The sequence below is a fragment of the Hemiscyllium ocellatum genome, chromosome 19 (assembly GCF_020745735.1).
Source record: "Hemiscyllium ocellatum isolate sHemOce1 chromosome 19, sHemOce1.pat.X.cur, whole genome shotgun sequence".
NCBI classification, from domain to species: Eukaryota; Metazoa; Chordata; class Chondrichthyes; order Orectolobiformes; family Hemiscylliidae; genus Hemiscyllium; species Hemiscyllium ocellatum.
This window is the reverse complement of record NC_083419.1, coordinates 21195620-21261777: the sequence shown is the minus strand read 5'-3', so window position 1 is coordinate 21261777 and position 66158 is coordinate 21195620. Positions and strand designations below refer to the sequence as shown.

General features: G+C 38.3%; 1 protein-coding gene across 1 annotated transcript; it reads right to left on the bottom strand.

Annotated features, from left to right (window-relative positions):
* Positions 1 to 13016: 13016 nt before the first annotated feature.
* tbc1d15 (TBC1 domain family, member 15) lies at positions 13017 to 58208 on the bottom strand. The gene is made up of 17 exons (XM_060839750.1): positions 58189 to 58208; positions 50014 to 50109; positions 45971 to 46045; positions 43366 to 43507; positions 40572 to 40785; positions 31407 to 31509; positions 29384 to 29575; positions 29098 to 29226; positions 26382 to 26485; positions 25890 to 25984; positions 22910 to 23026; positions 22516 to 22616; positions 21169 to 21268; positions 20095 to 20192; positions 17173 to 17289; positions 15770 to 15856; positions 13017 to 14730 (listed from the first exon to the last, which is right to left on the bottom strand). Exons 1-17 carry the CDS (start codon positions 58204 to 58206, stop codon positions 14515 to 14517), a joined length of 2004 nt encoding a protein of 667 aa, XP_060695733.1. The 5' UTR covers positions 58207 to 58208; the 3' UTR covers positions 13017 to 14514.
* Positions 58209 to 66158: the final 7950 nt, after the last annotated feature.

The following is a 66158-nucleotide window of genomic DNA, read 5'->3' as shown; positions in this document are numbered from 1 at the left end:
ATCTACCTCCTTCCACTCTCCTGCCTTTTCTCCAAATACTTGCAAGTTTTTATTCTTCAGATACTGATAAAATTCCCTTTTGAATGCTTCAGTTGATCCAGGTTTCATCATACTCTCAGACAATGCATTCCCAATCCTAACCACTCACTATACAATAAGGGTTGCCTTCACTTTTGCCAATCACCTTAAATTGCTGCCTTCTGGTCTTGACCATTCTATCGATGGGAGCAGTTTCTCCTGATTTACTCTATCCAGACTCATCATGATTTCAAATAGTTCCAGCAAATAACTTCTCAACTTTCTCTTCCAAGAAAACATTCCAAACTCTCCAGTCATAGAGAAACAGACCCTTCGGTCCAACTCGTCCACCGGTCTATAGTTCCCTGGCTTTTCCTTACCCTCACCCATGGAACCATTCTTAAGAATAATTTCTGTGCCATTTTTAATGTTTTCACATACTACATAAAATGTGATGACTAGAAGTACTGCAAATGCTGCAGTTGAGATCAAATCAGTCTTTTGTGTCAGGATAGCAAACTTCCTTGCTTTGTAGCCTATGCTGCTACTGATGAAGATCAGGTGCCATTTGCTTTGTTGACCACTCTGTCAAAGGGAATGAATCATTACATCATAGACAATCAGATCCTACCTCAAGACACCATTCCCTAGGTAGCAGAAATGTGATGCACAAAATGTCATTTCAACTCTCAAGATCTAGCAATTGTGATAGCACAATTCTACTCAACAAAACAAAGTAAGAAAACTTAGGGTATCATCATTGTCCTAGGCTCCACATCTTCAGTTGTTTCATCAGAAGCATATTCTGCTTTAAAGCAATCCATTTGATGTGCAGCAAGATCTGGACAACATCCTGTGGTGGGCTAAGTTAAATAACATTCACACCATAAAAAGTTCCAAGCAATGACCAACAAGAGAGAATCTAATCGTCTCACCTTGTAATTCAATGGCATTACTAACACTGAATCTTCCATTAACAATATCTTATGGATATTCCTTGATGAGAAATGGAACCGGATAGCCATTTAATAATATAGCTGCAAGAGCAGGTCTGAATCTAGAAAGTCCATGGTAAATAACAGATCTCCTGACTTCCCATATCCTGCCCATAATCTACAAGACAGGAATGTGGTGGAATACTTTTCACTCGGTCGGATGAGTGCAGATCTAACAACAGCACAACAATTGAGAAGCTCAGCGCCATCCTGAGAGAAGCTACCCATTTGACACATCACTATCAGCTTAGAAAAATCACTGCCGAGAGTGTAGTGCTGGAAATGCACAGCAGGTCAGCCAGCATCCGAGGAGCAGGAGAATCGACATTTTGGGCGTAAGCCCATCATCAGAAATCCTGATTCTCCTGCTCCTCAGATGCTGTCTGACCTCCTGTGCTTTTCTACCAACACACTCTCCACTCTGATCTCAGGCATCTGCAGTCGTCACTTTTTCCCTTAGAATAAATCGCTTCTGTCTCTGACAGCACAGTGTACAGTGGACTATACTTTAGCTATGTAATGGTCCAAGCACATATTCCTCCTGCCCCAGATTAAAATGTTGGGGTGTGAGTCAACCAATCCAAGATCTTGACAGTTGCCCTGCAACAATTTGAAGCTGAGAGAAGCTTCAATGCTTTAAGGTGGGACTTTTGGTCTACTTTCAGTAGGATATCTCATCTTGGACAACTCCTGGTCAATTGGATCAGTGGCAGTTGTGTCTTCCCTGTTGAGTAATCAGGAGTGTTGATCATTACTGGAGCTGCAGACAGTTCCACTAAACCAAGAATACAGACTGAAAAATGTGTTGCTGGAAAAACACAGCAGGTCAAGCAGCATCCAAGGAGCAGGGGAATCAACATTTTGGGCATAAGCCCTTCAAGGGCTTAGGTCCGAAACGTCGATTCTCCTGCTCCTTGAATCTTGCCTGACCTGCTGTGTTTTTCCAGCAACACATTTTTCAGCTCTGATCTCCAGCATCTGCAGTCCTCACGTTTTCCTCATCCGTATGTAAGGATAATAGTGAGAGGGTGAGGAAGGACACCACCTTGACTGGGACAGTCTGCATTCTTGGAAGGACACCACTTTGACTGGGACAACACATCCATCCTAGGACAAGCCAAACAAAGACACGCACAAGAATTCCTAGAAGCATGGCATTCCAACTGAAACTCTATCAACAAACACATCGAGTTAGACTCCATCTACCACCCCCGAGAAAAGGAACAGAAAGTGACTTCACCACAGGAAATGACATCACTAACCCAAAGAAACCCAAACATATAAATAGAAAGCAAGTATTGTCAGCATTGCTTCTCCAGAGGCCCACTGAAGATGTTACCTAGTAGAGTAACGAAACATTGGAAATGAATCTTCCAGCTCAGCGAGCAAACCTCCAACCAAAACCTCAGCCTGAGCTACAAATCTTCTCAAAACTCACTAAAACCTAGAGCTCCCTTGATAACAGCAATGTGTACTTAATCAGATGGAACACAGTTCAAGATGCTAACTCATCACCAAAAGCAATGGCTAGCCTTGCCAAGGTTGCTTATATCCCGCAGGGTGGCACAGTGGCACAGTGGATAGCACTACTGCCTCGCAGCGCCAGAGACTTGGGTTCAATTCCCACCTCAGGCGACTCTCTGTGTGGAATTTGCACACTCTCCCCGGTGCTCCGGTTTCCTCCCACAATCCAAAAATGTGCAGGTTAGGTGAATTGGCCATGCTAAATTGCCTGTAATGTTAGGTGAAGGGGTAAATTTAGGAGAATGGGTCTGTGTCGGTTACGCTTCGGCAGGTCTGTGTGGACTTGTTGGGCCGAAGGGCCTGTTTCCACACTGTAAGTAAGCTAATCTAATAACTCCCAGGAACTTGGGTTCGATTCCAGCCTCGGGCAACAGTCTATGTGGAGTTTGCACATTCTCCCTGTGTCTATCCTCCTGATGTTCCGGTTCCTCCCACAGTCCAAAGATGTGCAGGTTAGGTGAACTGGCTATGCTAAATTGCCCATAGTGTTCAGGGATGTGCAGGTTAGATGCATTAGTCAGGGGTAAATATGGGATAGGAGAATGGGTCTGGGCGGGTTGCTCTTCAGAGCGTTGCTATGGACTTATTGGGCCAAAGGACCTGTTTCCACGCTGTAGGGATTCTATGGTGGCATGAAAGAATGAAGAGGGAAAACATAGCATCATCAAGCAAATTTTCACAAGACAGACAACAAAATGATGTCCAAAACAGGTGAGAACCTCATCAAGGTATTAGTACTGGACTGCTTATGAAAAGGTCAGTTTTGGTTATGACTGGATCACATTCTAGGAAAGGGCTCCCATGACCATAGCAGTGACAAGCCTACCAGTCTCTGTGGTTGCCTCAATGTTGTTGGTCAGAGTGAGAGGCAGGATGTGCACAGCAAGAAAGAGAGTTATCTTTTTAGGCCAATAATCTTCGGCTGGAATTGGTGATTGAACTAGGTAGCTTGAGGTACATTGGGATCACATTGAAAAGTAAGTGACTATACAGCAGGGAAGTGGTGAATAATTATGTGGTTTGTAGAAACAAGAAGGGGTTTTTTTTTAGATTAGACTTACAGTGTGGAAACAGGCCCTTCGGCCCAACAAGTCCACACCGACCCGCCGAAGCGCAACCCACCCATACCCCTACATTTACCCCTTACCTAACACTATGGGCAATTTAGCATGGCCAATTCACCTGACCCGCACATCTTTGTGACTGTGGGAGGAAACCGGAGCACCCGGAGGAAACCCACGCAGACACGGGGTGTCTTGGAATTGAGGAGCATGTGATGTTCTGGGGCTTGGCAGATCTGAAGTTATAATCCCTTGAATTGCCTCATTCTGATAAAAGAATGATTGACTTCTGGTCACCAATGCCAACTATATAGATTATTTTAGACCGTAGGATATTCACATGCAAACTTATATTCTGGACACTTCAGCAAGACTCATATTCCAATGTGGCAGATAAATATTTTTGTTAGACATGTGAACGGATTTGATACCATGTAACAACTGATAACATTTTAATATAAGGGTTTATTTTAATACTTTGCAGACGTAATTACAAGATGCAGATCATCAATATCAACCCCGTTGATTGTGTAGTAAATGAGAAAGCATGACTCACTCCTGCAATACCTGAGACCAAAATACTATCTGCTTTGTACCAAGAAAAAAAGAATAAGTGCTGCAAAAATGAACAAGGAAAAATTATAACCTTCTCAATCCAATTCTGGATGAGCAAATGTTTAATTACATACTTTCCATACTAACCCCCTTATCAGAAGATATGTATCAAAGTGATACTGTAAGTGATTCTGAATAAAATTAGATTACTAACTTCGAAAAAAGTTGCATTGAATACCTGGTACTTCTTTTGCAACACATGTGAAATGCAATAGCATATTAAAAAGACTGTTTTAGGGAGTGAACGATTAAGATTTTGAACATGTTGTCTGATATTGGGAGAGGGGCAGGCTGAATCAAGGCCCTCAAAAGATATTTGGATAATTATCTGAGGAGAAATAAGTTGCAAGGCTGTGGAAAAAGGGCACAGGCTGAGTTGCGCTTATAGACAACTGGCATGGACAAGATAAGCTGAATGATCTCCTTACATGCTGTAACTTCCTATGATTCTTCTCTGGCAATTCGACAGAAAGTAAAAGTTCAACATCAAAACCATCATTTATCTTTGAAAGCATACTAGCTTTCGGAGTGTCACTCCTTCATCAGGTGGTAGTGGCGCGACGCTCCGAAAGCTAGTGTGCTTCCAATTAAACCTGTTGGACTATAAGCTGGTGTTGTGTGATTTTTAACTTTGTACACCCCAGTCCAACACCAGCATCTCCAAATCATTTATCTTAACTTCAAGTGATTGTTTTGTTCATTATTTCTTTTTTATCATTCTTCATTCTCATCCAAGTTACGACCTCAGATTTTTCTATTTCAGATCCAAGAGAGGATGGATAATAGTTTTACTGTACATGAAACATTTTGTTCTTTGCTACAAATTCCAAAGAAAACTTTGGAATAATGCAATGTCTTCCACAGGATCCAACACTGTGCCCTTCTAACTATGCCATGGGTGGCTTGGTGGCTCATGATTAGTATTGTTGCCTCAAGGTGCAAGGGACCCAGGTTCGATTCCAGGCCCAGGCAACTGTTTGCATGGAGTTTGCACATTTTCCCCAGGTCTGCGCAGGTTTCTTGTGGGTCTCTGGTTTCCTACTACAGTGCAAAGATGCACAGGTTATGTGGACTAGCCATGCTAAATTGCCCAGAATGTAGAGGTTAGGTGGATTAGCCATGGTAAAGGCAAGATTACAAGGATAGTGTATGGGAGTGGGTCTGGGTGGGATGTTCTTCAGAAGATTAGTGTGGATTTAATGGGCCAAATATAAACCTTAGGGTTTCTATCATATATGTTTTCATAAAAGCTATGTCTGAGGCAATGCATTTTTTTGGGCAGCCCTGGTATTAACATTGGCCCCATGGGAGCAGCAGCAGCAGCAGGGATCAGCAACAATTACAATAAGGCAAATGAAACCAGCATCAGATCCAGTTTCACAAAATACAAGGTCTTGTAAGAGCTCCTGACTTTCTCTTGTAAATTTCCCTTCAAAGCCAGCAACTTCTTTCAACAAAGGGCCTTTTTAGATGAAGTTTTTGGGTTTTAGCTTGGCAATTTTGCAGAAGTCTTGACTGACACTGAAGGTGTATAACAGTTGCTCCTGATCACAACTGGGATCATAACAATTCAGAGCTCTCGGCAGCAGTTGAAATCACTGGAATTAAAAGGGGTCCATGTCTTTCTATCTTTTTAAAACAACAGTTGTGTGGTGGTTCTGGACATAAAGCAGATGTGCTGTAGTGAATTTTTTTGGAAGATGGCTTTGAATTTTGCTTTTTTTTTTGGATGGTGTAAGTTATAATAGTGGAGTATTTGAAATCTTTGACTAAAGCTAAACTGAGAGTTAGTGGCTTAATTGAACATTGAAGTAAAAGCTTGAGTTGTAAGGATGTTATGCTTCAAGTGATTAACCATCATTTAGAATTGGAAGGAAGGAACCAGAAAATATGATATCATGAATGGAATTAGCTGGAATACAACTAGAAATGGAAAAACTGAACATAAAGTGAGATAAAAAGACTTGAACTGGAGACAGAAATACAGATATAGAGTTAAAACAATTTAAAGTGTAAAGGGAAGAAAAAGACAAATAAAGGAATTTAGAAATAAAATGTGAACACCAAAGAGAGAACATGAGCTGGCCAAAGGAAAACTTAAAGACACAGGAGGAAATAATACTTTGGAGGATACTTCTGATTTTAAAGTGGGATATAACTGTACTAAATCTACATTTAGTGCCTAAACTTACTGAAAATGGAATCATTTGGTATTTTACCTCATTTGAGAAGAAATCTGGACAAATAAAGAGACCAATTATTATTTTACTGTTACAGAGCATTTTGACAAGTGCAGCTATGGCTGAGTACACTGGTTTGGCAGAAGAATCATCTGCAGTGTGCAAAACTATCAGGCAATACTGAATGCTTGAAGCTTAACAATTAATATTTAGGACAACAAGAAAGAAACCTCATCAGACATTGGTAGGATTTGCAAGGAAAAAGAAATGCAAGAGGATGAGTAGTTTAGATCACTAAAGCTACAGGGAAAAAAAATTGAGAATATGAGGAAAAATTTGATCATGGAAGAATTCAAAAATAGCATTCCTGTAAATTTAAAGCCTTACTTAAATGAGCATCAAGTATTAAGGATAAGAGAATCAGCAGTCTGACAGATGACAATAATACATCACACATAATTACAGTTGGGAGATCATCAAATGGAGTTGAAACCTGTCGCTCTTTGGTTAAGTCTGAGTCATGATGCACGTTAAGCTTTCTGCCATGAATCCTCGTGCATTTTTTTCACCTTATCTAAACAAATTCGCCCATAGATCACACCTTAAAATGTTGGTGTCCAATTTCCAACATGGACATTATTTGGAGCAAGCAGAATTCAAGTACTCACACTGGCTTTTCTTGTTGTTCTTCCAAAGTCTAGCTTTTTTTCTCAAGTTTGGTAAGCTGGGAGACTAAATATTGATGAGGTGAGTTGCCAAACAAGAAACTTGCATGCCGCTCACAAAAATAAAGATAGGTGGTGTGAATTGATCCCAATTTCAAGATGGGGCTTGCTGTATGTATGCCACCTGATTCCACTATATAGTAACTTCATTGCTCTTGAAGAATCGAGAATGTGGTGCTGGAAAAGCACAGCAGGTCAGGCAGCATCCGTGGAGGAGAATAGACGTTTCAGGCAAGAGTCCTTCATAAGGAATTCACCAGTTTCCTTATTTCCCCTCCCCCCACCTTAGGTTAGATTCCATACAGTGTAGAAACAGGCCTTTCAGCCCAACAAGTCCACACCGACCCTCCGAAGAGTAACCCACCCATTTCCCTCTGACTAATGCACCTAACACTATGGACGATTTAGCATGGCCAATTCACCTGGCCTGCACATCTTTGGACTGTGGGAGGAAACCAGAGCACCCGGAGGATACCCACGCAGACATGGAGAGAATGTGCAAACTCCACACAGTCGGCCAAGGCTGGAATCGAACCTGGGTCCCTGGCGCTTGTGAGGCAGCAGTGCTAACCACTGAGCCACCGTCCCACCATCTTTTCCCAGTTCCAACTTTCCAGCTCAGCACTGCCTTCATGACCTGTCCATCTTCCTTCCCACCTATCCGTTCCACCCTCCTCTCTGACCTATCACCAGTACCCCCACCTCTATCTACCTATCACACTCTCAGCTACTTTGCCCCCAGACCCACCCCTTCCCATTTATCTCTCCACCCCTTCAGTTCACAAGCCTCATTCCTGATAAAGGGCTCTTGCCCGAAACGTCAATTCTCATGCTTCTCAGATGGTGCCTGACTTGCTGTGTTTTTCCAGCACCACAATCTCGACTCTGATCTCCAGCATCTGCAGTCCTCACTTTCTTATAGCCCTATAAGATTCTGCCCTTGCAAATTCACAAGTGCATTGAAGGAATACCAGATGGACATTATCAATGCAAAGCCATACCACATGGAATGAAAAAGGCATTGGCAACATTCTACAGATTAACCTACAAAGTCATTGAAGGACCATGTACCTGTTGTTTACATTAATTATATTGTTTTTTAGACAAAACTGGATATAATATCTATACCTCTTGACTAAATTTTTTGATTGGTTACAAAAAAAACAATTTGCTTATAAATTTGGCTGAGTGCATTTGGCAAGGCAAAGGTGATTTATTTCAACCACACTGAAATAAGGCTCAAGTATCGTCTTGCCTCATGTGTGGGGGGGGCCATTTCACTGCAACATGAATTGATGGGATTGTAAAGTCTGTCAATTATTTTCCAAAGAAACATATCAGCAATATTTAATCACTGAAAGTGAAACAGTTGTGTGTTGGTGCTACATCATGAACAATGTAGAAGGTATTGTCATTTATGCAGATCGTAATCTATTGATTTTCTTTGAAGAAGCTTGGTACAAAAACTTAAATATTTCATTGGAGCTTAATTCTTCAACCATGAGGGTGGCACAGTGGCTAGCACTGCTGCCTCACAGCACCAGGGTCCAAGGCTCAACTCCAGCCACAGGCGACGGTTTGTGTGGCGTTTGCATGTTCTCCCCATGTCTGCGTGGGATTCCTCTGGGTGCTCCAGTTTCCTCCCACAGATGTGCAGGTTAGGTGAATTGGCCATGCTAAATTGCCCATAGTGCTAGGTGCATTAGTCAGAAGGAAATGGGTCTGGGTGGGTTACTCTTCGGAGGGTCGACGTGGACTGGTTGGGCCATAGATATTTAATCTAAATATAGTTTGAAAATCATTCATCTACCTGGAAAAGAAAATGTTATAGCAGATGCTTTATCAAGAGCATGTATGAAGACACAATGTGGGACATTGGTCGGGCCATTTTTAGAATACGGTGTTCAGTTCTGGTCTCCCTGCAATAGGAAGAATGTTGTTAAACTCAAAGTGGTTCAGAAAAGATTTAGAAGGATGATTTTAGGATTGGAAGGTTTGAGCTATAGTGAGAGGCTGAATAAGCTGGGGCCTTTTTCACTGAAGCATTGGAGGTTGACGGATGGCCTTTAAAGAGGTTTATAAAATTACAAATGACATGTATACGGTAAATAGTTATGGTCTTTTCCCCAGAAACAGGAGTCCAGAACTAGAGGGCATAAATTTAAAGTGAGAGGGGCAAAATAATAAGAGGGACCTAAAGGGGCAACTTTTTCAGAGTGTAGTGCTTATATGGAACGAGCTGCCAAAGGTGGTGTGGTGGTGGCATATACAATTACCAAATTTAAAAGGCATCTGGATGGGTACATGAATAGGAAGGGGTTAGAGGGATAAGGGCCAATTCAACTAGATCGGCTTATATCTCATTGGCACGGACGAGCTAGACCAAATGGTCCGTTTCAATATTGTACAATGCTATGACTAATGCAAAATATGGCAACTGCGTAACCAATTATTTAATTTCAATGTCATTCCTGTTAATGTGAACATTGCAGTAATGTTAAGCTAATTTTAGATTTGTAATGAAAATGCTATCTGAAGATTCATTTTCATTCTTTCTAGGGAGTACATGCAACATAAGGCATGTGATTTATCTATATTTTAATATCACTTATTGAGTTAATATTTGAGCTATTGCAATATGGTTTTGGCTTGTGTGATTGAAGAGATTCAATGATTAACTTGCAGGTATTTCTCTTACCATTTCATTTAAACCTGTCTGACAGAGATAGTCTTTGGAGATTCTAGGTGTGAACGAAGTAAAAGTGCATCAGGATTTTAGTTTAGAAGGTCAAAGATTATGATATTCTTTTAATTAGGGGAAACCCTCATAGCTCAGGAATAAGCTTTTGGATTTCAGTTTGGCTGTTTTGCAGAAGTCTGGGTTGAAGCTGAATTTGCAATTCAGTTGCTTCTGATTAATGGAAGTTTTAACTTCTTAATAAATATGTTACCTCAGTCTAAGCAGTTCCATTTGAAAGTTCCAGACCAGAAGTATTTCATTACAACCTGAAGGAATAGTTTGAATCTGAGAAATTCTAAGCTCAGTTATGTTATTGGTTCTCAAGGTGAGGAGTTGAAGCCATGGTTAAATTAAGCTCTGTGGTACAAAAGGGAAGAGGATTCCCTCTGCTGAGTATTACAAAGATACAATTTTGGGATCAAAATGTCTTATGATCAGTTTATAAACCTTTAAACACACGTTATATGCAAAGAGCTTGGTTTATTCTATTTTATTCTTAATTTTGTTGGCCTAATAAACTTGTTTTATTGTTAATCCAAATCTGCAGCAAAGCATATTTGTGTTGCAGCAAGAGACCACCTCAACAAAACCAAAGAAAACTGGTTCAAGCAAGGCAAATTTCAGTCGGGAATCTGACTTGAGAATTAGCATCAGCTGGAATCATAATATTTGCGACAATGAAAAAATAATTAGAGATGTTTTGAACTTTTTCCACCTCACTTAACATTTGACAGTGGCAACATTCACAGTCAGCTTCCAGTATTAATAACCAAAATAAAATTAAGTGGTACAGGTATGTTGCCCAGAATTATCCATAATTGATAATGGATGAGAATCTAAAGATGGAGTCAAGCTCAAATTGTCCTTATCCCACAAATTAATAGATGTACTCTCTTGAAGGCATCTATTTCTCTCCCTTACAAAAGAAAACAAGGTACATACAATGGAAACCTTTGCTGAAAATTGTATGTAATTTTTACTGTGTCATAAAATGAAGAAACACCTCCCAGATGGGAGTTCCCATGTGTATTCATAAATCAGGAACTAAAACCAGTCCACAAATACAGTATCTTCATTAGTTCCAAAGTAAAAGTTTCAGATTTCAACTGAACAGCATGAGGTTATTGTGAAACTCTGATGTTTTGTGCAGTGGCAGATATAAATGCAACTAGGCATTTATTTTAGCCTACAATATTATCAATCCATGTTTTACAATGTATGAAACAATAGTGTGATGAGATAAATGTAATTTTATGCACATAACTAAAAAGACAGCATCCTGCAGAAACAAAATATTCCACGTCAAGATCTTATGGCACTTTTTTAATAAAACTAGTTTCCTTATAAATGGCAGAGAATGTATGTCATAGCTACTGAAACACTGCGCAATAAATCTTTTTAAACCAATAAGAAATTTGGAGAAAACAAATATTGCCAACAGGAGAACAAATGTGAGGCATAAACTGAATGAAAGATTAAGATGATCTGTGCTAATTTCCTGGACAACAGGAAATTAAAGCCTGAGTGGATGCTAGCACTCTTTCTGGACTCCCTGTAATTGTGTAACCTAAATAAAAGTTCCTAGAAGTTTGTAAATACTTCCCTTTAGCTCAAGAAAAATTTTCATCACAAAAATAAGCTTTAAACAATGTACCTATAAACAGAAATGGATCCAGTTTTCAATGTAATAACTTTGTTTATTGCAATTTTAAGAATAATGTTGAGGAATCCATCTTGAAAAAGTTTAGTTTCACAAACTAACAATTTATAAATCAATAACGGACACTATTTTTTTCCATGTATAAGGAAGCTATTTGGTCTTTAGTGCTTGTACCTCTGACAGTCATCCATTTAGTTCCTTTAACCTCTTCTATATCTACTTTATTTCTTTTTTAAAATATATATTTTGTTTCATATTTCCATGTCATTCCAATTAAATTCATATTAGTTAAGTGAGGCAGTACAAACCTTAGCCAGATTTAATATTTTAGCTAAAGAGAGAATTAATAGCATTTTATAACATTTGATCAAGCGAACAGATTATAGCAATTAGGTCATCACTCATTCCACAGAACATGCAATTTTCCATACAAGTAAAGTACAGGGAAAATATTGCTTAAAGGCTGGAAAGGGATAAGATATACTTTAAGAAGTAACTATTGAGAAGTAACTGAAAATAATGTATCCAGTATATACCAGGTAATGCCTACTGTACGGGTTCTCCAATAGGCTGGCAGGCTGCGTCTTTCTGGCATTGTAGTCACCACGTGCTGGAGGGGTGGTCTCGGCTAGGCAGTCTTGGTTTGGCGGTCTTGTCCCAGCATGGAGATCTTCTTCAGCAACAGCATATATGTATTCCAACGTTCACCATTTTAATTGGCTTTCCCCGAACTGAAAGTGATCCGAGATGAACTCGGCCTTAATTTTTACTTTCTTCTTATCTGTGACTTATCTCATTGATACAGACACCATGTTATGGCAACTTATAAAACTTTTCACTATTTTTTGTAAAAATACACAGGGCAATAAATTGCTATTCTATTCTGTTCAACTCTATGGATGGCCTTCACCTGGAAAATATTATACTGTGTCTGATCACTTTGGATGATGTACAATATCTCGTCTTTCACAATACCAAGATATCCCTCTTCAGTGGAAGCAGTAGGCAATAAAAAAAACCACACCTATGCTCCTCAAATGCAGGTAAAGATCGTAACTGATAAATACCCTAAGAAAAGGTGGTACAGGCTTCTCCAGCTTGCCTTCTTATATTGTCCCATTCCATGGTAATTTACTTTATATGACTATACAAGGCATTTTGCACACTAAAAATATATATCATTGGTGATATTCTAAGTAAAGAAAAGATTTTAAATACTTTAAACATTAAGTTTTTTTTCATATGTAGGCCTTAAATGGTTACCAATGCTTTAAGTTTAAATCAAAATAAGTAGAGCTATAAGAGCTGAAGCACAAAGTATTGTCTGATCAGTCAATGGCATTGTTATTGACTGTATGCTAAGTCAGAGTTTTAGTTTTTGAGATATCATATTAACATCCTCCAGAAACTCAGTTCGAATTAAACTGAAAACTGAAGTTTTCTTTGCACTAAAGACATTAGTGAAAGCTCTTCAAGGATGTTTATTTCAATTTAAAAGTTTCTTTGTTACATTTATATTAATGGGTAGCATACAAACTTATGTAATTTTACACCTTTCTTCCATGTACTTGACTTTAATGCCTTTGTAAAGTAAAATGATCTTCAGTTTTCCATAATAAAAAGCAGTGCAAACAGGGATTTCCTTTTCAACAAAACATATTTGTACTAAAAATAGTCCCTTGTGAACACAGTACATATGTTAGAAAGGAGAGTTATATATTACATTTACTTTTGTACACAATCAGAATACAAAATTTCAGGCTTTATACAACCGTTAGAAATTATGCCACTGTACATTTCTTATTATAGTAAAAATCAAAGTAAATCAAGTTATACATTTATTGAACATGCTTTAACTGTTAACCATACATTAGAGTATGGATGGGAAATGCAGTAGCTTAAAAATATGCTTTTCAACATATATTCTCAGTTGATTAGAAGATTTATAAAATTTTGTTTTGCATTTTAATAAGGAATATTAGGCTAAGCATTCCATTAATTGCAATTTAAAATAACTCTCTTGGCAGTTCTGACAATCTCTAGCAGTGCTATACCTTACAGGATCCCTGAAGAGAACTCTCCTGCTATCAACTAACTTCAGGTCTTCTAGTCTCAGATTTAATGTTACAATGTGGTGAATATTCTTTAATTAATACTGCGTATAATGTATCACAGCAGAGAAACTTGTAAGCAATTTCTTCCTCCACAACACTGTAGAATACAGTATTAAGCTGAAGTCTCATTTGAATGTTCACAGGTTATTTTACAAATACTTGCAATCAATTTTGTTAGAGCTATCAGGATAGCTAATTCAAAATCTGTAGAGTAGTTCTAAAGTACTAGATTTCTTTTAAGAACAAATATGTCCGGTGGAACTTTTTAACGACTTAACCAACAGCTGACAAAATCCTCCATCCACTATATTTGCTTTCCTAAATCTTCAACTCACACAAAACTTGATCAAGAATGAAATATCACACCCAAGTGCTCATTTTATACAGTCATTAAGCACCAATGTGGATCAGACAAGCTAGTTATAAAGCTTATTTAAGAACTACAAAAAAAATTATGTCTTTGATTTCAGGAGGAATTTTTGAGAGAAAACCCTCTTTCAATTAAATCATAGGTACTAATTAGATAAGCATTCATGAATTAACAAAATAATTATTTTTTTCTTAATATGAAACAAAACCTCATTCCCATTCAACATTCATGTTTGACACGAGGAAGTCTGAAAAATCATTTCTATATGAAGGCCCTTATGGTTTTAAGTAATTAGAAAAATTAAATTTTCTTTGCATTCATTTTTTAAAAAACATTTGGAACTGCAGCAGGGCATTTCTCATACCAATCCTGTACTTTCTTTCCTTAAACATATCTAAAACCACAGATCATTCCAAATACTGATATGTTATCTATGAAGACTTTTGCAAAAAAAAAGTAAACAAATTGTGGCATCTCACTTGGCTAGAGTCACAAAATTTCAGATTTCAACTTCATTCTACAGTTGTTGCCTTGCGCCCATTCTGAGCAGTGCTCGTATGTTCAGCTAAGTCTTCATTTGTCTGTGTTAAGGACACCGCCGAAACAGAATGGCTTGCCCTCCAGGAATTTTTGGTAACTCCTGACTCAGATGCATTGATTTCCAAATCAGGGGTTATAGTTGTGCTGTCCTTTAGGCCGAGAATTTCACCAACAGCTTGTGGCAAATCCTAAACAATACACACAATAGTTAAAATTTTAAAGAAACAAAACACTTTAATTTAAAGATTTTTTTTCTTTTTTACTTAAAATACACCATAGTATTGTAATTTTAAACTGTAACCTTGGCAACGACAAGATACAGGAAATTGAAATATGGTTGTCAAAGGTTGCCATGGAAAACCTTTTGTTACTTTGCAATTTCTCCATATTAACTGATAAGTCTATGCAACGGCAGAGATGATCAAGGGAGTTTTAAAGTGTGCATTCAGAACTGATTTGAGCATTTGAAACCGGAACAATAGGCATCTGTACATACAATTTCAAATAGACTGTGTAGACACAACATAACGGGCGGCACGGTGGCACAGTGGTTAGCACTGCTGCCTCACAGCGCCAGGGACCTGGGTTCAATTCCCGCCTCAGGCGACTGACTGTGTGGAGTTTGCACGTTCTCCCCGTGTCTGCGTGGGTTTCCTCCGGGTGCTCCGGTTTCCTCCCACAGTCACAAAGATGTGCGGGTCAGGTGAATTGGCCATGCTAAATTGCCCGTAGTGTTAGGTAAGGGGTATATGTAGGGGTATGGGTGGGTTGCGCTTCGGCGGGTCGGTGTGGACTTGTTGGGCCGAAGGGCCTGTTTCCACACTGTAAGTAATCTAATAACACTAGTAATATTAAACAAACGTTTTTAAATAACTTTTGTTTCAACAAAATGTACCACACAGTCTATAATCAAAGCTATTCATGTACATTTTCACTCAAATTAAACTGTATTGATAGTTTGAATCATTTATTACAACATATTACAGCTACTTTGAAATTAACAATCCTCATTGGACAAAATTGTGAACATGAATGAATAACTGAAGATTATCAAATTTATTTTAATATTTAATTACCTGCATTAACAGTATTGCTCTATGCAATAAAAGCATTTACATTTTAATTAATAGCTGGTATAAAATGCACTTGTGTGATCCAAAAGGCTTGTCACATTGTCATACATAATTCATTACTGTGAGGTTAAACACTTCATGGCATATCACTCACCTTACATTTCATCATTTGACAGTAAATTGCCTCTGCTTTACAAAGTACTTCTTCTACATCCAATTTCAAAGAAAGTTCATTGATGTGCTAAGAATACAAAAGTAACAAGTCCTCAATATGGATTTCAAGGAAGAAAAAAGCCAAATCCTGCATTATTTAAAGTTTAAGGAAGATTAAGCCTGCTGGTGTGCATAAAAGATTCAAGAGAATGACATTTCTCATCACTAGGTATGAAGAAAGAATTATGTTTTCCTTGAAGGAGGTTGGGAAGAGATCTGATAGAGATATTACAATCATAGAGTCTGGACATACTAGATAAGGAAAACAAATGTGACATTGATGGAAGGAATTAGAGCCTGGGTTTTCCATTGACCAGACATTCATTATTCCAGTGTGGATGGGAATTGCTTATGGGGACCCTGAGGAATCCCCATCATAGCAGATTCTAAATTAACTGCCAGGAAATTGTAGACTTCACTGGGAAATTTCTGGCTCAGTCTAAATCCAATACTTCAGGAGGTTTCAATGAAATTAAATAAGGAGCCACTGCAGAAAAGTTAGACTGTTTAACTGCCCCTATAATAACCTCAGACCCATCCCCAACTCCTCCTCTCCCACCCACTCCACTGCCCAAGCCAACACCCACCCTTCTTTACCTATTCTAAACACAGTTTTATTTACCTGATTTCCTTGCCAATTTGCTCCTACCCACTGAGCACCCTGTCCCCTCCCACTTGGCAGCTAACTCTGCTGGGAGCCTACTTTCTGATCATCTTACCTTCCGAACAGCCTAAAATCACACTTACCCTACGAACTTAGCTGTTAATGTGCTCTCTAGACCTTTAAATTTCAGTACACAGCAGCTGACTGCTGTGAAATAAGGGTACCGTTTGCCTTCTGCTGACCGGTCTACATTATTAAAGAATTGTCAGAATAGAAGTGTGTGTGCACTTCTGAAGAAGCCTTGATTAGAATTTCCATTTGAAACTGAGGAGCCCTCTTCATTTGTAAAATGTGGAGCAATAATCAATGGAAGATTGCCACTTCCCAAAAAATCTAGCCCCAGATGGCACAGATTTAAGGTAACTGGCAAAAGAAGCAACAACAACATCAGTAAAAATATTTTCAGTGACTGCAAGGTTAGGATCTGAAATGCAGAGCCTGACAGCTTTTATCAAGGCATTCAAGTGGAAATTCAATCATTACATGAAAATGAAGAAGGTGGAGTATGGGGTTAACACAGGAAATAGCAACAATGTGATTGCTCCTTTGGAGACCCAGCACTGACGTAATGGGCTGAATGGCCCCTCCTGTGCTGTAACTAACTGCTTGATTCTGATCTGAAATATTGGTAGAGCATGCAACTCTGCATCTGATCTTTTAATGTATAAATAATTAAGTACCTTTAGAATTTCATTAAAGCCATAATGGTTTTCCATTATCTTCTGTTTTTCAGAGTCTAGTATAGCACAGCATATCAACAGATGAAAATTCTGGCAAGGCAATCCAGTCCACATAACCTAGAAAACAAAGAGATTTTTTTTCCCCCAATGCTCGTCAAAATTTAATTTCCTCCATTCTTACGATTTGATTATTACTACTGTGATCCCTTCCAGAAACAGGAGGAAGATATGAATATTGTTGATAACAGTTCGGGTGTCAGCACTTTCGAAACAATAATCTTCAAATATCTTCACAATTTAATTTTTTGCGGTTTTCTTCCCAACTGGTTGATGTAATAATTGTTCCATTTTTTTCTGTTAGCAGTATGTTCAGCTGAACATCTAGCTGAAGGCACATTTAAAAAAAAAATATTCTCTCAATATTGTCAGGGAAACTAGAACTACATTACTATCTCTAAATTACTCAGCTAAACAAAGTCAAAAAATACTAAATGAGAGAGAACCAAATGATGCATACCTACGCGAAAATTTCTACCCTTTTAGGATCTACAAATCAAGTTTAGATACTGGTATGTTCCCGAAGACTTTGTTTTGAGTACATTAATGCAAGCATGCTTTTTCACCCCCAAATCCTTCACCCCCGCCCCCCCCAACACACACACACACACACACACACACACACAATGGCAGACAAATATAACAAATATATATAGAACTAATTGATTATTCATCATTTTTTTGCTTGCATTTATAAGTTTGGATCTTGGAATGAGAAGTAAACTTTCAAAATTAACTGACAATACCAAACTTACAGGAGTGCCACACAAATCATTACAAATTGCCTGCACAGGACACCTGTACCCAAGTAGAATAGGCAGGCATGTAGCAGAAGGCACTTAATACAGATTGTGAAACGTGAGGCAATGCATTTTGTCACAAGGGATAGAGAGAGTCAGTTTAGACTGACAGCCCAATTCTAAAATGTGTGCAGGAACAGAGGGTCCTGGGGACACATGCATATTAATCTTTAATGGTGCCAGTGTATACGGAATGATTAGCAAATCGTGTGGCGTCTTGGACTGCATAAGTAGAGGTATTGAATACAAGTGCAGGCGAGTTGCTCAGAACTTGTTTGGGGTTCTAGTTAGACCTCAACCTGAATAGTGAGTCTACTGCAAATCACCACACTTGAGGAAAAATGTAAAGGTCTTTGAAAGAGTGCTGAAAATAAAGGAAAGTGAAAATAATTCTAAGGAAAGGAGATGGAAGAGAAATTTGATAGAGGTATAAACAAGTCTGACAGGCTTAGATAAGGTAGTCAAGGAACACAGACACAAGATTTTGGGCATGACATGCAGGGGCAAGTGAAGAACACTTTTAGCCAGCCAATGTACCTTTCCCATGAAGATGGTGAATGCAGAAACAAAGAATAATTTTAAAGGAAATTTCTACTTTCCAAGTACTGTGATTAAGATTTAGATCTGATAGTATAGACAACCCCTTCCATAGGAAAGTGGTATATTTGTTCCATATTGTTCTAATGGAAGAGACTTCTGCCCTTTTTTATAACAGGTTATGCATTCCACATTCCTTATTTACAGCTTCAGATTCAGTATTTTTATCCCTTGTTAATTAACATATTCTGCCAGCTGTTTGGAGAAGGCAGAGTACAAATCAAATTCAAAACGAAAATGCGAAACTAACAAAAAGTCCATGGGTAAATGTGATTCTGCAATTGAGTAGAACTTGCTGAACAGTCCTGAGTACACTAATGGCAATAATAACAACCAATTTAAGATAATCAGTTGAGCTCATAACATTTCGTCACTGTAGCAATTGGAACCATGACCAGACAGATTCCAGCGAATACTCCATAGAATCCCTCGTGTGTAAACAGGCCATTCGGCCCAACCAGTCCACACCAACCCTCCGCAGAGCACATCAACCAGCCCCAGCCCCATCCTCTTACCCTATCTTGTAACCCAGCATTTCCCAGGCTAACACACTTAAATTACACATTCCTAAACACAATGGGTAATTTAGTATGGCCCAATCCACCAAACTTGCACATTGTTGAACTGTGGGAGGAAACCAGAGCACCCGGCAGAAAGGGGGAAAACATACAAACTCCACACTAGCAGTTGGTCAAGAACAAAATTGAATCCAGATCCCTGATGCTGTGAGGCAACAATGCTAACCACTGAACTTTTGTGCTGCCCAGACATTAAATGTGATTCTTGATTTGGGTAGTTAAACTGGGCCAATCAAGGAGCCCTGGCTGACAGATATAAACAGGAGATTCAGAAGGCCTCCTCAGACTAGGACTAGCTTTGAACTAGGCAAAAGTGAGGACTACAAATGCTAGAGATCAGAGTCTAGATTAGAGTAGTGCTGGAAAAGCACAGCCGGTCAAGCAGCATCCAAGGAGCAGGAAAATCGATGTTTCGGGCAAAAGCCCTTCATCTTGAGCTGGCTGGTTACAGCCACAGTGCACATGTTTAAAAAAAAAGGGTGACTTGGTGACAGGATACCAGTCTTTGTGCAGTTATGTCAGATACCTCTCTGCAAACAAAAGTAACATGATCAAGGCTTGTGTCATTTTCAGATATCCCAGAAACATGGGGAACCTATGAAAATACCTTTGCGGTATTCTCCTTGGCATTCCCTCAACAACAGTCAGCTTGCCAGTGAATTAGCACCATTTTTCTTCTATAGGATAAATCATTAATGGTTAAAATTTGGCATTCTTGCATCTGCCCCGATGAGGACAAGATGAAAAGTTTCAGCAACATGTCTTCATATTCAGCAATATTTTGTTCCTTTATAAATAGAGTTATTGCAAAGTAATTCTGACATTTTTTAAAGATGAACTGAAAATCAAAATCACATTCATTTGTACAGTATGCATGAAATGATTCTGACCTCCCAGAGTCTAAGAGTATCTTGAAAGTTGAACTCTCTTTTGAACCGTATCAGAAGCCACCTGAAGCAGAAGTAGAGATATCCAGATTCTTGAGATTCTAGGAAAACAACTTATCTTGTTAAAAATTCTCTTTTCCAGTTGAGCAGGGATATCTAAAGTGCTCTGCAGCATAGTTATTTTGTTCATGTTTATATTCAATTATCAAAGCTTAGATTTCTGAACTGACTTGAAGGAAAAATGTTGTTTTTACTTAACAGTAATAACATTCAGAGGTGGTACAAGGCATTTTGCAGTTTTTAAAGTACTTTAAAAATGTAGGCAGTATGGTTATGTAAAGAAATGTGAAGAAACAACTAACACTTGCCCAACAACACCTATCAACAGAAAAAGATAAATGATTAGTTTGTTTGTTTTGGATGGTTGAGTGACATTAATGAAGGCATCGGAAGAACTCCTCTGCTCTTCTTTAAAACAGTGCTGTAGACTTTTGCATTCACTTCAGGTAGTTGGGGCTTCAAATTAACATTGTTTTCACAAAGCAGATGAGAAAATAAAGCATATTGTGAACAATTAGAAACTGAACATCTTGAACTCATTTCTAAATGGGACTCAACCAGAATAGTACCATCCACGCTTCTTACAGCTATTGAAATTAATAACAAATAAAAATATTGGTACATAAAATTTATTAATTGCAAAACCTGACTGAATTTCTGTTTTAAGATCCTACAATTACTACTTCTGTATTTTATTTAAATTTAGTTCTCTAGTCAGAATGTTATTTTTATTATGCAAAACAAAAAAAAATCAGCTTCTTAGAAGATTGCTTCCCATTGCAATTGTCCTTTGCTGAACAGAATGGAGATAGTTGTGGAATTGGTGTTTAGCAGTATGGAAATACAACACCCAATTATTTGCACATTGGTTTATAGGAGTCTCAATGTTACTGCATTCAATCGGTAGGCAATAATTATTAATAGTGGTCACAATCATAAAAATAATCAACCGACAGGAAAATGAATATAGAGCAAAATCTAGCTTTTCAGATGGACACTTAAAAAAAATAAACTTACCAAGATAATTCCAGAACGCCAAATCTAGCAATTTTAATAATGTACTCAGCTGGGATAATTCTGTTTTCATGCCTTGCATTTGCTCCTCAAAGTTGCAATGCTACAATAAAAATAAAGATATTAAACATACATATTATATTAGAATTTTACAAACAGTAAAAATACTAATAATTTTGACACCTTTCGTTTATGAAAAAAAAGTTGCACCAAACTTGCAAACTAGCTAATCCATGTCAAAAATCCACCAATTAATATCGTTGACCTATTTTCCTTCTACTGATCAGCATTAGACAATTGAAGGTTCTGAATTCCCATATTCACTTCCAAACTCTTCTGAGTTGTGGGAAATAAATACAGCAAAATAAAAACATTAAATGCAAGATGAGAAATAGACCAGGAAAGGGAAGGTAGAAGGAAATATACCAAAAAATGGCAACAGATGAAAAAAAAACCAGGAAAGGAAGGTAGATATAGAAGAATTATGGCAAATAAAAGAATATGATAAATAAATGGGGAAAAAAATAAGATATCAGCTGCAAATAAGCCAAGGAAGGTACGTAGGCAATGGATGGATTTGAAAGATCAAAATCCAAATTGAACTGCTTCATAAAAAGATAATATTTCAAGCACTGGAAAAATATTTTTGGTTATATCAGGCATAAATTCACATTTTTATTCTGACGTTAAATTTATACGTTCATGAAACATGCAACTAATGACCATTTTAAAATTAGATGTTTGATTATTCAACAGCATGCAGTTATATCTGCAGTTGCATGAAGAGAGTTACCATTAACACTTGAATGTGGCTAGACAACCCAAGTATTAAGACAGTGCTATCCATTGATAATCTCTCAGCTGCTATAAATTATGAATAATGGAATGAGGGCACATTTGTTTTCAAAGTTGGCTAGTTTACATTCCTAGCTTTATGATTAGTTGAAGAAAGAAAACAGTAACTTCTACATTACTGTTAACAATAAACCATCCTAAATTCAAATTACCGTTGGAATTTTGGGTGCCCTCACACCAATAACTTGTCTTAGGGTTACATCTGTACTTAAAAATGACCATTACATTACTTAAAATTATGAAACTACGAGATCATATTGGCAATAAGAGACAGCATCAGGCAATTAGATGGTATAAGTGCAGTGTCTACTTAAATCTAAAAGGAACGTACCCATTGTAAGTAAGTGTGCTATAGAGAAGCTCAGTTCCTTTGCCTTGTGATCTAAATTCTGAACTCAGTACTCTGTGGATGCGTAACTTTTTAAAAAGATTGGGTGATCCATTTAAGGTGGTTGCAAAACTTAGAATTCAATTCTAGCTAATTTTAATTCTTACCATTTGTTCTATGAAAGCAACAAAGCACCAAAAGGCATCCACTTCATTTTCCATAACATACAATATGGGAGAAAGCAAATCACTCATTCCTTGAACATACCCTAAAAATTAAACATTTTATAGTTAATCAGTAATAAAGCCACGTAATTTCAATTCATATTAAACTCAAATGAAATGAGTAACTTAATAGCAAATGTTTATTTGCATGCTGTCCCTATCTATATAGGCATATGTTTGCAATCTTTTTATTAAAGCTTAAATTAATGCTACAAAAATACATTTGATAGAAAATATTGTCATAACTTATCAGTAAAGTTAAAACTAGAGATTTACAAAATAATAAATGTTTGCATAAATAAAACTGAACATAGTTTTCACAAATCATAATACTTACCAAGATCAAAATCATACATGCAGTAGGTCATTAATATATCATGCAATAAAATCAATCCAGGATTTTCATGCCCTTCATAAAAGGGATTTGTTCTATCTGTTCTGTTGACGTCTTTCTCTAAAAGAAATATTTGTTTCCAAACAAATTAAAATGTTCAAACAACTTTCTGAAATCAAAGAGGAATTAAAGCATTTGTTCTTTTCAAAGATGACATTTATGTATTTGAACTAAGTTTTAACCAGTATCTTCATGCATGGTTTTCTTTTACTGCTCTTGATTTTTAATGGATTAATTCTTCCCCCTCTCAAGATGAAACACATTAATTCCACAATGAAATACCATGGTCTTTAAACTATCAAGGCATTGCACCAAAAGCCCTTATCAGAATGAAGAATTTATATACTGACATTTCAGTGACGATCAAATAAAGCAACATCAAAGAACAAAAATAGTAAGCAAAACAATTTCAAAATGTCTGCAGTTTAATAAAGAAACAATTGTCTTAACAGTTAAAAGACTGACTCATTTAAAGAAAGACTGATTTAAGAACACAAGAACAAAGAGCAGGAGTAGGTAATTAGCCCTTTGAGACTTCTCTGGCATTCAATATGATCATAGCTGATCTCATCTCTGCCTCAATTCCACTTTCCTGCTCATCCTTACAATCCTTTAACTCATTACTCATTGAAAATCTGCCTATCTCCTCCTTACATTTATTCAGTGTTCCACTGAACCCTGAAGTATTGAATTCCACAGATTCATGACACTTTGAGAGAAGTAGTTCCTCTTCAACTCCCTTTTAAGTCTGCCACCCCTTAGCCTAAAAACATGACATCTTGTTATAAATTGCCCCAGAAGGTGAAACGTCCATTCTACACCAACTTTTTCAATCCCTTTTAGCATCTTGTATATCTCAGTTGGATCTCCTCACATTCTTCTAAGTTTTAGCAAGTATAGGCCTAAACTTCTGAATCACTCCTCATAAGAAAAAAATCTTTCTTTGCTGGAATTAATCCAGAAAACCTTCTTTGAACTGCCTCCAATTTAATTACATCCTTCCTCAAGTGAGGCTACCAAAATTGTATGCAGTACTCCAGATGTAATCTCACTAAAACCCTGTAATTTGTGAGCAATTTAGCTGCTTGACACTGTAACTCAGGTATTAACATGCAAACTTTGAGGTGCACATGATGATAAAAGTAGCAGTGTAATTTGAGATTCAAGCTAACAGTCCAGCTTCTAAGTATACCACAAGATTTGGGACAGCATATCTTTCACTAATGAGGAGCATTACCTCCGTATATTGCAAAACTACACCTTATAAATTGCCAAGTTATCCTAAGATTTTGAAAAATTCCTTTGAGATTGTTTAATATTATGACAGAACAACTATCCACTCTCTCAAGAAGTTAGATATGAATGTAACTAAGATTACATGAGAGCACTCTTTTGTTCATGTAGTCAGTGCAATGTTAGATTGGTAATGTGACACAAGGTGAGCCTGTTGCATACATGTTATGGCTACTGGTGTGAGATTAGAACCCATTATAATAATTGCAGTCCTTGAAAAATCCATAATTTACATTTAAAAAGGAGTCAACAATTGCCATCAAAAAGTTAAAGCAAATTTTGCCTTTTCTGCTCTTCATGAAAAACCAAAATGGTTAAATGAAAATCTAGGACTACAAAATGAATAAGAACATGATTAATCCTGGACCTAACAGTTAATCACTTTACTGCTTTCTACCACTAACCCACACCTTAAAACATGTCTCACTCTGACAAACCCACAAATAATAGCTTGAAAGGCTTCACAAAAAAAATGCCTTAAGTAGAAAAAATGTCAAGAATGGCCAAAAGCGTAAAACAATTCTTTAAAAATGAAATGTTTTCCAGATGGTTACAATTACAATATTTTTCTGCATAATAATTTCTCCATGGGCAACTAAGAAAATAAGAACATGTCTCTTGAATTTAGTATTGCTGGGAGCAGCAGGATTTGGAAAAATTGCACAAACAACAGCCAAGTCAAAGACATTATACAGCCTAGACCAAACAATAGTTCTGAATATCCTTAATTGTTTGAGCCCATGTAAATCATAAGCAATTACCAAGCTTTACAACTGATTTTTTTTTTAACTAAAATTTGAAAGATGTAGTTAGATAGCACAATAATCACCGAACAAATTAAACACTTTAAGAATAAACAACCAGCAAAAAAGAACGTTTCTGTGACGACACTGACCGACTATAGAATTCAGTGAGAAAACATGCATTCAATTCTTATGATAAAAGACTACAAGATCAATTCAACAATGATTAAAGATACAGTGTGAAGGGAGCCAAATCCTTAGGTATAGCAGACTCGATGTGATGTTTTTACAAGTCAGCTCAGAAAAAAGGGGTAAAGATTGGAGAGTGCTACACAATTGATATGCACATATTCAATAAGGTAATGATAAATACTATAAATAAGCAACGAGAGATTGGTAATGTCATACAAGCTTTACATAATTTGTTAATCAACTGGTAATGGCCTGGGTTAGAATCCAATCTCAGATGATGAGAAGGTTGAGAGCCAATGAATATTTTCCCTCTTTCATGGTTGGTGAGTTCTGAACTGAAACAGTTTTGGACGTCTTAGTTCAGTCCCTTCTGGACAAAGTTGAACAGAACAAAACTACTCAGAGTTCAGCATCTAGATTTAGCAATCTTACTCAGAGGCCAATTCGATGGCAGGAAATGAATATATAGTGTCTTTGAGTGACAGAGACAGAATATCTTTCCAGGGCTGAGATGAAAATGCAGTGTTGGAGAAAAGCACAGACGTATACAGGCAAAGAGTACCAAAAGTAATTAAAAAATTCAATTATTCTTATTTTAGACAGAATGAAATTTTGTATTCACAAACCAAGTAGCATTTCAGTTTCAATATATGCTTTTACTTCCCTCAAAAATTAAGAAAGTTAAGCTTGTTTACCTATAAGACTCTTGTAATCTTTCAATCTTGTATTTCTTTTTTCTTGTTCTTCACTGACTGACTTCCACTGAAGCTTCATCCTGAAGTATTCATCTCTATACAAGTGAAATATGCGCAAAGTCTAAAACTGATTGATTACTGCCTTAGCTACTTCAACCAGATGTAGTGTTTATTTAACATCACAAAAATATCAATAATAAACTCATTGAGCTGGTAAATGCTTTATTAAAAACATAATTTTAAACATTGCATAAAATCAACTACAACAGGGATAACATACAAATTTTCACTAATTCCTACAGATATGCCAAACTCTGGGTATTAGGATTGAATTCATTCCCTTGCTCATCACATCAAAACAAAGAAGTATACTGCATATAAACAGAAATCTTTTTGTACAGTTCTCGGAAGAGACCAGTAGATGTCTAGAAAATATACACTTAGCAACTGGTTTCTCAAATCTATGATATTTGTAGAACAAAAAGAACTCACGTTTTTCTTTTGATTAACAATCTTCTATCTTCTTTTGAACTATCCCACGGGAAGTAATTTAAAAGAAATTTCCAAGTCAATTTTCTTACTGCATGACAAAGACCCTGAGAAAGAAAAATATTCAATACTTGAATAAAATTCTGCAGTTGTAAAAAAAAAAATCAATCTTTGGTACAACCTAATTTTAGTATTCCTTTCTATTAGATTTATAGTTCAGCACAAAATAATCAAGGCTAAATTTTACACATATACATATCCCTTTTCCTATTCACCATGTGTCTTTTAGGTTTTCTAAAACTGGTTTGCAGTGAAGATTTCTATTTAGAACCTTCCCCAAAAGTCAAACTCTTCACCATTTGATTATTTGTTTTCTAAACATATACTTCTATGCATTAGCATCTGCTAGCATCCTTCCATTTACATGTGACAATAGACACACGGCAAATCCACAGGCAATTAACTAATTCTACCAGATGCATTTTGCGATGGTTGCTGAAGTGACTAAACTGAGAGATACAGGTTCTATCACAAGTGCTGCACAAAAGGTTATAAGATGTCATTGAGAGACATGGTTGTTGGCACAGGAGCGTGCTGTCAGATTGTTATAGAAGTGAATTGCCATGGTGGCACACAATAGCCCATAGATAATGTTGCCTTTTCGTTCTGTTGTTGACTAATGTTTCCCGTGTGTGGAAAATAATGTTTAGGGTTTTATTTCAAAACTTCAAGAGTTGTTACAGAGCTTTTTGCATCCTGTTGAGTTTTCAGTTCTGCCTTTCTCCCCATATCCTTAAGAATCCATCAATCTTCATCCTGTAAACATGCTCATGCTAGCGAAGTTGCCTCTGCTAAGGAGTGCTAGCATACTTGGAAGATTTGACTCTGACAGGACTGGTACATTTGCGATTTTCTTTTTCCTGGAAAAGCTGCAAATCACTGCAGACATGAATAACAATTGTCCCTTCCTTTCCTAAAAGCTGTGAGTTGTCCATGCTGAGCAAGCATACAAGGTGATAAGAACATGGGTCTCCATCAAGCAACCAGAGAGTCTCGAGTCCTGTTGTTGTTTTGAGGCAGCCATGTTTAGTAGCTGCTTTTTGTGTGTGAGTGCTCTAAGCCAAGAATCAGATTTTCTGCCACCATCGACCTAAGATGGTAGAAGTTGCTAACCCCTTCCAGTGGTGTGTTGTTCACGCAATAATAGTAGGCCATTCAGCTTGTTGAGCCTGCCCCACTATTCATACAATCATGGCTAATTAAACAATTCAATGTCTCTTACCCAAACTTTCCTCATAACCCTATATGCCACTCACAGAAATCAATCTCCACTTTAAACATAACCAAAGACTGGAGATTTCTCAGCTCCCAAGGGTCCTCTCAGTAAGCAAATCTTTCATCTCAGACCAAAGAGACATCAGCCTTATTTTGAACTGTGCCTCCAGTTCCACATTCCACAACCAGAAAGTATCTTACCTGCATCTACCCTGTCTATCCCTTTAAGAATTCAGTAATTTTCAATGAGATCACCTCTCGTTCATCAAAACTCTACAGAATACAAGCCCAGTTTGCCCAATCTCTTTTCACAGGACAATTCTGCCATCCCAGGAATGCATCTGGTGCTTCTCTATTGCATCGTCTCTCTATGGAAATAATATTTATAATAATAAAACCTCAGATAAGGAGACCAAAATGGCACGTAGTACTCCAGCTGCAAATGTGTTGCTGGTCAAAGCACAGCAGGTTAGGCAGCATCTCAGGAATAGAGAATTCGACGTTTCGAGCATAAGCCCTTCATCTATTCCTGATGAAGGGCTTATGCTCGAAACGTCGAATTCTCTATTCCTGAGATGCTGCCTAACCTGCTGTGCTTTGACCAGCAACACATTTGCAGCTGTGATCTCCAGCATCTGCAGACCTCATTTTTTACACGTAGTACTCCAGGTATGGTCAAACCAAGCTCCTATCAAATGAAGCAAGGCTCTTGTTCTCAAATCCACCTGCAATAAAGGCTAACATTACACGGACCTTCCTGATTGCTTGCTATCCCACAGAATAACTTGCACTGACTTCCTGACAGGACACAGAGGTCTCTTTGAACATTTACAAGTTTCCACTGCCTACCATCTAAGAAATACTCTGCTCATCTGTTTCTACCAAGGGCACACCCTCACACTTTTCCACATTATATTTCATCTCCCACATTCTTGCCCATTCATTTATCCAAATTCTTCTAAAGCCGCTTTACATCTTCTTCACAACATACATTCCCACTTAGCTTTACATCATCTGAAAATTTAGATTGTAATTGGTCCTCATCTCCAAATCGTTGATATATATGCGAATAGCTTGGCTCCAAATATTCAACAGTGCTATAGCCCATTAGTCACAGAGCCAACACAGGAATGACCCATTTATTCTTACTCTGTTTACTGGCAGTTAGCCATTCATCAATTATTGTCTGTCCTATCGATCATGTTTTAATTTTTTTGACCAGCACCCTGTTGGGAACTCTATCAAAGGTCTTCTAAAAAATTGAAGTATACTACACCCAACCACTCTCCATTATCAATTTTGCTAGTAATATCTTCAATAAAAAAACCCAATAAATTCATCAGAAACAATTTTCTATTTGCAAGTCCATGCTGACTATAATGAAAGCAAAGTACCACAGAAATAAAAACACAACATGAAAGCTATTTTAAAAGAATGCATTTACCCCCCTGAATATCAATTTTTTCACATTTTCTGGGTCTAGGACTTTTCCTTCTGCATCCATGCATTGTGACCACCTCTCAATAGAAACTGGTTCTCCTCTTTGAATTTCAGGTCTTATGCCAAGATCAATCTGAAATAGATGAAATTAAAATGAATGATGCTAATTTAATTCCACTCCACACCATCTTTACAAACAAACAACAGAACTACTAAAATACACATTAAAAGCTGAAAATTCTTTAAGATATCCTTAACGAACACAAGTTTATGGCACTAAAATAACTCACTCGTGTAATAACTTCAAAACCTGGCTCCTCCTGATGATTAATTTCCAGGCCTGAAATAGATTCATTAAGATCCATTTCAGATGCAGGTCTTTGTTGGGATGTTACATCATAACCACGAAATGCATACATAAGGTAGTTTGTAACTTTTGAAAAACCTCCTAATGTTGTTGTATATGGATCCTTCTTGAATTTCTGTAAGAGAAACCCCAAGATAGTTAGCCTTACTATACTGCTATATAAACATTCCAGAAAAGATGCATTGCTTACTATTCACAAAAGTCAAGTCAATTTAATTTTCATTGTATCCTAGGCAATAGTTTACAAAGTGATGCTTAACTGTACAAGGATACTCAAAAATTGGGATCAACTGCATAAAATAATTACCTTTGCAGAATATTAAATAAACAAATTGTGTGTATGCATGATGGTGGATTATCCAATCAGTGAATGTTCATTTTTGAACACACTTTAGAAAAGAGAATTAGAGGCATTTTAAAATTATGGAAATGTTCGATAGAGTAGATGCAAAGAAAAATTTTCAAATTGTGGGGTCCTCCTGTTCGGCTCAAAAATTCTCACTTGGTCATGTTCTAAAGTGTCACATCAAATATGTTTTTCAGTATTAGCTAAAGTAGTGATCTGAGCAAGATATTGACTAACAGTGGCAACACTACAGCACAATTTGAAACAAAGAAAATTGAAGAACATTCATAAGTCCAAGAAAATAAACGTCATACTGAACTCAACATTGACTCAGTTTCTCTCTGCAAATATTACCAGAGCTGCTAGATTTCTCCAGCACTTTGTTTTTACTTTAGTTCTCCAAGATCCACAATTTTATGCTTTTATGTGATATCTAGATTTCTAATTCACACTCACCAAATAAGACAAACTGTTTTTAACCATAAGTCACAGTTACTTAGGTCACACAGAGGGGATTCTAATGATCATGTCTATGCTAGTTACAGTGACAACTTATATTTGTATCATGTCTTTGAAAATATAAAACATCTCAGAAGGATTATAAGACCAAAATATTATGTCAAGTCACATAAGAGGTTATTAGATCAGATGACCGAAGGAAAAGTCAAACAAGTAGGTTTAAGCAGTACCTAAAGTGAGCAAAACCACGCAGAGAGGTGTAGGGAGGGAATTGCACAGCCGAGTGTTTAAAGGCCAAAAGGCATAACTAACAATGGTAGAGCAGTTAAAATCAGGGATATTCACAGTCAGAATTAGATGACTGCTACTATCGTGGAAGTTTGTACGGCTGCTCGAGTTTACAAAGATAGAGAAAGAGAGAAGAGACCATGGAAAAATAAGAAAACAAAGATAAGAATTTTAAAATCAATATACTGCTTGCTATAGGGTACTTTGGGAGTCCTAGTGATATTTTGGAGTTTTAATTTGATAATCATAGACAAAGCACACATTACTATCCTGATCAGTATTCAGAAATTATTTAAGTATGTATAGTTGCACATTGCTGATTAATCCATTATCTCATCTCTGATAATCAGCAAATGATTTCATTCATTGCATTCAGGTTATACTATTCAAATGGACAAAACATGGGTGTTCAGGAGTCAATGAGGTTTTTTTTATTTAGGACCAGAGTTGAAACTTAAACTCCAGAATGTCAGCTTTTAGTGTTGGAGGTTGTTCAAGAAGTAATGCTTTCTTTCCTTAAAAATGAGGAAGGTGAAAATCAGTGAAGTAATAAAACTAGCTTTAACTGTTAGTTTGTACACTTGTCATTTGCATATACAAATCTAACAATTAGTTTGTGATATCATCTAAGTACTACTTAGACCGATTTTGTAAATATTGGACAGCTACACATCAAAGCACAAGACACACATGATATCAATTCTGATCAAACGTGTCCGACCATCTCATGTCAAGAGTATTCTTTGGTCCAATTAAGTATTAGGAAAGATGAGCATACTCATGTCTCAGACACTCAAGACAAAAAAAAAGAGACTATTTTAAAGTATACATCCTAAGCATATCATGCACTTACTTGCACTAAGCCAACTGCATTCTCTTCGAACAAGTTCTCAAAAGACTGAGAAAGTGCTTTACTGTTGTATGCAACATGGAGTACTTGGTCATCATGTGATGATCTATAGGAAAATACCAAAAAGGATGATCACATTTTTCTGAATTCTTTTTAAGCTTAGTTAGGATGTCAGTGTTCATTTGATTCAAAGACCCATTCTTCAAAAAAATCCTCCATCAATATTTATTGATAATTAGGTTTAACAGGAAGATTCCAAACTGATTAATTTATGTCTTATTTGTGTTAACTATGCTAATCTACACACTGCTTCAATTTATTTGTTTTTGTTTTACTAAGTGTAACTGAACAGTTATCAGTTAGATTATCTCATCTCATTTACACCTAATCCACACATTTCTATTATTAAAATAGAGTGATAACAACTTTAATAACTGAAAACCGCCGGCTAACAAGATGTGCTAGCCTGAAAGGAAAAATCTGACAAAGCATTTCACTTGTGAGAGCCAATCTACTGCTGTGCATATTATGAAGCGGTAGCAGTTCCAAATAAAAAACTAATTTCACAACAGACAGCTGGAGTCGAAGAACTGACCAAACAAATTGGAAAAATGAATGCGCTTTGTTAAACATTAGCATGTAATTGCTGTGCTGCTATTGAGTAAAAGCTCATGATCTGTAAGCAAGCTTTAAAAGTCAGTAAATTTAGCAGTCAGCCTACTAAGCAGCTTTAATCATGCACTAAAAACAGAAGAATATTTACAAAATCAACACTACAAATGTCGATTCAAGCTCAAATTGTGTTCACCCTCCATTAAAGTTGTGATTTTCAGGAAAAGAATCACAACTTTAAGTGATTCATGAATTTCCATTGGAATCAATAGTAGAAATGGAGTTTGGTTCCTTAGGGCATTTTCTTGCTCAGAAAAGCAATAACAAAAAAGGATGATGGCAGAGCAGTCGACATTGTTTATTTGGATTTTAGTGAACCTTTGACAAGGTTTTGCATGGTAGACTAACTAGTAAAGTTAGGTCACATGGATTCAAGGTGAGCTTGCCAATTGGATACAGAATTGGCTTAACAGCAGGAGACAGAATAACGGTAGAGGGCTGCTTTTCAAACTGGAGGCCTGTGACCAGTGGTATTCCATAGAGATTGGTTTTGGGTCCTTTTTTGTTAGTCATTTATATAAACGATTTGAATGAGAAAATAGAAGACATTGTTAGTAAGTTTATGGAGGACACCAAAATTGACGGCATAGTAGACAGTGGAGATTTCCTAAGACTACAAAAGGATCTTGATCAAATAGGTTATTGATCTGAGAAAATGGTACATGGAGTTCAGTCTAGATAAATACAAGGGATTTCATTTTGGTACAACAAACAAGGGTGGGGCTTATACAATTAATGGTAGGCTCTTAGACAGTGTTGTAGAAGAGGGATCCAAGGGTGCAGGGACATTAATCTTTAAAGTTCGCATCACAAAGAGACAGGATAGTCAAAAAGGCATTTGGCACACTTGCCTTCATTTCTCATTCCTTTGAGTAAATGAGTTGGGACATTATGTTGAGGTTGTACAGGACATTGGTGAGCCTCATCTGGAATATTGTGTCCAATTCTGGTTGTCCAGTTATAGGAATGATATTATGAAGCTGGAGAAAGTTCAGAAGAGATTTACTAGAATGTTGCTGGGTATGGAAGGCTCGAGTTCTCAAAAACAGCTGGGACGATTTTTCAGTACAGCACAAGAGGTTGGGAGGTGACTTGATAGAAATGTCTAAAATAATGACAGGTATAGACAGGATTGATGGTTGTTGTCTTTTCCCTATAATGGAGAATTTCAACACTGGGGGCACATTTTAAGGTGGGAGGAGAAACATTTTTTAAAAAAACATGAGCTGGTGTTTTTTTTACACAGAGGGTAGTTTGCATATGGAATGAATTTCCTGAGGAAGTGCTTGATGCAGGTACAATTACAACATCTAAAAGACATTTGGATGGATGGACACATGCATAGGAAAGGTTTGGAGGGATACGGGCCAGAAGCAGGCAGGTGCAACTATCTTAGATTGGGATTATGTTCAGCATGGACTGGTTGGACCAAAGGATCTGTTTCTGTGCTGTATGACTCTATGATAAGCTAAAACACATTCTCATTCTGTATTCTACTTGAAATAGTTTTCAAAATTAAGTATATCACTGAATATAACAGTAATACTATATCCAAATTTATTTGAAAAATTTATGCAAGAATTGTTTGATTTTGTCGACAATATCACCAATTCTTTTCAGTGTCTTAGAGGGTAATCCAAGCAGTCATTTGACAGTGTCAGAATACTTTAATACATCCAATTTCACTGCGAGGATGATAGTCTTCCTTGCCCTCTTTATTGCAGCAGGCTCATTAACATCACAATGAGTGTTTCTGCCTGATTTTTAAAGTATTGTATGCTCCAAGTGATAGAGACATCAACGGCCTCCGTCTCTCATCCACACAACGTTGCTGAAACTCGGCCCTGTCTTTCTCTTTTTCCTTTCCTAGAAGGAAATGCTTTTCCAAAGGTCTGGAGTTCCACAACATAGTGCCAATGGGTCCCAATGTCAAAATGACTCTGATACGCAATGACATGTAGCTCAGCAAAATTACATCAAACTGGAAATGCCAACCTAATTTGAAGAAACAAGATCTAAAAATAAAACAACATTTAAATACAATGGTATTAAACGAGACTTGTAAATGACTACCTGTAACAAGAAACTTAGGCCAGTTCTATAATCACAGGATATTAACATCGCTTCTCCTTCTTTCAAAAGAATGTACACATAAACCTCCATACACTTTGCTGTTTTTTTTGGGGAGGGGTGGAAGGAGTGAATGAAAAGCCATAAAGATGAATTAATCAATACTTTAAACAAAAGCACGGGTCTTTTGTTTTAAGTAAAGAAATGGGTCAATACCCTGGACACATCAGAGTCTTGACTGGAGGATGTGCATTAGTTGGAGCAGAGCATCCATAACCATTTCAATTCTCAATCTAAGGTTATATTTTTCAACTTTTCTTTGTATATCTTGATATATTATTTGCATGTGAACAATAATTATGCATTACTTGTAAAGTAGCAATTAAATTTGGAGCTTCTATGTGTTATAAACTGAATTTGAGACAGAGAAACGACTGTGTCATCACAAATGGGAAGCTGTAAAACTGCATGATAGTTTACATGGCCTGTTTCAATCATACATATGAACATATGAAAGCATGGAAAAACATGATAACAAAGAAATAATAAAGCACAATGAGATGTAAAATTTTTAATATATTACAATTAATACAGATCCAGATTATCTACACGAGCATGTCACAGTTGTGTATAACACTAGCCTCAGATAATTACAAAACTCAAACAAAAGACTGCCAGACACAATGACAAAAAGAGCCAAATATACAACTTCCTGCAAAAAAAAATGAATTTTTAAAAATATTTATGCATACATTTTAAGATCACCTTCAAGGGCAAATTGAGAAAATCTACTAAACTTGATTTATATTATAAATTTTACAAAAATTCATTTTGTTAACCTCAGTAATAATTTTTTTTAAAAAATCTCAATTTCTTTTGTTATTTATTTTACTTTTTATTCCTAGATCACTGGCATCAAAGCATTACCACACACTAAATTCCTCGGTCAGGCTCCTTTCTGCTCCCAACATCACCGAAAACATGAAGTACTTTACTCTTAATAGATTCTCTCTGACCTAGTGAACAAATCCAGCATGTTTCATTTCATTAACGAATTTTCTCTCCATCTTTAGTGATACTATAACATGAAATCAGGACCTACACAGCTTGTTGCTCGTTAATTCCTGAACTATATCTGACTCAAAACTAAGAAATGAAACATAAGAAATGATTGTATGCAAACTAGCTGCAGATTGAAAGAAAATAAAAGACACAATATAAAAACCATTAAAATCGTGTGACAAGAAAGATAACCTGATTGACAGTTAGATACACAGATAGAGGAAATGACAGAGATCAACAATGATCAGACCATAAGCCTCTCTGAGTGGCAGTCAAAGAAAATACTGTACAAAGGAAAAGAAAGAGTTTAAAGTAGGAAAGCCTCACAGGATGATCTGTAAATAAAAATAATCTCAATTACAGGAAGTGCAAGAAAGAACATAGCACAAGGGATGAGCGATGCGCAAGCAAAAATGACAAGGAGAACATACAAAATGCATAAATATTTTTAACCTTACTCTGAGAAATGGGGGCTCATTTAGTATTTTTGTAAGCTGAAGTTAATTATTACTGGCAAAGATTTTAACAAGTGATGGATCATTTAATGTAATTGCCACGTAAAATGTTCGTCGACACTTTAAATTTTACCCAAAGTATCATTACTTCCCATCTTTTATCCAACATCAGTCACAAGAAAATTATCAAACAACTGAAATGAAGCAGTTAACCATGAATATTTTAGCATCAAGTCAGAAGGCAAAGAACTAATATTCTAAGCGAATGAACGGCTTGTGAACAATAATAGTATACAATTTTAAATTATGTTAGAATAGTAATAAGCTTAAGGTTTGTTTTAAAAATGGGCAATCACACAAAGGGGGGGAAATCAACAGTAAAAAGAAAGTGGACCTTCCAGCATACAAAGTAGAGAGAGCGACACAGCATACAAGAGAGAGAGACACAGAGAGAGCGAGGGAAGGAGAGAGAGAGCGCGAGCAAGCAAACGAGAGGGAGGGACAGACATGACCCTCATCTCTCTTCCTGCCAACCATGACATTATCAACAGCAAAACAAACATGTGCAATATCAATTTAAGCTGGAAGATGTCTCTCTGACAGATAGTTAGATTGCTGATCTCATTTTGTGATTACATTTTATGAAAAAGTGCCTTTCAGAACAAAATGTATTAACTTTTGCTGATGCTGGGGAGATAGACAATGAAATATATGCATAAGCACATCTGGAAGCATTTATTAAAATTAGAACAATAAAAGAAAATAAAATACTCCATATGAAATATTAGTAGCCACACATTTTGTCTCTTAATTGATGTTAAAGTGAATCATTCTTCTAGCACATGGGCATGTTTTATTTTATTTGAATTAACATTTTGTTATTGAATTTTTTTAAAAATCTAATTTTAAATCCAGAAATCCAATTGCAATTATAAATTGTAGCCCAGGGACTTGTGAACATTTAAAAATTAACACCAGCAATCTCTCATTGGAGATACTGAAGGTAAATTTTCAAACCAATGGTTAGATTTAAATTATCTAAGAAATATATTCTAGACTTGTTATAGTTATACTACAAAACCAGTTTTCAAGAGTGACGACAACACAATTATACTGTGCAGCCCCAGTTGCAAACATGCATTCCCACCATGATGAAAATATCCAGAGTCCTGTTCATATGACAGAAAACTATTTTCCACATGGCAGGATCTGAACATAAACCAACTCCAGAACTATACTAGCACAAACACGGCAATATAACATCGGAGGCACAACACAATTTGCTGTCAGAGGTTATCTGTGCTAAATTTAAGAAACAACCTGTTAGATCCTTCAGATTCTGTAATTACAATTTCTCTAACAATTTTAATTTCAACAGAACTCAAATTCTGAAGGGGGATAATACTGGACTTGAAATGTTAACGCTGCCTCACTTTCCAGAGATGCTGCCTGACTTGCTCAGTTTCTTCAGTGTTGTGCATGCTTGTTTTGGTCCTTTGATGCTATGTGGTTAAAAGTACATCAACAGTCTCTAGTGAATAGTTCAGTGACTGACTACCATGATAACCAAACTGCAAAAATAAAACTTATGGTGTATCAAGCCAAGTCTCACTTTGGAATCTGACTTGACCATTATTACTATCAGCTGGGAGCATAACAACTGAGACAAAAACTTCTCAGCAAACATTATGTGCAAACTTTACATTAGAATATTTTAGAGCAATGTAGTAAATAGAAGTATCTAACCATATTCAATGATGTTTCTGGCTTTCCAAAATGAAGATCTTCAGTACAAACCAACATCAGTCCAGATAACTGAAATAACTCGCTCTCCAACCTGGAGATCTTCCAGGGGCCACAGATTACAGTGTGCAGCAAAGTTCCTAAAACGTAAGCAGGCTTAAAAGAATCACAGGACTGAGTTATACTATGCATTGGATTTCCTAAACCATCCCCTCCTCCTCACCAGCTAAATGGAGAATGGGAAGGCAATTTGTTAGCTATTTTACAAATGTTTTTAGTTTGCGCAATTGGTCTGAAGTAAATAATGAGCCGTGATTTCTCACATGAAAATGGCAAACATTTCATAAAAATAGAGACAGAGATGCTATTTGGCCTATCTAACAAAACTTCAATGGAAAATGTAATTTCTCAGCCATCTCCTTAACATACAATTGTTTGATTGTTGATTTCCTTACACATTGCATTGGTTTGTCTTGCATCAGCTTCATAGGATATATTTGGCACTCACTAATGGCAGCCACAATGCAATTTAACAAAATGACAATTAATATCAGTCTTACAGTTTATTCCATCCTCCAATTCTCCAACAACAGGTGATGCTTCCTCACAAATTAGATCAGGGATCAGTCATGTTCAAATTGAAAGGTGGACTATACTTGATGATATAAATAGCTCACACTTGTGCTTATCTCCTGTTTTTAAATATCCTACAATTGTGCGGGAAATAGTACAACAGCACAGTCATAATATTTAAATAATTAATATATGTACATATATGGGATTCTATTTATTTGAACCTGTTGTTTCAGATCATTCCATCCTGCTTCTATAATTTATCAAAAGAAATTTATTAGCTTTTCTGCCTAAACAAATAATCTGAACAGTCCAACGTATTTTTACAATTCATTTATGATTTTAATGTAATCTACAATATAACATGCTGACCTTTATAATTAACAATCATTTTTAAATTTGCCTTGATCATTATTGCATATTCAATTTATGATATTAACAGTAAGTTAGAAAGAGTCTGACATGAGAGTGAGGTACACATAGTTCATTAAATCATATAAACATTTTGTGATACACTGAGACATTTCATAAAGAAAACCTGAATAATGAACAAACAACTTAGAAATGTGAAAGATAAAAAAGGGACCAAGTTGTGCATCAAACAAAGACTAGTCATTTGAATTGATTTGATTTATTATTGTCACATGTATCTCGGTACAGTGAAAAATTTTGTTTTACGTGCAGTACATGCAAATAATAATACAAAGATGCACAGTGATTGAATTGAGTGAGGAATGCCAAGTTACAGCTGCAAAGGTACATAAAAAGCAAGCTCAACATGAGATTTGAAATTTGACAGGCCCATTCAGAAATCTGAAAACAGCTGGCCTTGAACCTGTTAGTACGTGTTTGTATCTTCTGCCTGACGGATGAGATCGAACGAGATCAAAACCAGGATGGGAGGGGTCTTTGATGACGTTGGCTGCTTTTCCGAAGCAGCGAGAAGTGTAGATAGAATCAACCGATGGAATGCTGGCTTGCATGATGGACTTGGCTGTGTTCACAACTTTCTGTAGTTTCTTATGGTCCTGGGCAGAGCAGTTGCCACACCAAGCAGTGGTGATGCATCCAGATAGAATGCTTTCTGTGGAGCCTCTATAAAAGTGGGTAACAGTCCTTATAGACATAATGAATTTCCTTATCCTCCTGAGGAAGAGGAGGCACAGTTGTGCCTTCTTGACTGTCACATCAACGTGAGTGGTCCAGAACAGATTGCTGGTGATCATCATTCCTAGAAACTTACACTCTGTCATCTCCACCTCAGCTCCATTGACGTAGATAGGAGCTTGCCTTCCTCCTGTTTCCTGAAGTCGACGATCAGCTCTTTAGTTTTGCTGATGTTGAGGAAGAGATTGTTATCTTTACACCATGCCACCAAGCTCTTTCTTGTATTCTGTCTCATCACTATCTGGCCTATAACAATGGTGTTGGTAGCCTTTTAAAACAACATATTATACTGCAACATGCTATTAGGTTTGTGCTCATTATTGGAGAAAGACGACGACTGAGCTTCCAACCTAAATTGTCGAATTAAACATCCAGTGAGATCAGGTTTTGGTTAGCTATCAGAGATCAAATTATAAGCAAATGCCCTCTAGTGGCAGTATATGCACAACTACCAGTTAACTGCTGTTCCAGTATTTCCTAATTTGCTTGAAGTTTAGAATTTTAAGTTTGTTTTTATTTGTATTGGCATTATAATAAATACTTTAAAAATCAACTACACTGATCTCCTGGCAAGACTGTATTGGAACTAATAACAGCTTTACTGTAAAAACTAAGAATTCTCAAACCTCCTTTGGTCATGATAAGTTTGATATAAGAACATTAACAAAAGATCCTTCTGCAGAAATGCAGAATTGCTATGTATTGCCTAAAAACTATAAAATCACCAACTGTATAGACTGGGAGAAAAATCAAATTTGTTTTGTATATCAACTAAGTATTTCAATCTGAATTATGATTTGGAGATGCCGGTGTTGGACTGGGGTGTACAAAGTTAAAAATCACAACACCAGGTTATAGTACAACTGGTTTAATTGGAAGCACTAGCTTTCGGAGCGCCACTCCACCTGATGAAGGAGCAGCACTCCGAAGTCTAGTGCTTCCAATTAAACCTGTTGGACTATAACGTGGTGTTGTGTGATTTTTAACACTGCGAATCAAATCTTGATTTTATTCACATCTTCAAATGATCCCATCCTCAGGTAGCTGCCTATTCTAAGAGTGTCTTGGCAGCGTCACCATGAATGGTCATTGTTGGGACTTGACCCGAAGTAAAAGAAAGCAATGTATGATTGTCACTCTCATAAAACAATACATCTGGAATAGTGGGTGAGGACGGGGATGGAGAGCTTGCCATGGAAATGGCCAATGGCATTACGTGCACCTACAATGAGCATGACACAATTACAAAATTGAAAAAATTACTCTTGAAAAAGATACTATGGGTTATATTAGCAGGAAAGAATTTGAAGTAATGTGAAACATGGGGAAAGAAATTAAAATTGTTCAGAAAGATGAATTTAAAGTGCTATCACAAAAATTATAGCAATAAAACGGAATTTTATGCAAGTATTCTTTAATTACTCACTCACTAAGAAGAACATATCGTTTAAGGCACTGCAGTAGAATTGTGCTGCCTCCATGATGGAAATGAAGAGCTGGCAGAAAGGTATCATCCCAAAGACAAAACACCATGTATGACCAGCCCATGCCTTTTGAATTTTTTTTAATGGATTTCAGGTCAGTCAGACTGAAGGAAAATGCCCATTTACTTCTTTTATTCATATTATATGTTGAATCATCTAAAAATGTAAAAATTAAATAGAAAAAAAATTTAGTTCTCAACAAAACAATCATCCAAGCATCACAAGGTGATGTTAAACCTGGAAAAAAATGTCATTACTGCTTGAAAACAATTACAGAAAGATCAATGCAACAGTCAACTAATTATTTCTAATTATTTTGTTCACAGTTCAGTGAGCATTATATTTTTGTTTTGTTATTGATCATGGGACATTAGTATTCTGGTTAGGTCAGCATTAATTCCCCACCCTAATTGCCTAGAAGGCAGTTGAGTTAATCATATTGCTGTGGGTCTGGAGTCATGTTTTGCAGACCAGTCAAGGATGCGAGATTTGCTCCCTGAATGACATTAGTGAACCAGTTAGGCTCTTCTCACAAATGACAATGGCTACACGGTTGTTATTAGGCTAGCTTTTTATTCCAGATTTTATACTGACTTTAACTTTCACCATCTATCTGAATCCATGTCATGGAGTCACAGAAATGCAGCACAGAAACAGATCCTTCAGTCCAACTCGTCCATGCTAACCAGGCATCCCAAATTAGTCTAGTCCCATTTGCCAGCACTCAGCCCATTTCCCTCTAAACCCTTCCTATTCATATACCCATACAATTACAGCATTTAAAAGGCATTTGGATCAGCCTCCACCACTTCCTCTGACAGCTCATTCCAAAGATGCAGAATACACTGTCAAAAAGTTGCTCCTTAAGTTCCTTTTAAGTCTTTCCCTGCTCACCCTAAATCTATGCCCTCTAATTTTGGAGTCATGAGGCTGAGAGGTGACCTTATAAAAGTTTATAAAAACATTAGGGGCATGGATAGGGTAAACAGACAAGATCTTTCCCCTGGGGTGGTGGAGTCCAGAATTAGAGGGCATAGGTTAAGGGTGAGGGGGGAAAGATTTAAATGGGACCTAAGGGGCAACATTTTCATAGAGGGTTGTGTGTGTAGGAAGGGGGAGTTGAAGTGGTTCTCTGCCAAGGACATGCAAGTCACGTGCCATCTCCACTGTCAAATCCAAGCCACCCAAAGACTGGAAGTGAAGTGCCTCATCTTCTGCCCTGGGATCCTTCAACCACACATCATCAACATCAACTTCACCAGTTTCCTTATCTCCCCTCCCCCCACTTCATCCCAGATCCAAACCTCCAACTTGGCACCGCCCTTTTGAACTGTCCTACCTGTCAATCTTCTTTCCCAGCTATCTGCTCCACCCTCCCCTCCGACGTATCACTCTCACCTCCTACCTGCACCTACCTATCACCTTCCTACCCCCACCCTCTATTTATCTCTCCGCCCCATTTCCTTTTACTTTGTGTTCTGAGAACTCTTTAATGTGATCTGCTTGATGACATTACTAGTGCTGGAGACCAAAGATCCCTATCATTAGTGTCAGAATCAAATTAATATTTGTGAAGGTGAAATCCATGTCACAGAGACTGCAGATCTTTAAGCAGTTTTTGTCCTGATCAGCAATTACCATCAAAACTTTGTTGTTGGCTCAAACACAGGTCATACACTACAAAATAGAGACGGAGTACCTTCTTGCTTTTAACAATAAGATAAAAAAAGTTATGGGACTTGGAGCACTTACTTAGCGAAGTTGCATGGTAACAAGCAACACACTTCATAACTGGCTTCAAAAGAAAATCTAACCCAAGTACTGCTGACACAGAGAAACTAACTTTCTGTTATATTACAATCTTATTGCAAGGCTTCAAAAACTCAAGCAGACACTTAAGTTCCCTTCCTATTCATTCCAATATTTCTAAACATCCCAATTGAAGTTTTATCTTTACCAAAAGTATTTCCATTGCTCACCGCTATACAAGGTTTAAATGCCTTATAATACATTACTGAGACGAATTATGATTGGATCCATTAAAGGCCAGTGAAGCTACAGAACAACTGTCAAATAATTTAAAAAATCTCTTAAAGCCAACATTTTTAAGGTGTCATTACCTACCGTCAAACACCTACTTTTTTCTCTTCATGCCTTACAGATTTGAAAGACAAATCTCTCTTACAAGTACCATTCCCTAGTTTCTTCCCACATACCCACCAAATTCACTATTGAACTTAGTGCCAAATTAGAAAGAGTAGTTTTGTCTTCACTATTGTAAAACTGCCTGGACTCCATTCCACACTAAAAGCAAAGATCACACTTTATTGGCTAAAGAATATGCATAAAGAAATCTTAGATGTTTATGACACACAAATACTAAAATGCTATATTACCAGAATGCGACTTTATATTTCATTTAGGGTGATTAATGATTTAATTATAATATTTGGTTCTTGTAGTGCTTCATGATATAACATTAAATAAATAATTTATTCAAATGCATCAAACATTGACTAAGAATATTCATTTTAAAAAGTGTGAAAAATATTCATCAAGTACTACCAGCCATGCCTTAAGTTTAAGGAGTAATTTTGTAAATTCCAATCCAGATATTGCCAATTCAAATTGCACTTGGTGCTGTTAAATGCATTAAATAATTTATTAGTTTCAAAGTATGTGTTCTTTAATGTAATGACTACATTGTAAACACTCCATTTAATGTATTTTACATACCATCACCATTTATAAAGGATTTCTTTTTGAAAGTAACGGTATTAACCATGTCCCATTCAGCTTCACAGCTGATTTGATTCATTGTACTCCTAGAAGATCTTTCTTTCGGACATTGATTCCATTCGACAACTGAACTAGAATCCTAAGACAAAAGTTTTCAATAAAAAGCATATTAATTTGAAATTCACTTGTAGCATTAAACATAAGGAAATAGCACCCGATAAATCCATGAGACATACGCCAGTCAAACAATATTTCAAAACACTGTAAGTAAAGTTTATTGGATGTTCAATGTGAAAAACAGTGAAATAATGTGAATTGTATGATACATTTTCTCGATTATTCGAACACATACATTACTATTTAAGCGATATTTTCAAAGTGCATATTTATTTTGTTCTCATTCTAGCTAACATTGGAAATTGTGTTATCTCCTCAGGAACCCTCACCCCAATCACCCTCCCTCTAAATATGCATTCTCAACCACTCTAAACTTGCAAATTAAACTCCACCTTGAATTTCCTCTCCAAATTTCCTCTATAGTAGGTGAGACTTGAGCTTGGATCTTCTGATCCAGAGGCAGAGACATTACCAATATGCCACAAGAGCTTATTTTGCAGATTTAGTCTAGCAAATGCTTACCACTTACACTACAGTAAAGCAACACAATTCATTCAGAGGTGAGAGACGAATGAACCCCCAAAATGGTTAAAAGTCACACAACAACAGGTTTAATTGGAAGCACACTAGCTTTCGGAGCGTCGCGCCTTCATCAGGTGGTAGCCACCACCACCTCCGTCAGTTTATTCCATACATGCACCACCCTCTATGTGAAAATCTTGCCCCTTAGATCCCTTTTAAATCCTTCCTCACACATCTTTAACCTATGTCCTTTAGTTTTGAACTCCCATACCCGGGGGAAAAGACTTTGACTACTCAATCTATCCATGACCCTCATCATTTTATTAGGTTCTACCACCGGATGAAGGAGGCTCCGAAAGCTAGTGTGCTTCCAATTAAACCTGTTGGACTATAACCTGGTGTTGTGTGATTTTTAACTTTGTACACCCCAGTCCAACACCGGCATCTCCAAATCACACCCAAAATGATGATCACCTAATTAAGCCAGTGTTTCTTTGAAGAATTAAAGCCATACAGACAGAGACATACATCATGGAAACAACCCTTTAGTCTAAGTCATCCATGCTGACCAGATAGCTAAATTAATCAAAACCAATTTGCCAGCATTTGGCCCATATCTCTCTAAACACTTCCTATTTGTGTACTCATGTAGATGCCTTTTAAATGTTGTAATTGTAACAGCCTCCGGCAGTTCATTCCATACATGCACCACCCTCTATGTGAAAATCTTGCCCCTTAGATCCCTTTTAAATCCCTCCTCTTGCACCTTTAACCTATGCCCTTTAGTTTTGAACTCCCATACCCAGGGGAAAAGACCTTGACTACTCAACCTATCCGTGACCCTCATCATTTTATTAGGTCCTATAAGGTAACCCCTCAGCCTCCGACGCTCCAGGGAAAACAGCCCCAGCCTATTTAGCGGTTCCCTATAGCTCAAATCCTCCAACCCTGGCAACATCCTTGTAAATCTTTTCTGAACTATTTCAAGTTTAGCAACATCTCTCACAGTAAGGAGACCCCAGAATTGCTCACAGTATTCAAAAGTGGCCTAACCACTGTCCTGTAAACTGCAACAACACCTCCCAACTCCTATACTCAATGCACTAACTAATAAAGGCAAGCATACCTAATATGCCCTCTTCACCATCCAAGGAACTATGAATCTGTATTCCAAGGTCTCTTTATTCAGCAACACTCCCCAGGACCTGACAACTAAGTGTATAAGTCCTGCCCTGATTTGCCTTACAAAAACACAGCACCTTATCTCTCTCAACTGAAGTCCATCTGTCACTCCTCGGCACATTTGTTAATCTGATCAAGGTCCCATTGTACTCTGAGATAACTTTCTTCACTATTCACTACACCACCAATTTTGGTGTTATCTGCAACCTTACCTCCTATTCAAATCATTTAAATAAGTGACAAAAAGGAATGGATACAGTACCAATTCCTATGTGCACCACTAGTCACAGATCTCCAGTCCAAAAAGCATCCCTCCACCACCACCTCTTGTTTATATTGTTTATATAAAACGTTTATATAAGTCTCTCGACCAAAGTAAATTTAAATGGAATCCATTTGGTCGACCAGAAGATGAGCTATAAGCATTTTGATTATACATTTAAGTTTAAATTCATTGCAATGAGATCCTTTGTTAAAACTAGAATTTTGGTATGCCAGGTTTTGACAAAACAAGATGTACAAGCAAACTATATCATGAAACACAAACATAGAAAGAACATATAATTAAGGTGCAAATCACTTTTTAAACCACTGCAAACATTTGAAAGTGAATAGGTGAATGTCCGTTAGGCTCACTATCACATTGTACAAATGTACCCCACCTAACATGTCATTACACATAAAACAATAACACTGTATAGTTACAGTTCCTGTCAATCTGCTCACATCACCAAAAATGTATTTAAATCTAATTATTCCATTTGATTATGTGATAAATTACCTTGCCTGCACAAAAAATGTTTGAAGAATCCAGAGAGTCATCCACTGGTGACCAATCCACTACAGCCCCAGTACCCTGAAAGAAAAAGTACGTAAAAGACTACAGCCACCATCGACTAATTAACCTGTATGAAAACGTCAACAACAAACTACTTTAAATTTGAATTTTAAAAAAATGTAGAACATCCTTGCAAAAAGATATATGAACCCATTTATAGCAGAAATGACTATCAATTCATTTAGTAATTTATACATTGTAGATTCGGTCTAATACAAAAAGTGTATTAGGAAAGCAGTTCTATCATGAAGGAATCATCTCAATTTAGACACTTATTAAATAAAGGAGAAAGTGAGGTCTGCAGATGCTGGAAATCAGAGCTGAAAATGTGTTGCTGGAAAAGCGCAGCAGGTCAGGCAGCATCCAAGGAACAGGAAATTCGACGTTTCGGGCATAAGCCCTTTATTAGGAATTCCTTATAAAGGGCTTATGCCCGAAACGTCGAATTTCCTGTTCCTTGGATGCTGCCTGACCTGCTGCGCTTTTCCAGCAACATATTTTCAGCACTTATTAAATAAAGCCAGCAAATTAGTTCACAAAAGTTGCACAAGCAAGCCTGTATTGGTATTGTTCACAGGGAACCAGAGAGCACACTATTTTATAACAATAGGAATGTTTATATAGAAAACAACTTTAGTGACATGGATTTGCTGATGAATACATCAAGTACATTTTTGTTAAAGAGTAATGTGTTTTTAAAAGTGTCAGCATTTTGGCAAATTACTTCCACAACACTCCATTATTGTGTAACAACAGAGTGGCATTTGACACATAAAATTATACCTTGTCAGTTTTAGAGGATAAAAAACAAGCTAATGTAATCAATATTATCTATTAGGTGGTAGCTATCAGTACTGTGCAGGGGGAGCAAGTTTAACTGTCTAGCAAATCAATTCACCCATCAGTCATGCTTGTTGACCTACATTTCATGGAGTGGCACGGTAGCTCAGTGGTTAGCACTGCTGCCTCACAACACCAGGGACCCAGTTTTGTTTCCACCTTCAGACAAACATGTGTGTGGAGTTTGCACATTCTCCCCGTGTCTGCGTGGGTTTCCTGCAGGTGCTCCAGTTTCCTCTGACTATCAAAAGATGTGCAGGTTAGATGGTTTGGCCATGCTAAATTGCCCATAGCGTTCAGGGATGTGCAGTTTAGGTGCAATAGTCAGAGGTAAATATAGGGATCTGGACGAGTTACTCTTCGGAGAATCGGAGTGGACTTGTTGGGCCGAAGGGCCTGTTTCCACACTATAGGATTCTATGATTTGCTCTAAGTCCAACAATGAATTGATTTCAAAATTCACATGCTCGTTTTCAAATCCCTCCAAGGCCTTAACCTTTCTCAATTCTGCAATATCTGCCAGCCCCACAACACTCTGAGATCTCTGCAGTCCTCCAAATCTTGGCACTTTTTCATCCTTTGGGTAAACATATCAAGCCCTAGATTGAGGACTTTCAAATTCAATTCTTAAAAAAAATTTTGCAAGGTGCGACAAATTAAATAGATATGTAGTTACTATGGTCAAGAAGGCTCTCCTTCCTCAGGCGGCTCATGAAATTTGGCAACTTCTACAGATGCACAATTGAAAACATACTGTCTGGGTGCATAACAGCCTGGTATACAACTGCTCTGTCCAGATCGTAGCAAACTACAGAGGGTGGTGTGCACAGTCTAGGCCATCATGGGAGCCAACCTTCTATCCATGGACTCAATGTGCATGGCTTGCTACTGCAGAAAGGCTGCCAATATTATCAAAGACTCTTCACACCCCCAGTAATGATCTCCTACAACTTCTTCCATCAGGCAGAAGATACAGAAGCCTGAACACACGCACCAGTAGGTTCAGGGACAGCTTGTTCAGGCCGTTGTGAGACGACTGAATCAACTCTCTAGCTTCAAATAACGCTGACCTTGCTAATGTTGATCTCTCTTGTACAACCTGTGCAATGATACCTGTATTCCTCTATCTAAATCTTTTGTTCTATACATTCTTGCTTACTATGATCCACATGCACTGCTCTTAAACAAAGCTTTTCATTCAAATCGGTACAAGTGACAATAAATAAAATTAAACATATCTGTTTAAAAACTTAATTCCAATTCTTACAGGGTTTTCCATCATAAATGGCTTTATATAATTGCACTAATTAATATAATGACTACACAGGAAGTTTCCATGTTAAATATAAATTACAGGAAGTGAAGATGTGAAATGTTTGCAAATGGTTCCTCTTGTTTACCATTTAATTTCTGCAAGTTCTTACTGCATCTCAATTCTGTAACTGTTGAATTTACCCATGAATTTTATTTGCTTCCAGACTGAAATCTCTAAGGTAGATTAACTAACCGTAGAGATCAACCAGCTGGGTTTTCAAGATGCTGGTTGTTATTTTTCAAATATACTAAAAGAAAGCCACAGGCTTATTGTCACCTGCCCCTTCCCTATTGGTGCCACCTCATACTCATTGCAAATCTGAACTGAATTTACTTACAGTTCCCCGCAGACATGACCTTTGGAAATCTATACCATATTTAAATATTAAGCTATATTATTAACTACACAGGTTTCCTAAAGTCTCACTTCAGGTTAACCTTGTACAAAATTTCCTACCTACCTAATCTCTTTGGATACAGCTGTTGTATTCGAATAGACCACAGTCCTAAATTGATCCTACAGCTATCACCACCATCACGACACCTTCAAACTCAACTGCATCCTGTACTTCCATGTCTTCAACATCATGGATGATCCAATGGTGAAGAAAATTCACCTGCTGAATTTCAGATTACCTCAAGCCATCTAGGTGTATAACCAATCCAAAAGATCACATACAACAGTAAAAGGATCTAAATATTTAGATGAGAAAACACTGACAGATTGTATTGAATTGGAGACAGTAGTAAAGATTAGCAATAATTGCAGAGCATTGTGAAGGCAGAAGTTGAGAAACAGGCTGCCAGATCTGAAATTTCAGTGTAATCACAAGATGCAAGATAAAGCTTGTGCTAAGTTCTGGTTAGTCAAGCCATCAAGGATTTTGGACCAAAGGAAAGTTGGTCCATTGAGTAGCTATGATCCTATTCAATGGATGAATAATTCTATCTTCAGTCCCAGGATGTTATTTCCACAGCCAAGTCCTTTGCCAGTTTTCTCGTCAGCCTATACTTTGGCGGAATTACTGCTACTACTTGACAAAAATGGTGGAAGGGAACAAACTAAGGTTGAAATCAGTATTTACTAAATACTGTCCTTGGATTGTTTGGAAATAGTCTTGAAGATGAATCAAACCTTGGGGTGCACAGGGCCTCACTTAGATTAAACATTTATATAGTTCCAAGTACTCATTGTAATCTTTTAGTATAGACAAAATATGTTCAGATAAAAGCTCCACATTCTTCCAGAGAATGCAAACAACTGAATGTAATTTAACTCCAGTGCACGTTTCAAACGGAAATGATCTTCTAACTAAAAACAACATGTGACTTTTCCGCAGCATGTCTATACCAAGATTGATTTGGTCAAGAATCATTTGTAGCTTGGGAGTGGCAATACATCTCAAATGGATGAACTCATGAGCAATCATTAATCGATGACTAACAAATCTGGATGGTCGAGAGCCATAACTACTTCCAAGGATATTGACGTTTAAGGAGATTAACAGTCAGTCAGTGACAGTCTAGGACTCACAAGGTGGCAACAAAACATGCACTGGTGTAATGTCACATTACATGGCTTAGATTTCAACACTTTTCTTTTCCGAATGCAGGTTACTTGGTAAAAACAACAAACTCTGCGATTAAAAATTGCAAAAAGGGATGGAAAATTTTGGAATTATTACAACCAGCACCACTAGATTTGACATTGTGGAAAGAAACTAAATGTATTCATCAAATGCAAAGTTGCACAATCTCACCCAATTATTGTAATTGCCTTCTATTGTAAGGATGTACAGTAACCAAAAAACCAAATTGATTGGCTGAAGTACCTTATCAATCAACCTCAGTATTCCTGGAAGTGTATCTTGTTCACCAATTCTTTCAGAGCATGCATGAATAAATACTCCATCTTGTTCATATACAACCTGAAATAACAAAGACGGAACAGAGTTTATTTTAAAGTTTGGATTTGGTTGAATGTATAGCATACAAATGAAAGGCTGTCCTTCAACTTTGCTGCTTTAAAAGCTTGTCCAGAATTAAGTCAAATGCTCAACAATTGTAAAACTGGGCTAAACCATTTTGCGTGGCTGCTGGCTTAATGATGGTTCTCTCAACCTGAGTTTGAGGAGATCTTCAGCATCGTGGTGGGAAATTAAATTAATAAACTATCTGCCTGTCCAGAAAAATCATAAAAGATGACATAGCAATATTCAAAAAGGAAATCAAGAATTTTCCAACATTGTGACCAAAGTGTATCCCTCAATCAAATCAGACAAAGCAAATTAAATGATTATTGTTGTTTCTGGAACCTTGCTGGTTGCAAACTGTCTATTGAATTTGCCGACATAACAACAGCCACTACAATTTGTACTAATTTGCTTTGAAGTATTTTAGGACATCCAGAGGCAGGTCAGAAATTACTTGCTGCGTTCGCGCGCACACACACACACACACGTTGTAAATGCTAATTTATTTGGTTCATGTGAAACTTACTTCATATGTTAGTACGTTGACATTACAAACGACAACCATATTATAAATCAATATATAATTTGACTAAGTACTATTATACAAACAGATTAAAATGGTTAAATACTAAAAGCAAATTACAAACTCTTTACAATACAGCACTCAAACTAATTTTCAAATAAGAAACATTGACTCCATATAAATTTGGCACACTTAGTGAATTCACTTACAAATCACTACATATATCAAACAATATCACAAGAAACTTAAAATATTATTTTGAATTACATTACACATCCAAAACTGATTTAAAAAAATGCAAATTCAGCTTTCTTTATCTCAATAGCTACATGTATAGAGATAGCTCTCCAGCATCTAAATGTTTGGTCCTTCTTTGCTTAAATTCAAGCAGAATATTAACTTTTCAAATAATTTAAAACCCAAAAACACAGGAACTCTTCGGCACATTTTGAACTATCTACAACAGAGATTTACAATTTCTACTATCAAAAGTCAGCAAAGGATACCTTCCTCCACTAAAATAAGAAAAATAGTGCAATTTAACAAAAACTTGTATTTGCATTACACTTTTAACATTGTAAAGTGTCCCACAGGAGTCTAAAGCAAAATTTGACTGGCCACAAAGGAAATATTACTGTAGATGAGGATGAAAAGGTAGGCTTTATGGAATATATTGAGAAGTGGGGAAGCAAAGAGACTTAGGAATGAAGTTCTCAAGCTTTTGCTCTTGGCAGCTGAAAGAATACTCAACAATCGTGAAGGTATTAAAATCAACTATGCTAAATGAGTCAGAAATAGAGAAGCACAGGTTTCTCAGAGTTTGGAGACTAGGAAGATTCCAGAGATAGAAGGGATCAAGGCAATCTAGAGTTTTGAAAACATGTATGAGAATTTTAAGATTTTAATATTCCTTCACAAGTACACAATGTCAGCCAACGAACACTGAGGTGACAAGTTATCAGAAATTGTATTAGTCAAGATATTGGTAACAGAGCTTTAGATAACTTTAACTTTATGAAGGGTACAATGGGAAAGACAAGCTTGTGATTAGGTTAGAGCTGAAAATGTGTTGCTGGTTAAAGCACAGCAGGTCAGGCAGCATCCAAGGAACAGGAAATTCGACGTTTCGGGCCAGAGCCCTTCATCAGGATTCCTGATGAAGGGCTCTGGCCCGAAACGTCGAATTTCCTGTTCCTTGGATGCTGCCTGACCTGCTGTGCTTTAACCAGCAACACATTTTCAGCTCTGATCTCCAGCATCTGCAGACCTCACTTTTTACTTGTAATTAGGTTAGTTAAGTATAGGGTAAGCAATGGGTTTCAGTAGCAGTCGAGGGTAGGTGAGACCAAAACTAGACAGCATCGGCTTAAAGTGAGAGGAGACAGATTTAAAAAGGACCTAAGGGGTAACCTTTTCACACAAAGGGTGGTGTCCATATGGAATGTGCTGCCAGAGGAGGTGGAGGAAGCAGGTGCAATTACAACATTTAAAAGGGATCAGGAATGGGTATATGAATAGGAAAGGTTTAGAGGGAGACGTGCCAAATGGCACTAGATCAGATTAGACTATTATGTCAGTGCAGAGAGAATGCTCAAGTTGGCAGCGCCAGCAAGGTAGGCAGTATTCGGGCTCCTGAGCCCATCCGCTCCAAGCAGCTGCTTCCTCTTTTCTTTCCCTACCGTTTCTGTCTTCTTTCTCTTCATCTTGTTCCTGTTGCAGCAGCAGAGGGGGTGACATCATGGAGGGGAGAGGCCAGAGCAGAACTCTTGGTGAAGCAGCAGCCTGGCCTGGCAGTGGAGTGAGGGACTCCAGGTTGTGGTGGGCCCAAAGTGAGGACTCCATGCATCGGTGAGACAGCAGAGCCATGGATTCCTGGTTGCAGTAGGCCCATAATGGGGCTACTGGTTAGTGGCATAGCAGTGGCAGCAGCTCCTGGTTGTGGTAGGCCCAGAGTTGGCGAGTGGTCACTGTCACAGTGGTGACAGCTGAGCTGAGGGGCGGGGTGCTTGCCTGGTTTCAGAGTGAATGTAGGTCCATCTTAGGGTCCAGGTTGGCAGGGTGGGCCCAGCACTGAAGAGATGGTGCCTGAAGAGTGCTGACTCCATCATTGGTAGGTGCAGCACAGATGCCATTGGTCAGCCGGCTCAGGGCTCATGGTAGAGTTACTGCAGCAAACATGGACTTTCTTTCAGCTTTGTCTTTTTATTCTTGAAATATTCGAATGGTGCCAGATTGTGGCAATAGTTGAAGCTTTTCACAGTAATTTATCATGTTGTTCATTGTCGAGAACAAGTGACAATAAAGTATTATTAATTTGTTCAAAGGTTCTGTTTCCAACTCTATGAGCTGAGGCAGTGTTGCGGTCACAATGGTATATTGGTTGAACTAAGCGATCTTAGTGATGGCATACAAAGATGATTCATCTTAGGGTCAAATATGACAAAGTTGAAAACAATTGTTGAGCCCAGAATGCTACCAAGAAGGATATAACATTGGTTCATTATTGGGAAAAGAGTTCCAAAGACTTGTGACACTCAGGAGAAAAAAAAATCGCTTCATCTCAATTTTAAATGGGTGATCCCTGATTTTTAGTGACCCCTAGTTCTAAATTTTTCACAGAACCCTTCATAGAATCCCTACAGTATGGATGCAGGCCATTCAGCACATCGAGTCCACAGTGACCCATCGAAAAGCATCCTACTCAGACTCACCAGCCTCCCTGAATTTCCCATAGCTAGTCCACCTAGCCTGCACATTGCTAGACACTATGGGCAATTTAGCATTGCCAATCCATCTAACCTGCACATCTTTGGACAGTGGGAGAGAACTGGAGGAAACCCATGCAGACAACGGGGGAAATGTATAAACTGCACACAGACCGCCACCCAAGGCTGGACTTGAATCCAGGTGCCTGGCACTGTGAGGCAGCAGTGCTAACCACTGAGCCAATGTGCCACCCCTGCCACCATGTCCCATAAGTGGAAACACCTCTCCAAATCTACTGTCAAGATCCCACAGGACTGCACACATTTCAGTCATCACCTCTTACTCTTCCAAACTACAGCAAAGCCCAGTCTGACCAATGTTCCCTCTCAGGGTAACCCACTCATTCTAGGTATCAATTTGGTAAACCTTATCTGAATTGCTTCCAACATCTTTCCCAAAATAAGGAAATCAATACTGTGCACAGTACTCCAGATGTTGTCTCACCAATGCCTTTTAGAACTTAAGCTAACCTCCAATTTTGCATCCAATTCCCCTTGCAATTTATGATAATATTCTATTAGAATGTTGTGATTATTTCCTAATCACTTGCTGTACCTGCCTGCTCACCTTTTGTGATTGATGCACTAGGACATCCAGATGTGTCTGTACCTCAGAGCTCTGCAATCTCTCACCATTTAGACAATACACTTCTTTTTGTCAAATGGGCAATTTCACATTTTACCACATTATATTCCATTTGCCAGATCTTTACCACTTACTTAACCTATCTATATCTTTTTGCAGCATCCTTATGGTCTCTTCATTATTTACTTTCCACCTATCTTTGCAGTATTAGCAAGACTTTGCAATCACACTTTCTGTCCCTTCATCCATTCTGTTTATATAAATTGCAAACAGTTAAGATCCTAGCTCCAATCCCTGTGATACACCACTCATTACTTTTTGCCAACTCAAAAAGGCTCATTTATGCCTACTCTCTGCTTCATGTTAGCCAGCAAATCTTCTATCCATGTTAATATGCTACTTCCTCTACCACGATCATTTATTTTCCACAATAACCTTTGATGCAGCACTTTATCAAATGCTTTCTGCAAAGCCAAGGACAGTACAACCATCAGTTCCCCTTCCTTCACAGCTGTGGTATATCCTCCAAGAATTCCAACAGTTCAAATATGACTTAGCTTCACAAAAGCTGACTCTGCCTGAAGTTATTCAAGTACCCTGCTATAACATCTTTTAATAATAGCTTTAATATTTCCAAATCTCAAATGTTAACTCTCCCATTGTTTTCAACTTCTGACTTTTTTTTAAAGTTACGTTCGCTACCTTCCAGTCTAGTGGTACTTTCCACAAAGCTAGGAATTCCATAAAATCACATCCAATGTATCAGATATTGCACTTCTTTTAAGACCCTAGTATGATTTCCATCAGAACCAAACACTTGTCAGCCCCCAGCTCCAGAGTTAGTGAAGAAGCAGTGTATTTGCGAACTGAAATGAAGATAATTCAGTCTTCCAGATGCAGCATGTAGATGTGAAATGGGGAGGGAACAAAGGTGAGATCTTTGGAGAATACCAGAGGAATCAATGTGACAGCAAGTTATCTTCTGGCTACTCTTTTTTATATGAATGAGAGCAGGTAACTGCAGCTCCACACAACTATATAGCAATGGAGAGATGTTGGAGAAGCAGGGTGTGGTCAACTGTGTCAAAGGCTGCCCACATGTTAAGATGGTTACGGGGGATAATTTACCTTTGTCACAGTTAATCGAGAAATATTTGTGACTTTGATAAGAGCCACTTGAGGACTATGACAGGATAAAATCCAACTGAAGTGATTCAAAGTACAGTGCTGGGAATGATAGACCAGGATTTTACATACATGTTGAAGGGTTTTGGAAAGAGAAAAAAGGTTGAGGATGAGATGGTAGCTTACAAGGACAAAGGTCAAGGATAGGGTTTTGAGGAGAGGACTGAAAGGAGATTATTACCTGAAAACAGAGAACCGTTAATATTAACTAAGGTAGGAGCCAGGATGCTGGTTAAGAAGTTAGCAGGAATACGATTCTGACAACAGGAGATCGATCCTAAGCTACCCATTAGGCTGTGTGGGTGCTTGGCAACTCAGCAAGCTGTGATAAATAATATGGTGCATTGTTTTGCCAAAATTTTAAAGAAAACACACAATAAAAATCTGTGACTTAACAAAATTTAAAAGGAACACCAGTGTTTTGAGAAGACATTAGGACAGAAAGTAGAGAATTAAACAAGTCAGGACTAGGGGACGTCCCAGTAGAGGAAGAGCACCTTAGGAGAGATCTAGTGAAACTGATTAGTGAAAGGAAGGAAAGTGGCACAGACAGCAGAATTCAGGGGAGATCAAGTTTGTTGTAGTTTATTTTGCATGGTGCATACCATGGACTGTATGGCAGCATATATAAACTATCCGATAATATGCACATCTCTAAAGTTAACATATATTTCTACTCTCTTTCAGGATTTGTCAATCAATTAGGCAACAGTCTAAAACCAGCCATGTCCACAAAGTATAAACAATACAAATTTGTTAACATGAAATATATGCAAAAGTTTCCATCAATCCATCAGTTAAGTGCGCATGATAAGCTAGCTTAGTAAATGAAAATTATCGTGATATTCATAGACCAGATTGTCAGATTTCAGGGCTGCTTGCACGCAACAAATAACAGTTTGGATCCTCCAAATCTATGTAATGTAGATATCATTTAAAACAGTTTGATAGAATCATACCATTGCTGCATGACTGCATCTCACTTTATAAAAAGCAACATTGCTTCCTGTTTCACATCTTTCAAGTCGCTCTCGTACTTATATACAGATCAACTCACTTCTCAAGTTTCTTCCAAACAATTTCCTGTAACTGTCATCCTATAGTAAAACAATTATAGCAATTCTGCTTTGCTGGTTACAGCTTTTATGAAAAGTTCTTACTAATTTTCAAAGCTGATTTTAAGAACTTATCTTTCTGAGAAGCTTACCCTCTGAATATCTTAGCTGAAAAATATGTGTTGCTGGAAAAGCGCAGGTCAGGTAGCATCCAAGGAGCAGGAGAATCGACGTTTCGGGCATAAGCCCTTCTTTAGGATGCTGCCTGACCTGCTACGCTTTTCCAGCAACACATTTTTCAGCTCTGATCTCCAGCATCTGCAGTCCTCACTTTCTCCCATCTGAATATCTTAGTCTTCTCATGGTTTCAACCCATTCACAGGACAGTGGGTTTTGTCTTTACTTTGAGGCTATGTACTTCTGTGTCAATTATGCATATAAATATTTTGGCTAAGTTTTAATCGATTTAATAATTTTCCACTAATTTTTTCAGTGCAATGTTAACTTGCTAGCATCAGTCTATTCTATTGTCACAATATTTGCCTCATCCAATCTCAGAATTGCCTGTGTAAGAATTTTCACTTTGTACACTGTAATGGGTAATTTGCAATTTGTTTGCAGTAATAGTTATCAATTCATCTAAAGGTTACAAGACTTTCGGCCAAACTGCAATGTATGTAGTGATAAAACAAGGATTTATTTCAGCTCAAAGTTTTGAAGTGAACCATCTCATGATCTTTAGATCCTCTCAACAGTCTTATATTTTTTAAAGTACATACACAATCAATGCTTGAAATATTTTATAATAATGTACAGAAACAGCTTGCTTTCATATCAAATCTCCTTTAAGGCTTCTGGTATTTTTGTCTTTTCAACATGCAGAAAGTCACAAGAGGTTTCACTGAAGCATTAGGAAACAAACCACAAAACACAATATTTGAACAGATAGTTGAAAGCTTGGTCAAAAATGGGAAATGTTCAGAAATGATAGAAAGAAGGTAAAAGAGTTAAAGAGGCTCAGAGGGGTCAGGGATGGAATTTGAAAGTGGAGATGTAGGCACTGCCATTTTTGGTGGTGTAATGATATTCTGATATGCAACAGATCAGAACTGAAGAGCACAGAGGTCTCATAACGCTGGAGTAGGGTTGAGACCATGAAATATGGATTGACAATTTAAAATAGAGACCATTAACAATCTGAAACAAAAAAGGCTTGTTGTTAATTGCCTACTAATTCATAATTGAATATGCAGTTCTTCTTTAGTTAACACGTTTTCCCCACAGTCATGTTTGAATATTAAGTTTCAAAACAATTGACAATAAAATATTAAATATACATTATAGCACACAATCTATTGAGCCAGGCAAACTGCTGCCAATGTTTATGATGCATAAAATTATGTTCCCACCCTACTTGATCTTGCCCAATTAATTTGCACTTTCTTGTTAACATACTAATATGAAGACTGAATCCTCAATATTTTTTGACTAGAGATATCAATGATATTTTAGAAAGTGAATGATGATTGGCAAAGGAATTCATGACCACAGTTGTAAGTTCCTCATTCCACCATCACTCTGGCAAAGAGTTCCCAGTCTAGGTGCAGGAGAATCACTGAGGACGATGGTAACAAATGAGATGAGTGCCAGCCAGCTCTAAGCTGGAGTCAGTGTCAGCAGCAGGTGCCGCACTCGTGGCATTTTCCCAAATTGACAAGTTGTCAACACAGCCCAACATCCTGTCATCGTTACATCCAAACGTTAATCTTTCAAAAAAAAACATAAACCTTCACAAACCAAAAACTGCGGAGATAATTTCCCCCACCCCAAAAATAAAACCAGGCGAGCTGTCCGTTATAAAGCGGTTTAATCAAGTGGCCTCGGAACTACCTAGAAACCGGCGAAACATAAACACTCTACCTTCGCCGCCGCCGCCATGTTGCTGCCGCTGACGTCAGCGCTGTCACGTGCCGTGGGACTGGAACAAACCGTTGGGCTGCGCGCGCCTTCTACCAACGATCATCAACCAGGCAAGATGGCAGCTGCAGTGCTGCACATGGGTGAGCACCAGGGCGCCCTCTATGTCGGCGATGACAGTACAGCACGTAGAAGTTCAGACCTTCAGAGGAAGAGGAGGTTATGATGAAGTTTCATCCCCTATGTTTCAGCTCATTCCCTATGAAAGGCTCCGGCCCGAAACGTCGATTCTCCTGCTCCTCGGACGCTGCCTGACCTGCTGTGCTTTTCCAGAAACACACTCTCAACTCTGATGAAGAGTCACTCGAAATGTTAACTCTGTTTTCTCCCCACTGGAATTCCCTCCTTCATGGCTTCGTGGGTCAACCTACAGATGATGGACTACAGCAGTTCAGGAAATTAGCCCACCACCACCTTCTCAATGGGGCATGTGCTGCCAGTCCTGCTGTGTTTCTCCAGATATTTCTGATCTTGTTGTTATACAGCGTGGAAACAGACCCTTTGGTCCATATCTTCCAGCTTTGTTTTATTTGTTCTTTGTTTTATTTTGATTTCGCAAGAGAAGGGTCCTTACCAGCAGAGCATGGAGGCCATTCATCTTATCTGGTCCATGTGAGTAACTCGGAGAAAGTGAGGACTGCAGATTCTCGAGATCAGAGTTGAAAAGTGTGGTGCTGGAAAAGCGCAGCAGGCTAGGCAGCATCCGAGGAGCAGGAGAATTGATGTTTCGGACATAAACCCTTCTTCAGGAATGAGGCTGGTGTGCCAAGTGGACTGAGATAAAAAGGCGGGGGGGGGGGATTTGGGGGAAGGACGCTGGGAATACGATAGGTGGAAGGAGGTGAGGGTGATAGGCCGAGGAGGGGGTGGGGACGGAGAGGTCGGGAAGAAGATTGCAGGTCAAGAAGTGGTGCTGAATCCAGGGGTTGGGACAGAGATAAGGTGGGGGGAGGGGAAATGAGGAAGCTGGAGAAATCTACATTCATCCTTTGTGGTTGGAGGGTTCCTAGGCAGAAGAAGAGGTGCTTTTTTTTTTACAGGGGGCCGGTTGGGAGGAGGTGTAATCTAGGTAGCTGTGGGAGTCGGTCAGTTTGTAGTAAATGTCTGTGTTGAGTCGGTCACCCGAGATAGGAATGGAGAGGTCTAGGAAGGGGAGGGAGGAGTCTGAGACAGTCCAGGTAAATTTGAGGTCGGGGTGGTAGGTGTTAATAAAGTGGATGAACTGTTCAGTCTCCTCGTGGGAGCACAAGGTAGCGCCAATACAATCATCGATGCCATCCCATTTTCCCAATTTCTTTGCCTCCGCTGCATCTGCTCCTAGGAGAACCAATTCCACTACAGAACAGCCCAAATGGCCTCCTTCTTCAAAGACCGCAATTTCCCCTCCGACGTGGTCGATGATGCTCTCCACCACATCTCCTCCACATCCCGCACCTCTGCCCTTGAACCCCGCCCCTCCAATGGCCACCAGAACTGAATCTCACTGGTCCTCACCTTCCACCCCACCAACCTCCGAATACATTGTATCATCCTCCGTCACTTCCGCCACCTCCAAACAGACCCCACCTCAAGGGATATATTTCCCTTCCCACCCTATCAGCATTCCCGAGAGACCACTCCCTCCACGACTCCCTCGTCAGGTGCACACCCCCCACCAGCCCAACCTCAACTCCCGGCACCTTCCCCGGCAACCGCAAGAAGTGCAAAACTTGCGCCCACACCTCCCCTCACCTCCCTCCAAGGCCCCAATGGATGCTTCCAAAACCGTCGCAAATTCACCTGCACCTCCAAACACATCATTTACTGTATCCATTGCAGCTGATGTGGTCTCCTCTCCATTGGGGAGACAGGCTGCCTACTTGCGGAACGTTTCAGGAACACCTCTGGGACACACACACCAACCAACCCAACCGCTCTGTGGCTGAATACTTAACTCCCCCCCCCCCCCCCACCACTCCGCCAAGGACATGCAGGTCCTTGGCCTCCTCCAACGCCTGGAGGAAGAGCACCTCATCTTCTGACGAGGAGCCCTCCAGCCACTCGGGATGAATGTAGATTTCTCCAGATTCCTCATTTCCCCTCCCCCCACCTTATCTCAGTCCCAACCCCCAGATTTAGCACCGCCCACTTGACCTGCAATCTTCTTCCCAACCTCTCCGCTCCACCCCCTCTCCGGCCTATCACCCTCACCTCCTTCCACCTATCGTATTCCCAGCACCCCTCCCCCAAACTCCCCCCCCCCTACTTTTTATCTCAGCCCGCTTGGCACACCAGCCTCATTCCTGAAGAAGGGCTTATGCCCAAAACGTCGATTCTCCTGCTTCTCGGATGCTGCCTGGCCTGCTGTGCTTTTCCAGCACCACACTTTGCAACATGCGAGTAACTCGCCTGCTTTCTCCTCTCCATCCGTGAGGCACAAGTCAGAAGTGTGATGGAGTCTCCTCCCCACTTATCCAGACCAAGTGCAGCTCGAGAGGCTTGCCATCATCCAGGAAGAAGCAGCCCACATGATTGGCACCACATCCAACTTCAGCTTATGGTTCTTTCACTGCCAACGCACAATGGCAGTAGTGTGCACAATCTCAATCATCACTAAGGAGATGGAAGGTGTCATCAACAGTGCTATCAAGCAATAACCTGCTCACTGACACCCCGTTTGGGTTCCATCAGGGCCGTTCAGCTCCTGACCTTCTTGGTTCAAACATGAACAAAAGAGCTGAATTCTACAGATAAGATGAGATTGACAGCCTTTGACATCAACCTTGACCGAGTCTGGCATCAAGGAGCCTTAACAAAACTAGAATCAGTGGGTATCAGATGGTAAACTCTGATTGGAATAATGCTGGCACATAGGAAGATGGTTGTGGTTGCTGGAGGTCAGTCAAGTCAGCTGCAAGACATTTTTACACAATTTCCTCAGGATAGTGTCCTAGGCCCCATCATCTTCAGCTTCATCAATGACTTTCCCACCATCCTGACATCAGAAGTTGGCACATTTACCGATGTTTGCGCAATATTCACCACTATTTGTGACTTCTTAGATGCTAAAGCAATCCACATGTAAATGCAACAAGATCTGGATAATATCCAGGCTTGGGCTGACAAGTGGCAAGTAACATTCACACCACAGAAATATCAGATAATGACTATCTCAAATAAGGGACAATCTAATCACCACTCCCTTGACATTCAATGATGCTACCATCACTGAATTCCTGCACAATCAAAATCCTTGAGATTACCGTCGACCAAAAACTCAACTGGACTTGGCACATAAACACAGACTACAAGAATAGATATTTAGGTTGAGGGAAGGTTTTTGATCGTGGGGAATGCTTTGTCTTGGTTGGTGTCTTCTTGAGATTCACTTCTGATTTGTACCTTGGAGATGGTGGACAGGCAATGGGATGCAAGAGGTGCGTTACTCGCTGCAGGATTCCTAACCTCTGGCCTGCTGATGTAACCACAGTATTTGTATGTCTGTTCTCATTTAGTGTTTGGTCAATATTGATCCCTAGGATGTTGATAAGAGGAGATACAAGGAGCAATAGTTAGATTTTCACTTGTTGGTGATGTCATTGCGTGAACTTGCATAGCACAAATGTTAACTTGCCACTTTTAAGCCCAAGCAGGATGTTGTGTATGTCTTGCTGCACATGAACGTGCACTGTTTTAATGATGAATTGCACGAGATATGATGAAATCAGTGAACACCCCACTTCTGATCTCATGATGGAGGGACAGTCGTTGATGAAGCTGTTGAAGGTGGTTGGGCCCAGCACACTATCCTGAGGAACCCCTGCAGCATTGTCTTAAAACTGAGATGACTGGCTTTCAACAACCACTGTGTCAGCTATGATTCCAACCAGTGGAAAATTCTCCCCGATTCCAAATGACTTCACATTTGCCAAAGTATCTTGATGCAATGCTCGGTGAAGTGTTGCTTCGATGTCAAAGGTGGTCCCTCTTACCTCATTTTGGAATTCAATTGCTTTGTTCACATGAATCAAAGTAGCAATGAGCTCTAGTGTTGAATGATCTTGGTATGACCTAAACTGAGCATCAGTTTGCAGTTTAAGTGGTAGTAGTGAACTAACAATAGTAATGCTTATTAGATTATTTCAGTTGGTATAAGTAGAATACTTATTGAAATAAGAACATAAGCGCATGCAAGCAGGATGAGAGGCATCAATTAAAATCTAATCAATAAATTTTTTTTTCTAATATAATGTTCCAAAAGCAGCAGGGTATGTGATGTGTGGTACTTATGGACACTTGTGCTCTCCAAGACATACCCACAGTGAATTTCTGCAGGCAGAGGAGCATTAGTTCAGAGTTATTGAGCTGGAGGCTAGTTGTAGACATTACCACACATCAATGAGAGGGACAGTTATCAGGACGGTTTGTTCCCTGATGTTAGCACACCTTCTAGAATAGGATTGTCTGATTTGGCCCATGGTCAACCACACAAAAGTGTGACTGGGAACAAGGCAGATAAGAGTATCAAGTATCTTTTTTCAAATATGCAATAGGTTCCAGGTTTTCGCAACCTGTATAGATGTAAACAGGGACTGCAGGACAGACAAGCAAACTGTTGTATAGGAAACCATTCAAACAGGACAAGTTAATAGGAATGTATTGGTAGGAGGGGGCTGAATAGTCAGGCAGATGGACACAGTTCCCTGTAGCTGAGAGCAATAGTTCCGATGGCTACGTTGCCTGTCCAGTGCCAGGTTCAGGAGTTTTGCTCTGAACCAGAGAGGAATTTGTAAAGGAAAAGGATCCAAATATTGTTTATTAAAAGATGGTACCAAATGACATAGGCAGGGATAAAACAAGATTCTGCTTAGAGAGTAGGAGGACTTGGAACTAAATTAAAAATCAGAACCTCAAAATCTTTAATCTCTGGATTAGTTCCTGATCCCTAAACAAATTGGCAAATGGTAAAGACTAGAGACTTAAATGTGTGGCTTAAAGAATGGTATGGGAGAAATGGCTTTTGAATCCTGGAACACTCGCACCAGCACTGGGATCAGTTGGCATAATCTTCATCTGAACTGTGCTAGAACTAGTATTCTCACAAGTCATGATAATTAGAGTGGAAGAGAGAGCTTTAAGCTCATAGCTGGCTGGGGGGAGGGGGGTTGGAGGAGTGAGGAGAAGGAGGAGGAGCACTACCTCTTCCATAATAATAATAATTGTTTCCAGGTCCGCACCTATCTTTGTCTTTGTCAATTACTGGCATATTATTCGTGTCCGCCACTGTGAAGACCGATACAAAACATCTATTAATGCCTTGGCCATTTCATCATATCCCATAACTAAATGCCCCTTCTCATTCTCTAAACAACCAATATTTACTTTAGACATTCGTTTTTTGTTTTATATATTTTTAGAAACTTTTGCTATCTGTCTTTATAGTCTGTGCTGGTTTTCTCTCATTGTCACAAAGCTGGTCCTTTTTCTAAAAGCTGTTCCTTTTCTCAAGGATCGTGTGTCCTTAGTTTTGTTTTCAGAGGGGTCATAAACCACTCAGGCTCTGTATAGACTGGTTTGGTAGAGAGATCAAAGGCCTTTTTGTTCATACATAAGGAGATAAGACTTTAGGCCAAAGCGTAAAATTTAGAAGTGATCTGTATAATGAAAGGGGAGTGGTCAGTCTTAGAAACTGGAGTCTTGGTTGAATCAGTTCAGCAACCTGTAAGCCTTTGTTTCACTTTTTTGCTCTGTGTTTAAGGCGTTTGTTTATTGGGACTGTTGTGTATATCAGGATCAGCATAATTAAGTCTAGTTTGGATAGACTGGGTTCTGCAGGTGTTCTTTATCCTATTCTTTGTGTTTCGTTCCATAATGTTGTGAATACACTTTTTGTTTTAAAAACTGGTAGTCAACCTAGCTAGTTTACTCTCGGTAACTTTCACCGTACACTTACTGAAACAAATTGCAAAATTACAGTCTGGACTGCTTGCTTAAGAATGTTTTGAGCGGTCTGATCTAGTCCATAACAGATTGGGGGCTCTTTGTGGGATTTTAAACAACAAATTGGTAGGTGCTGGTGTCTTTATTTCGGCTGTTGGTTTGGTTGGATAGACAAAGTTTGGGATAGCAGTGGCTCTCTCAGTTGCTGGAAGTGGATGCAGGAAAAGTGAATAAGATCAAGATGTTGGAATTAGCAGACAAGCTGGGATTGGAGCTGCCTCCTTCTCTGAGGAAAAGAGAGATAATTACTGCAGTGGCTCAGCATTTAAATTTGCTGGAAACACCATCAGAATCTATAGAGATGGCAAGAATTCAACTGCAAATGAAGCAGCCTGAGTTAGAGGCGAGAGATAAGGAAAGGGCAGCAGAACTGAAGCAGTTTGAGTTATAATTAAAAGAAGAAGAAAGGGGAAAAGAGAGAGCAGCAGAAGAGAAAGAAAAAGTGATTGAACTTCAAATACTGACACTTAAGAAGGAAATCCTGCTTAAAAAGCTGAATATAAAGGCTGTACGTAGGCTTGTTGAGGAAGAGAGTGAGGATGAGCAAGACCCCTGGTAGTCAATGTTTAAGTTTGATCAAGCATTGCCTAAATTTGATGCAAAGGATGTGGAAGCCTTTTTCGTCTCATTTGAAAAAGTAGCTAAACAAATGCAGTTGCCAGTAACCTAGCGCTAGTGAGATGTTTGCATCACTATCAGAGGAGCTATCTGGGGACGTTGAGGAGGTGCATATGCATAGACAATGTTTCAGGAATCTAAGGAGGGACCCTGATCAAACCTATATTGAGTTTGAAAGGATCAAGCAAAGTAATTTCGATAGATGGATAAGAGCTTTAAAGATAGAGCAAACCTACAATGCCCTTAGAAAGGTAATTATTTTGGAAGAATTCAAACACTCACTGCCTGAAGTAATGCAAACTCATGTGGAAGAGCAGAGAATTAAAATGGCAAGGTTAGTAGCTGAACTGGCTGATGATTATGAGCTGGTTCATAAACACGATTTGGCTTCCAGAATCAATTTCAGTCCATGAGGGATAGAAAGGGAAAGGTAGATCTCAGTGAAGGTCATAAGGAGAACTTAGCACAGTGCAAAAAGGAAACCCTTGAGGGGGGACAAAGAAGATAAAAAGCCCTGGTGTTTTCATTGTAATAAAGTTGGCTACATGAAATCACAGTGTTGGGGGGCTAGGAGAAAGCCAGATGTAGGAAAACAGGACAAGCCTGGAAGTTTCATTCGCATGGTAATAGAAAGCCTAATGGAAGCTAGAAAGCTAAATCAGAGGTTGGTTAAGGAGGAAGTACCAGATCTGCTTAAAAAACATTCTTGCAAGGGTAAAGTTTATTCACATAGGCCAGGAATAGCAGGTAAAGAGGTTTCAATATTAAGGGGACACAGGATCCTCTCAGTCTGTGATGCTGAAGAATGAGGAAATATGCACTCCTGAAGGACTATTTCCAGAAAAGGTTCTGGTAACAGGAATACATGGTGAGACAAAAAGTGCTCAATTATGTAAAGTGAGGCTAGATTGTCCAGAGAAGAGTGGAAAATTTGTGGTAGGAGTACTGGATAATCTCTCAGCTCCAGGAATGCAATTTCTCCTTCCAAATGACAGAGCTGATTCACCGATAGGCATGCTGCCTACTCTATGTGAAAAGCCAGTGGAGACAGGCAACTGAAGCACCGCAGAAGTCTTATTTGGAAAGTTTCACAGATTGTGTCCTAACAAGGCTCACAGAGGCATAAGCTGAAGCAGGAGAGATAAAAGACACAGACAAGGAAGCTGAAATAGCTTTATCAGAGACTTTTTTTGATCAGATAAGTAGGACAGAACAGGAGCAAATAGGTAAATATGCAAGTATTTTTAGCTCGGCTAAGCTTATTGAGTTACAGCAGAAAGTTGAGAACTTAAGGCAGTTATATCAAACGGCATATA

What these genes read in the sequence shown, in the direction of transcription:
- tbc1d15 (XM_060839750.1), bottom strand. An exon ending in ATCCTTTATAAATGGTGATG is followed by an intron (nt 40,786 to 43,365) that starts GTATGTAAAATA and finishes TTACATTTTTAG; the next exon opens with ATGATTCAACATATAATATG. An exon ending in ATGCAGTTGGCTTAGTGCAA is followed by an intron (nt 29,576 to 31,406) that starts GTAAGTGCATGA and finishes TTTCTCTTACAG; the next exon opens with AAATTCAAGAAGGATCCATA.